This window comes from Salvelinus fontinalis, chromosome 2 (assembly GCF_029448725.1).
Source record: "Salvelinus fontinalis isolate EN_2023a chromosome 2, ASM2944872v1, whole genome shotgun sequence".
Lineage (NCBI taxonomy): Eukaryota > Metazoa > Chordata > Actinopteri > Salmoniformes > Salmonidae > Salvelinus > Salvelinus fontinalis.
Window position 1 is genome coordinate 5358214 of NC_074666.1, and position 66612 is coordinate 5424825.

Here is a 66612-nt window from a genome sequence, read left to right on the forward strand (position 1 = left end):
CTACACCTCCTGAACTGTACAGTTGAAGTCGGAAGTTTACATACACCTTAGCCAAATACATTTAAACTCAGTTTTTCACAATTCCTGACATTTAATCTGTGTAAAAATGTCCTGTCTTAGGTTAGTTAGGATCACCACTTTATTTTAAGAATGTGAAATGTCAGAATAATAGTAGAGAGAATGATTTATTTCAGCTTTTATTTCTTTCATCACATTCCCAGTCGGTCAGAAGTTCACATACACTCGATTAGTTTTTTGGTAGCATTGCCTTAAAATTGTTTAACTTAGGTCAAATGTTTTGGGTAGCCTTCCACAAGCTTCCCACAATAAGTTGGGGGAATTTTGGCCCATTCCTCCTGACAGAGCTGGTGTAACTGAGTCAGGTTTGTAGGCCTCCATGCTCGCACATGATTTTTCTGTTCTGCCCCCAACTTTTCTATCGGATTGAGGTCAGGGATTTGTGATGGCCACTCCAATACCTTGACTTTGTTGTCCTTAAGCCATTTTGCCACAACTTTGGAAGTATGCTTGGGGTCATTGTTCATTTGGAAGACCCATTTGTGAACAAGCTTTAACTTCCTGACTGGTGTCTTGAGATGTTGCTTCAATATATCCACATAATTTTCCAACCTCATGATGCTATCTATTTTGTGAAGTGCACCAGGTGTTCTTCGGTTTGCAATGCTCCCCCTTTTTCCTCCAAACATAACGATGGTTATTATGGCCAAACAGTTCTATTTTGGTTTCATCAGACCAGAGGACATTTCTCCAAAAAGTACGATATTTGTACCCATGTGCAGTTGCAAACCGTAGTCTGGCTTTTTTATGGAGGTTTTGGAGCAGTGGCTTCTTCCTTGCTGAGCGGCCTTTCAGGTTATGTCGATATAGGACTCGTTTTACTATGGATATAGATACTTTTGTACCTGTTTCCTCCAGCATCTTCACAAGGCCCTTTGCTGTTGTTCTGGGATTGATTTGCACTTTTCGCACCAAAGTACATGAATCTCTAGGAGACAGAATGCGTCTCATTCCTGAGCGGTATAACGGCTGCGTGGTCCCATGGTGTTTATACTTGCGTACTATTGTTTGTACAGATGAACATGGTAAATTCAGGCATTTAGAAATTGCTCCCAAGGATGAACCAGACTTGTGGTCTTGGCTGAGGTCTTGGCTGATTTCTTCTGATTTTCCCATGATGTCAAGCAAAGAGGTACTGAGTTTGAAGTTAGGCCTTGAAATACATGCACAGGTACAGGTACACCTCCAATTGACTCAAATTATGTCTATTAGCCTATGAGAAGCTTCTAAAGCCATGACATAATTTTCTGGAATTTTCCAAGCTGTTTAAAGGCACAGTCAACTTAGTGTATGTAAACTTCTGACCCACTGGAATTGTGATACAGTGAATTATAAGTGAAATAATCTGTCTGTAAACAATTATTGGAAAATGACTTGTGTCGTGCACAAAGTAGATGTCCTAACCGACTTGCCAAATCTATAGTTTGTTAACAAGAAATTTGTGGAGTGGTAGAAAAACGAGTTTTAATGACTACAACCAAAGTGCATGTAAACTTCTGACTTCAACTGTATGTAAATCTCCCCCTCTCTCTCTCTCTCTCTCCCTCTCTCTCTCTCTCTCTCTCTCTCTCTCTCTCTCCCTCTCTCTTTCTTTCTCTCTCTCAGCTTCACAGTACAGTCAAGTCTTTCCCTTCCTCAGGGTGATATGCCCTTCTGTCTCACGTTGCTAAGATGTGGAGTTTAGTGCAGCCTTGTGGTTCTCCTGAGAACTAGACACTAGAGACCATGTACATCAATCGGAGGGGGGAAGGAGGGAGAGAGAGAGAGAGAGAGAGAGAGAGAGAGAGAGAGAGAGAGAGAGAGAGAGAGAGAGAGAGTGCAGTAAAACTGCATTTATGCAACACTGGAAATACCTGTATCAACAGGAAAAATGTAATGCGCAAAAATGTTCCATAAGTGCCAGCTCGACATCCTGTTGTCATCACAAGTCCCATGAAATGGTGCATCCAGGTTTGTCTCCTGCTGTTTTTCCCAGTCTACAGTATTGCCCCCGGCCATTATTCCATTATGCCCCTTCAACCTGTTACCTCAGGGACCCTACACCACACCTGCTCCCTGTTCCATCTCCCTGCTCCCTGCTCGCTCTCCCTGCTCCCTGCTCCCTGCTCTTTGCTCCCTGCTCCATCTCCCTGCCTCCTGCTCCCTGCTAAATCTCCCTGCTCCCTCTCCCTTCTTTCGGCTCCCTGCTCTCTCTCAGTTCCATCTCCCTGTTCCCTCTCCCTGCTCCCTGCCCCATCTCCCTGTTCCCTCTCCCTGCTCCCTCTCCCTGCTCCCTCTCCCTGCTCTCTGCTCTCTGCTCCCTGCTCCCTCTCCCTGCTCTCTGCTCTCTGCTCCCTGCTCCATCTCCCTGCCTCCTGCTCCCTGCTAAATCTCCCTGCTCCCTCTCCCTTCTTTCGGCTCCCTGCTCTCTCTCAGTTCCATCTCCCTGTTCCCTCTCCCTACTCCCTGCCCCATCTCCCTGTTCCCTCTCCCTGCTCCACCATCTCCCTGCTCCCTCTCCCTGCTCCCTGCTCCATCTCCCTGTTCCCTGCTCCCTCTTCCTGCTCCATCTCCCTGCTCCATCTCCCTGCTCCCTCTCCCTGCTCCATCTCCCTGCTCCATCTCCCTGCTCCATCTCCCTGTTCCCTGCTCCATCTCCCTGCTCCATCTCCCTGCTCCATCTCCCTGCTCCATCTCCCTGTTCCCTGCTCCATCTCCCTGCTCCATCTCCCTGCTCCCTCTCCCTGCTCCTTGCTCCCTCTTCCTGTTTCCTGCTCCCTGCTCCCTCTTCCTGTTTCCTGTTCCCTGCTCCATCTCCCTCTTCCTGCTTCCTGTTCCCTGCTCCATCTCCCTGCTCCATCTCCCTGCTCCATCTCCCTGTTCCCTGCTCCATCTCCCTGCTCCATCTCCCTGCTCCATCTCCCTGCTCCCTGCTCCCTCTTCCTGCTTCCTGTTCCCTGCTCCATCTCCCTGCTCCCTGCTCCCTCTTCCTGCTTCCTGCTCCCTGCTCCATCTCCCTCTTCCTGCTTCCTGTTCCCTGCTCCATCTCCCTGCTCCATCTCCCTGTTCCCTGCTCCATCTCCCTGCTCCATCTCCCTGCTCCATCTCCCTGCTCCCTGCTCCCTCTTCCTGCTTCCTGTTCCCTGCTCCATCTCCCTGCTCCCTGTTCCCTCTCCCTGCTCCCTCTTCCTGCTTCCTGTTCCCTGCTCCCTCTCGCTGTTCCCTCTCCCTGCTCCATCTCCCTGTTCCCTCTCCCTGCTCCCTCTCCCTGTTCCCTGCTCCCTGCTCCCTGTTCCCTCTCCCTGCTCCCTCTCCCTGTTCCCTCTCCCTGCTCCATCTCCCTGTTCCCTCTCCCTGCTCCATCTCCCTGTTCCCTGCTCCCTGCTCCCTGCTCCCTCTCCCTGTTCCCTCTCCCTGCTCCCTCTTCCTGCTTCCTGTTCCCTGCTCCATCTCCCTGTTCCCTGCTCCCTGCTCCCTGTTCCCTCTCCCTGCGCCATCTCCCTGTTCCCTCTCCCTGCTCCATCTCCCTGTTCCCTGCTCCCTGCTCCCTGTTCCCTCTCCCTGCTCCATCTCCCTGTTCCCTGCTCCCTGCTCCCTGTTCCCTCTCCCTGCTCCCTCTCCCTGTTCCCTCTCACTGCTCCCTGATCCCTGCTCCATTTCTCTGCTCCCTGCTCCCTCTCCCTGCTCCTCGCTCCTTCTCCCCGCTCCCTCTCCCTTTCCCCACTCCCTCTCCCTGCTCCCTTTTTCTCTCCCTGTTCCCTCTCCCCACTCCCTCTCCCCGCTCCCATCTCCCTCTCCCTACCTCCCGTGCTCTCTCCCAGCTCCCTCTCCTCGCTCCTTCTCCCCTCTCCCCCTCCCTGCTCCTTCTCCCAGCTCCCCCCCTGCTCCCTCTCCCCGCTTCAGCTCCCTGCTCCCTCTCCCGCTCCCCTCTCCCGCTCCTTGCCTTCTCTCCCCGCAAATTGTAAGCCTCCTGGTTATCTTTACCTGGCAGAAAACAAAGCGCCTTGGAAACTAAACAGCACAGCCACCTCTGTGTCTTCACACATACAAATATACACACACAGAGACACACGCACACACTTTGGACAACACCCCCTAACAGCTGTGGAATGGCGAGCTGCGCTGGGCTGATGACGTTCTTGAGGGTAATTACACTGTAAATGTGAGGTCCAGGGTTGGTAAATACAGTGTTAGAGAGGAGAAAAGGAAGTTACCAGGCAACAAGTAGAGAGAGAGAGATGGGGGGGATAGAGAGAGAGAGGGGAGAGAGCTAGAGACGGGGAAAGAGAGAGAGGGGGGAGATAGAGAGAGAGAGGGGGGATAAAGAGAAAGAGAGAGATAGAGAGGGGGGGGTGAGAGAGACAGAGACGGGGGATAGAGAGAGAGAGAGAGAGAGAGAGAGAGAGGGGGGGGTGAGAGAGACAGAGACGGGGGATAGAGAGAGAGAGAGAGAGAGAGAGAGAGAGAGAGAGAGAGAGAGAGAGAGAGAGAGAGAGAGGGGTGGATCGAGAGAGAGAGGCGGAGATAGAGAGAGAGGGGGGTGAGACAGACAGAGACGGGGATAGAGAGAGAGAGGGGAGAGCGAGAGAGAGAGACGGGGGATAGAGAGAGAGGGGAGAGAGAGAGAGACGGGGGATAGAGAGAGAGAGGAGAGAGAGAGATGGTGGATAGAGAGAGAGAGGGGAGAGAGAGAGAGAGACGGGGGATAGAGAGAAAAAGGGGGAGATAGAGAGAGGGGGTGGGATAGAGAGAGAGAGAGGGGGGGGTAGAGAGAAAGAGGGGGGATAGAGAGAGAGAGAGAGAGACAGAGCACATAACACACCAACCCTGCTGTTATAGAGAGAGAGCATCACCAACCCCACATCTGGCCTATATATAGCTTGTGTTTGCTTTCAGTTTCAGTTTTAACTTTCTCTCATTTATTCTCCCTTTCTTTCTTTCTTTCTCTCTTTCTCTCCCCTCCCTCCTCTTTCTCTCTTTCTCTCCCCCTCCCTCCTCTTTCTCTCCCCCTCCCTCCCCTTCTAGTGGGGTGTTATTGTTTGACATTTAGAAATTAAGTTAGTAAAGCCCTGACCTGATTAAGTTAGTAAAGCCTTGCAGCAAAGCGTGAGGGGTATTACCATTATATCACAACTAAGGTGTCCCTTCCTGCATGTTGGAATATGTATGCAATGACTAGGGGCCTGTGTTTTGTGCTATCATGTCACATGACCTATGATTTTACCTTTATTTTAAGCCTTTTCTTCCAGAAAGGAGAATTACACTGCCACGTGTGCTACAGGCTCTCATGCCTCAACCAGATCGCCAGGCTCCCCTGCCTCAGCTGGATTGCCAGGCTCCCCTGCCTCAGCTGGATTGCCAGGCTCCCCTGCCTCAGCCGGATTGCCAGGCTCCCCTGCCTCAGCCGGATTGCCAGGCTCCCCTGCCTCAGCCGGATTGCCAGGCTCCCCTGCCTCAGCTGGATTGCCAGGCTCCCCTGCCTCAGCTGGATTGCCAGGCTCCCCTGCTTCCACCGGCTCGTCGGGTTCTCATGCCTCAGACGGATTGCCACTCTCCCCTGCCTCAACTGATCTGTCAGGTTCCCGTGCCCCAGCTGACTCGACAGGTTCCTGTGCCTCAGCTGACTCGACAGGTTCCTGTGCCTCTGCTGGCGTGTCAGGTTCTCGGACATCAGCAAGGGTGACCGGTCCGCTCCTGATCGCCAGGTTCGTCCCCCTTGACGGCGTCCTGTGGTAAGGAGCCACGCGTCGGGGAGGGGGTACTGTCACGTATACTCCCTCTCCGGCCTCTAGGTAATCAGGCTGCTGATTATACCGCACACCTGTCACCATCGTCTGGCGCACCTGCGCCTCATGACACTCACCTAGACTCCATCACCTCCTTGATTATCTCCCCTGTATCTGTCACTCCCCTTGGTTCTTTCCTCAGGTGTTATTGACTCTGTGTTCATGTTGGTGCGTTGTTTGTGTTTCGTGTTTATTGTTTATTTTATTGATTAAAACACTCCCTCCCTGAACTTGCTTCCCGACTCTCAGCGCACATCGTTACACTGACTCTCAGCGCACATCGTTACACTGACTCTCAGCGCACATCGTTACACTGACTCTCAGCGCACATCGTTACACTGACTCTCAGCGCACATCGTTCCACTGACTCTCAGCGCACATCGTTACACTGACTCTCAGCGCACATCGTTACACTGACTCTCAGCGCACATCGTTACACTGACTCTCAGCGCACATCGTTACACTGACTCTCAGCGCACATCGTTACACTGACTCTCAGCGCACATCGTTACACTGACTCTCAGCGCACATCGTTACACTGACTCTCAGCGCACATCGTTACACTGACTCTCAGCGCACATCGTTACACTGACTCTCAGCGCACATCGTTCCACTGAGGATGGTGCTGGACCATCTGACATGAAAAGATAAGAGGTCCGTTTGTTAAAGAGCTTTAAATAAAGGTTAAAACCCAGGTCATGTGACATGAAAAGAAAAGAGGTCCGTTTGTTAAAGAGCTTTAAATAAAGGTTAAAACCCAGGTCATGTGACATGAAAAGATAAGAGGTCCGTTTGTTAAAGAGCTTTAAATAAAGGTTAAAACCCAGGTCATGTGACATGAAAACATAAGAGGTCCGTTTGTTAAAGAGCTTTAAATAAAGGTTAAAACCCAGGTCGTGTGACATGAATATTGTGTGTGTACCCCTGCACATTTACTCGGCCTCCTGTATATAGCCTCGTTATTATTATGTAATTTGACTGTGTTACTTTTTCTTTTTATATTTTATTTAGTAAATATTTACTTAACTCGATTTCTTGAACTGCACTGTTGGTTAAGGGCTTGTAAGTGTGTGGCACATGTGACAAATAACATTTTATTTGAATTTCCAAAACACAGGGCCCTAGCAATGACTACGGAATAAGTCATACAGAGCACGGGGGTTCTGTAAGGTATCCCGACATTGAGGAGAAAGTGCTGAAAAAGAGAGTTCATTAATATATAGTGCTTAGAGTAAAAATATCTCTGTACACCAGTGGAAGCTGCTGAGCGGAGGACGGCTCATAATAATGGCTGGAATGGAGTGAATGGAATGGTACCTGGAATGGTACCAAACATATGAAAACCATGTTTTTCATACTATTCCATTTACTCCATTCCAGCCATTATTATGGGCCGTCCTCTCCTCAGCAGCCTCCCCTGCTGTACACATTACCGTGGTAATGTAAATCTAGTCAGAAGGGGACCGCCACACTTGGCTGCTGCGTAAAACCTGTGAATTGAGACAAATGGAAGGCGGGATGGGTCCTCACTCAAACATAACATAAACCTAGGCCTATTCCATGCAGGTTTTAGTGACTTGCGGCATCACGTTCGATCTAGTTTAAACTTAACATGGTCTTTAATGAGGTGGGTTGAGAATCTGGGAGAAAGATTCATTCAAGATCTTTGAGGTAGAGTCATAATTAGAAAACTCAGTTAGTTTGAGTGCTAGCACATTATCATGCCACTGTTATCCTGGTTCCACAGACGTTGGCTACAGCTTACTACTTACTTACAGTCATAGCTAACTATGCTTTCTAGAAACGTTGTTAGCCTATGCTAAAGGAAGAGCAACAAACTGCCACACACAATTCAGTTACTTTCTTTGGCAGTACCATAAATAATTTAGTTCCACAGTTGGTAACTAGTTGTTCTTAATGTAAATCAATTCATTACTGATACAACATAACATTTAACCAGAATATTTTCTTGCTTACAGTATATTCTAGTAAAGTTATAGAAAACACAGAACCTGACTTGTTCCATTGGGAAGCCAAAACTAAAAATATTAAAAGGCATGCTCTTAAAGGGAAAAGGACAACAACAACAACAAAGACAATCTGAACCGCTGGACTTTAATGGCTAAGGAGAGATGCAGTGGAGTAGGCATGGGGAGGCAGGGGGAAGCAGGGAGGAAGCAGAGAGAAGCAGGGGGAAGCATGGGGAGGCAGGGGAAGCAGGGAGGAAGCAGGAGAAGGCAGGGGAAAGCAGTCGGAAGCAGAGGGAAGCAGGGAGAAGCAGGGGGAGGCAGGGGGAAGCAGGGAGGAAGCAGGAGATAGCAGGGGAAAGGATAGGAAAGCAGTCAAAAACAAAGGAAAGCAGGGGGAAGCATGGGGAGGCAAGGGAAAGCAGGGGAAAGCAGTCGGAAGCAGAGGGAAGCAGGGGGAAGCATGGGGAGGCAGGGGGAAGCAGGGGGAGCAGGGGGAAGCAGGGGGAGCAGGGGGGAGCAGGGGGAGCAGGGGGAAGCAGGGGGAGCAGGGGGAAGCAGGGGGAGCAGGGGGGAGAGGCTACGTGTGTCTGACCACGCTGAAAATAGCCACTTTGACATTTGAATTAGCTTGAAACGAGACAGTTGAAGTCGAAGTTTGGTGCTGCCGATATTTTCCTCAGTGAGAAAACAGCCAGAGGACCGGGGAACTGGACTCAAGGATTTGATTTCAACAGTGGTGGAAAAAAGTACCCAATTGTCATACTTGAGTAAAAGTAAAGATACCTTAATGGAAAATTACTCAAGTAAAAGACAAAGTCAAAATATTACTTGAGAAAAGTTTTAAAGTATTGGTTTGAAATTAACTTAAGTATCACCAGTATAAGTACAAATATTTTCTAATTCCTTATATTAAGCAAACCAGACGGCACCCTTTTAGGTTTTTATTTATTTATCGATAGACGGGGACACTCCAACACTCAGACATAATTTACAAACAAAGCATTTGGGTTTAGTGAGTCTGCCAGATCAGAGGCAGTAAGATGAGTGTGTGAATTTGACCATTTTCCTGTCCTGCTAAGCATTCAAAATCCAACGAGTACTTTTGGGTTTTGAGGTAAAATGTATGGAGTAAAAAGTGAAGTAACAGTAAACATTGTCAAAAATATAAATAGTATATTAAAGTACAGTTACCACAAAAAAATACTTAAACTGTATTTTTATTGAAGTACTTTACACCACTGAATTTCAACAATGATTAACATATAGGTGGTCAATCTACCATTAAATCAACATAAAACTCTAATCCACATTTTCATATATATTTTTAAAATATCTCAATTGAAATAGCTTGCTTTGGAAAACAAGTTGGAGCTTTCTAAAGTAAAAGTGGGAGAAAGATACAACCCCATGGTCAGGACTCAGGAGTGGACCCCCTGCACCAGCATCGCAAAAACGTGTAGAAACAAACCTCAATCGACTGACACAATAAAACGCCAATTAGCATTTATGAAAACAAAAATATAGTCTAGACGGGCTATATTAAATTAAAGGGGTATTTTATGTGTGTATAATTTTCCGTGAAAGCAAAACAATGTCTGCCAGAGAGCGACGGCTTAAAGTATCTTGTTTTCTAAAAGACGTAATAACCCTCTACAGTTAATTGCTGATGCGAGGGGAAATAACGCTTCTGTTTGATGAAGTCTGGATCAAACTGCCATGTTGGAAAAAGCTCATGGGTTTCATTGTTGAGCTTACTTACATTTTTATATTGTCATTGAAGTGGCTGTTAACATAAGTGAGCCATAATGTAGCTCTACATCTATGGTGTTGAAGATCACAGCCCATTCTCTCTGAGCAATGTTGTTGGGTTTTTCAACACAGTGACTGACTGGCATCATCACTGTCTCTTACTACAAGGCATTAACCCTTGAAGTTAGAAATAGGTCAAAGGTCAGCAATTGCAGGATGTCAATGAATGTATTGCCTAAAATTCAATTGTTCATTTGTGAATAATTTACAACTCAGAGTTACTACTACTGAGGCACCACAAAGTTCTAGAAACCTGTAAGAATTATGTGTGGGAATTAAGTTATGTCTCTTTTATAGACTATAGCAGTATATTCTGTCTGTGTAAAGAAACCTTTAGATTGCTGAGTGAACAAAGTCACAAAGTAGCTCGGCTAGCCAGAGTTAATTAGTGGAAACTCCTATAAAGGAAGCAGCAGCCATTATTTCTGTGATAGCAGTGGAAAAGATGTGTACCCATAGCGTGTTCTACAACACAGCGTGTAAAATATCACACGTTTATGGGCTCATGATAAACAGAATTAGAGCAAGCAACATTCTCAGATGTGAGTGAGTGATTTATAGAGAAGTTCTTTTAAGTTTCTAACTTTACTTTACGAGCCAATAATTTGTCTGATTTAAAACATAGGCTTTAAATTTATATTTTTTGTTTATTTTTACTTTCAAATAATCTTTTGCTTATTCCTGGTACTTTTGAACCTTCATAGCATAAATACCTGCCATAGTCACGTTGATTTCTTTCTCTCCAGACCAGCTTTCTTCTAATGCGCAATGAAAGGTTTGTTTGATAGAGAGGATAGTCAATATTACAAACAGGATATAGTTCAAAAATAGGACTTATTTTTCATTTACCGGTGGGTCTTAATAACTCAGTGTCAGTGTCAAACTTACACAAGGTGATGGTAAGCATGAATCTTTAGAGAGACTGGGGTCTACTTTGATAATATGTTACATGCTTTGACACATCTTTGTACGAGTTTATCAACAAATTACATTATTTTAACATAATAATCAATTGACAACATTACTTAATGGTACTCATGACTGTTCAAAAGTATCTTTAAAGAATACCTAACAACTGTTAGGCCTATATCTGAGGTAGTGTCCTCATAGTGTCCTCACGGGGCCTAACTACACGTGGGACAGGGCAGATCTACTATAGACAACCAAGGTCCAAAATAGCTGGTTATAATTTCAACCGAACAAGCAGTTCATTATAGCACACAGAGAAGACGCTGACTGCTGATATTTCTGTTTGTTTAAACTTTTCCTCACAGTGAAATGACATTAATTATGGTTTGTGGGATGTTGGTGGTTTGGGGATTATGGAGTCCGTGTTAAAGGGCCAGTACAGTCAAAAACATGATTTCCTGGATTTAATATACACTGAGCATATTAAAAGCATGCTCTTTTCATGACATAGATTGACCAGGTGAATCCAGGGGAAAGCTTTGATCCCTTATTGATGTCCTTTGTGTTAAATCCACTTCAATCAGTGTAGATGAATGGGAGGGGACAGGTTATAGAAGGATTTTTAAGCCTTGAAACAATTGAGAAATTGAGTGTGTATGTGTGCCATTCAGAGGGTGAATGGGCAAGGCAAAAGATTTAAGTGCCTTTGAACAGGTTACGGTAGTAGGTGTTTGTGTCAAGAACTGCAACTCAGCTGGGTTTATCACGCTCAGCAGTTTCCCATGTGTATCAAGAATAGTCCACCACTCAAAGGACATCCAGACACAACTGTGGGAAGCATTGGAGTCAACATGGGCCAGCATCCATGTGGAACACTTTGACACCTTGTAGAGTCAGTCAGTATTAGAAAGGTGTACTTAATGTTTTGTACAGTCAGTGTACAATGGTTAGATGTACATATTCAGTGCGTTCATAAAGTATTCACAACCCATGACTGTTTCCACATTTTGTTACGCTACAGCCTGATTAAATTGTTTATTTATCCTCATCAATCTACACACAGTACCCCAAAATGACTAAGCAAATTCAGGTTTTCAGACATTTGAGTAAATATATAAAAAAATAAAACAACTGAAATATTACATTTACATAAGTATTCAGACCCTTTACTCAGAACTTTGTTGGAACACCTTTTGCAGTGATTACAGCCTCGAGCCTTTTTGGGTGTGATGCTACAAGCTTGGCACACCTGTATTTGGGGAGTTTCTCCCATTCTTCTCTGCAGATCCTCTCAAGCTCTGTCAGGTTGGATGGGGACCGTTGCTGCACAGCTATTTCCAGGTCTCTCCAGAGATCAGGTTTAAGTCCGGGCTCTGGCTGTTCCACTCAAGGACATTCAGAGACTTGTCCCGAAGCCACTCCTGCATTGTCTTGGCTGTGTGCTTATGGTCGTTATGGTCTCCCAGTCCTTACCGCTGAAAAACATCCCCACAGCATGATGCTACCACCACCATACTTCACCGTAGGGATGGTGCCAGATTTCCTCCAGATGTGACGCTTGGCATTCACGCCAAAGATTTCAATCTGGGTTTCATCAGACCAGAGAATCTTTTTTCTCATGGTATGAGAGTACTTTAGGTGCCTTTTGGCAAACTCCAAGCGGGCTGTCATGTGCCTTTTACTAAGTAGTGGTTTCCGCCTGCCTCTCTACCATAAAGGACTGATTGGTGGAGTGCTGCAGAGATGGTTGTCCTTCTGGAAGGTTCTCCCATCTCTACAGAGGATCTCTGGAGCTCTGTCAGAGTGACCATCGGGTTCTTGGTCTCCTCCCTGACCAAGGCCCTTCTCCCCTGATTAGTCAGTTAGGCCGGGCAGCCAGCTTTAGGAAGAGTCTTGGTGGTTCCTAACTTCTTCCATTTAAGAATGATGGAGTGTTTCTGGGGACCTTCAATGCTGCAGAAATGTTTTGGTGTCCTTCCCCAGATCTGTGCCTCGACACAATCCTGCCTCGGAGCTCTGCAAACAATTCCTTCGTCCTCATGGCGGTTTTTGCTATTGCATGCACTGTCAACTGTGGGACCTTATATAGACAGGTGTATGTCTTTCCAAGTCATGTCCAATCAATTGAATTTAGCACAGGTGGACTCCAATCAAGTTGTAGAAACATCTCAAGGATGATCAATGGAAACGGGATGCACCTGAGCTCAATTTCGAGTCTCATAGCAAAGGGTCTGAAAACTTATATAAACAAGATATTTCAGTTTTTTTTATACATTTGCATGTATTTCTAAAAACCTATTTTTTCGCTTTGTCATTATGGAGTATTGTGTGTAGATTGATGAGGTTTTATTTAATCCATTTTATCCTTTTCTAAAATGTTTTATGAGATTGGAGAACACATTGGGAGGGATCTTAGACCATTCCTCCATACAGAATCTATCCAGATCCATGATATCCTTCATCTGTGCTTATGGAGTGCCCTCTTCAATTAAAACCACAGGTTTTCGATGGAGTTCATGTCCGTAGTATCAGATATGAAGGTAAGAACCAGATGCAGACAACGTTGAATGAACAATGGTTTAATAATCCAACAGGGGCAGGCAATAGACAGGTCAAGGCAGGCAGGGGTCAGTAAACCAGAGGTGGGGCAACGGTACCGGACGGCAGGCAGGCTCAGGGTTAGGGTAGGCAGAGTGGTCAGGCAGGCGGGCTCAGAGTCAGGACAAGCAAGAGGTCAAAACCAGGAGGGCGAGAAAAAGAGAGACTGAAAAATGCAGGAGCTGAGACATAAAAATGCTAGTTCAAATCAAATCAAATGTATTTATATAGCCCTTCTTACATCAGCTGATATCTCAAAGTTCTGTACAGAAACGTAGCCTAAAACCCCAAACAGCAAGCAATGCAGGTGTAGAAGCACGGTGGCTAGGAAAAACTCCCTAGAAAGGCCAAAACATAGGAAGAAACCTAGAGAGGAACCAGGCTATGAGGGGTGTCCAGTCCTCTTCTGGCTGTGCCGGGTGGAGATTATAACAGAACATGGCCAAGATGTTCAAATGTTCATAAATGACCAGCATGGTCAAACAATAATAATCACAGTAGTTGTCGAGGGTGCAACAAGTCAGCACCTCAGGAGTAAATGTCAGTTGGCTTTTCATAGCCGATCATTAAGAGTATCTCTACCGCTCCTGCTGTCTCTAGAGAGTTGAAAACAGCAGGTCTGGGACAGGTAGCACGTCCAGTGAACAGGTCAGGGTTCCATAGCCGCAGGCAGAACAGTTGAAACTGGAGCAGCAGCACGGCCAGGTGGACTGGGGACAGCAAGGAGTCATCATGCCAGGTCGTCCTGAGGCATGGCCCTAGGGCTCAGGTCCTCCGAGAGAGAGAAAGAAAGAGAGAAAGAGAGAATTCGAGAGAGCATACTTAAATTCACACAGGACACCGGATAAAACAGGAGAAGTACTCCAGATATAACAAACTGACCCTAGCCCCTCGACACATAAACTATTGCAGCATAAATACTGGAGACTGAGACAGGATGGGTCAGGAGACACTGTGGCCCCATCCGATGATACCCCCGGACAGGGCCAAACAGGAAGGATATAACCCCACCCACTTTGCCAAAGCACAGCCCCCACACCACTAGAGGGATACCTTCAACCACCAACTTACCATCTTGATGACTCCTTGCTGTATAGCCCACAAAGATCTCCGCCATGGCACAACCCAAGGGGGGGCGCCAACCTAGTTGACTTGACAAGCAAGACGAACTGGAACCAGACCAATAGAGAACACATGTATAAATACACAGGGGATAATGGGAAGATGGGCAACACCTGGAGGGGGGTGGAGACAATCACAAAAACAGGTGAAACACATCAGGATGTGACACTGAGACTGAGACGGCCTTTGCAAAATGTTAATTTTGTGGACAATGAACCATTTCTTTGTGGATTTTCATGTGTGCTTGGGGTTATTGTCTTGCTGGAAGATCTACAAAAGCAATTGTATTAGTACAAAATAATAAAATTTAAATAAAAATGTAAAAAGTGCGTACAATATGTTTTGCATTCACTGTTACATACAGTCTTTATTGCTCATCTTCATCAAGGGTGCCAAAAATTTAGGTCGTGACGGTATATAATGGTATGTTGATTTTCAACTTTAAAATGGTAAAATTATAAATTTAGCAAGACAACACAACATCATGTTCCTCGGTAGTCCTTATAAATGGGAATCCTCAAAACATTTATACAAAAGATTCAAAGACTGTTCAGGCTCCTGGTTGAAGAATCATTGAATAGAAGAGCGAATGTGAGAGTCCCATTCTCAGCTAGTATCATGAGGTTTCGTTCCCACTAGTCCCAAAATAGTCCCTGAGGACTTTTCAATTATATGGACCATTCCGTACTATGGAAGGGGGCAATCATAAAACCAGTGTTTACTTACCCTGAATTTTATGTTCCTTTGATGGAGTCGAGGAGAAGAAGAAGAAAGCTTGGATCTGATGCGAGTAGGAAACACTGTACAATGACATCTGTAATTGTCAACCATCTTTGACATGAAGCATAAGAAACAAAGCTTTAGTGCACCACTACTTTAGTTCAAACTATAAACCAGAATTATAGAGTACTCCAAGTTCAGCCGTGATGAAACAGTAGAGATGTGGCTCAGTTGGTAAGACCATGGACCTCTCATCTCCATGGTTGTCGGTACGCTTCCCATGGGGGACCAGTATGAAACAGTAGAGATGTGGCTCAGTTGGTAAGACCATGGACCTCTCATCTCCATGGTTGGGGGACCAGTATGAAAATGTATGCATTCACTACAGTAAGTCGCTATGGATAAGAACGTCTACTAAATTACAAAAATGTCAAACGTAAACATACCGAAAAACTTAAATTAATAGCCTGGCTGTTTATTTGCTTAAATCACAACACAACAGGCGCTTATTAGAGACAGGCGTCTATTTCCTTCATGTACACAGCTTTTACTAATTTGCATAGTTAATTGCTTAATTCCAGCATTCACTCTTAGTATTTTAATCAATTTCTTCATTTCCTGCACTAATGTGTCACGTTTCTTTTCTCTTAGGATGCCTCTATAAAAAATAAAAGAATCCTTGACAGAATAAGTATTCTCCTTTTTTGACTGTGCATTTGTCAGTTCTTACTTTCGTCACTAGAAGGCGATCAGACAACTCCCGAACCTGTTGATTGTTTTTGTGCTTGCCAGTTAGCTAGCAGTTCTAAGCTGTTATTAGCCAATGGCTAGCAGTATCTTACTGCCGATAAAAACGGACGATTGCCATCATTTTTTCAAGTCATTAATGAATTGTTTAATGTAACAAATCAAACACTAAACCTCGTAAACAATTCATGGTAATTCATGGTAATTCATGGTAATTCTTGGTAACCTCGTAAGCACTTCATTTAAACCTGCCGTTTATTTGAAACAGGTGTTTCTTTGCTGAAATGTGTGCCGTTGCACGGCTATTATAAGGGATTGGCGGCTATTTGAGACTGCGTTTATCGTGAGTTTTACAGTAGATAGGTCAAACTAAAAAGAGGCCTTGCCTTAAGTCTAAAGCATTGTATCTTCAGAAATATGATTCATTTAGCATCATGCTAGCACAAAGATGGTTAAATATGATGATTCCAACATTACTTTAATGTACAACGCTGTAAAATAGTCTTTTGTGATTTGAAGACAAAGCTTCGTCTTAAAGGGTGGTGTCAGAGTATTCCCTCGCTGTCATCATGGAAAATGAAACAGGGCCGCTCTGACTGACACCCAGGTAACACCTGACTGCAAAATTATCACGCAAGGAGTTACGCCGTGTGTGTGTGTGTGTGTGTGTGTGTGTGTGTGTGTGTGTGTGTGTGTGTGTGTGTGTGTGTGTGTGTGTGTGTGTGTGTGTGTGTGTGTGTGTGTGTGTGTGTGTGTGTGTGTGTGTGTGTGTGTGTGTGTGTGTGTGTGTAATGAGTGTGTGTGTATAATGAGTGTGTGTGTGTGTGTATAATGAGTGTGTGTGTGTATAATGAGTGTGTAATTACACCTTTGACTGTAGTGTAGCGGGGTGGGGCTTTAGAGGTGGAAGGAATTTTGTATACAGTACTAATTTTCCCATGATTCATAGTCATGTTGTGCTGCTAGATACCTGTAGGACCAGATAAGTAAAAGCTCTCTCATTGTCTTAAATCAGGTGGAATCACTCCCATGAGACGCTCGTATCCGTACTAACATAATGCTCTCAACGGCCCACATGGTACAGTAATGGTGATGTGTTGTCGAACTCAGGGTTTCCCAAACTCAGTCCTGGGGCCCCCTCTGGGTGCACGTTTAGTTTTTAGCCCTACAGATCTGATTCAAATAATCAAAGCTTGATGATGAGTTGATTATCTGAGCTGTGTAGGGCAAACGTGCACCCAGCGAAGCCCCCACGACAGAGTTTGAGAAACCCTGGTTTAACTAATTGAATAGTAGTGTGAGCCTTAATATTAGAAGGCAATACCATTTACTATCCATATACTTTAACCAAGGGTACTCCAAGTTAAAGTACAACTGACTCTTACGTCCACCGATATTGACAGGTGATGCCAAACTGTAGCCAAGTAGTAAAGAATAAATTAAAATCTTCTAAAAGAAAAGGCTTTGATACGGCATAAATGATTAATGCGCTATTTTAAGGGTAACTTTGATTTGTTGATCTTTTATTCAGCAGGTCAGTGGCAGGATTAACAGCCCTGCAGGTCTATGTCTCATGGCTGAGTGCTATGAGGATTGTATACGTCCCAAATGGCACCCTATTCCCTGTGTAGTGCACAACGTTTGACCAAGGCCTATAGGGTTATAGTGTGCTATGTAGGGAATAGGGTGCCATTTGGGATGCATCCTGGGTATTTTAACGAGCTCATGGGAGTAATCAAGATAGGTGGTAAATTAATCCTAATGAATATTTTAAAGCCAGGCATATATCAACATTATCAAAGTGGACTAATTGCTGTGTATCCACAACAACAAAAAAAATCCAAACGTGCTTGAACTATGGTTCAGAACAGAGCAAATCAAAGACTTAAAGTTGATCTGATTCATAAAAAAACAAATGGTTTCCTTCAATGCATTAGGCCAGTGAACTAGAGTCATACAGTATCTTGATGCTGTATCTACATTACACTATCGGGTCATCAATGGCAGGCAGTGTTCTTTTTCTTTACTTTGTATGCCGGGGTCTTTGGTGTTGTGATTTTTGATGTGTTGCCAAATCAGGAAAACAAATCATATTTCTTTCACAACGACGAGCATCAAACACTTTTCCCATTTTCCTCAGTCGCTATTGAAACATAAACATTGCAACCAGCGCACTCTATAAAACAGAATGTGACATCAGGCTTTTGAATTCATTAGTCTGATCAAGCTGATCGTTTCTGTTTGATATTGTGCAGAAAATGCTGACGACCATGAGAAATACTTAGCCGTCAATACCGACTGTGCAGAGGTTTCTGCCGAGTTCAAAATCTAACGTCCTAGGTAAGCAGGACAGATGTCAAATAACGACTATTCATGTTGATCATGACATGACATGACGAAAGCAGCCCTTTATACTGCTGGAATAAGGTATAGGGTTTCACTGTCTTTTTACTGTTGTTTTATTTCTTTACTTACCTATTGTTCACCTAATACCCTTTTTTGCACTGTTGGTTAGAGCCTGTAAGTAGGCATTTCACTGTACAACTCACTGTTGTATTCGGTGCACGTGACAAATAAACTTTGATTTGATTTGACATGGGGTTAGTGGGAGAGCTGGGAAGCAGGTATCAAAGGAGGGAGAGGGAGAGTGAGTGTCACATCTACTCCTGCTCCCTCTGTCCGGCACTCGACGTCGCCAGTATACTAACCACCGGTCCTGGCAACCCATCTCTATGCACACCTGGCAACCCTTCATTAAGCATTATCACTTTCATGATTACTCCCCCAATATATAGCACTCAGCTGTCATTTCCCATCAGGCGTTATTGTCTCTGTTATTGTTCTCATGTCCAGACGCTTCTCTTGTTTTTGTATCATTATGTGTTCATTTATATTAAACTCTCCGACTACACCTGCTTCCTAACGCCCTGTGCCTCCATTACAGTGAGACTCAATCAAGCCGACTACTGTACCGATGCTGATAGAATAGAGTGTAACATGTGTGAGCCAAATCCCTGAGGCAGCTCGTTAAACACATTAACCTTATCAGTCCCAAGATTACAGCAAAAAAAATAGACTTTTAATAGATCTGACTTTCATTTACAGTAGCTGCATGTGCAGCCCTTACATTAAAGCCTCACAATGAAGTGTTTTACCATTTTCTTTTCAGAACAACCAGGGCGACAAAAAGAACACAAAACAATTTGCCATAAACAGTTTCATTCATGAGTTTTATTAACAAATGTCAATGAAAAATAAGGTCAGCCAAAGCAAAAACCTGATAAAAATGGATTTATATGAATGTTGTAAGTATAGAAATTGTTTACTCGCTGGAAAATTAATATACAACTAATCAGTGACAACTGTGTGGAGTTTGTAACAGCAACCGTGTGAGCTTATAACACTATTATAGACACTATGTCCTGGGATTTACTAGGATCTTCTATGTAGAAGAACCCCTTACTGCCTAACGACTCTTGTATAGCTTTTGAGTCTCAGCTTTTCATAGATAGCTTTTAATAGTTTGTAGCTCAAACTATTCGGACTCTTCAGACGTTTTTGTATAACAGACCCTTAGGTCCCTATAACATCTGTTTTATTTTTTTAGAGCATCCAACTATATTGGAAAATTGCCAACAATGCTTAAACCACATCAGGAGACCACTATTTTTTATTTTGGGGTGTAGTTACCCTAGCAAGAGGCTGTTGTTTAGCTGTGTTTTTGTAGCGCACGTGATGATACAGTTATCAAAACTAATACCCACTGGATTGATGCTAATAATCATGATATCATTATGCCAGGTAAGCATATGCTACTTTGTAGTTAAAATTTAATTGAGAAGGTGTTTGGGAAAGCCTTTCCATCTAACAGAAGATTTATTTATTTAGCATCATTGCTAACGGCTACACACGGCGATAGCTGCACGCACCACACAGACATAGACGGGGGGATTCTTGTTGCCTCTTCAGAAAGTTGCTGGAAATACGAATCACTGATGCATTCTGTTCATGTCTTATGATCAACTTGGGCAAATTGGTTACTTTTCAATACATTTAGTTTATTCCCTACAGTTGAATATTGTTGAATTCCATGATTCAACAAAATAGAATCCGTGATTCTGTCTGCGTTCTCTGTATCACAGATTTGATAGGGCCTTAGACCCTGCCCAGGGCCCCTTTGGGATCCGCCCGTCTCACAAACACCGCTCTAGCTCAGCCCCCGTTAATCACATAGATTGACACCAACAGAGACATAAGAAATACACTCTTAGAAAAAAAAGAACCTGTCTCTTTCTCGCTCATAGTAATGTCTGAGATAGTTCAGTGTTACTGCATGGATCAACTCCAGCTTTAAGGGACTGGCTAAAGCTAAGTGAAGATGAGTGATATGAAAATGACACAGGAATCACTCTCATACCAGAAACTTGCCAGCGAGAGAGAAGGAGAGAGAGGGAGAGAGAATATGAGAATGAGAAGAAGAAAGAGTGAGAAGGAGAGAGAGAGAAGGAGAGAGAATAGGATAATGAGAAGAAGAAAGAGAGAGAAGGAGAGAGAAGGAGAGAGAGCAGGAGAGAGAGAGAAGGAGAGAGAGAGGAGAGAGCAGGAGAGAGAGAAGGGGGGAGAGAGAGAGAAGGAGAGGGAGATAAGGAGAGATAGAGAAGGAGAGAGAGCAGGAGAGAGAGAGGAGAGAAAGGAGGGAGAGAGAGCAGGAGAGAGAGAAGAGAGAGAGAAGTAGAGAGAGAAGGAGAGAGAGCAGGAGAGAGAGAAGGAGAGAGAGAGAGACTCACTCATCAGAGACAGAGGACTGGCACTCAGTCAGGTATACTGTGAGACGAGCCACATTAGCAGATCCTCATGACAGATTTAACACTCCAAAACATCACAAGGGAAGACTGGAGGTGCGTACCAAATGGCAGCCTCTTGCCTACATAATGCAGTGCTTTTCACCAGAGCCATATAGGTCCTGGTCAAAAGTAGTTCACTATATTGGGAATATGGTGCCATTTGGGACACAGCCTAGTATCCAGAAGACAGCTTCATATTGCTGTAACCAAAGCAAAGAGAGAAACAATGTGTTGATGGGTGTAAAGACTATAATCTACTATGTAAAAAATCGAACTATAATTTGGCAATGACTTTGTATGGAAAGAGAAGAGCAGTAATGGTCATAAAAGAATGACATGCGAAGCCACACTGTGAACTATCCTCCAGTTGGACAGGGATATAGAATGTCACTGTAAAACCATCATAGACACAGCACGTCATGATAAAACAACAAGCTGATGATAAACATCAAACTAATCAAAAGCATCATGCTTGTTACCAGGATCAAGTAGTTTGACAAAGATCAATGTCACTGACATGGTCAGCATGTAGTCTACATAGATCACACTGTTGATTAAACGATTTCAGTGATCAGGGGCCTCCCGAGTGGCGCGCCTGCGTTACTACAGTCTGCATTACTACAGATCCTGGTTCGATCCCAGGCTGTGTCGCAGCCGGCCACAACCGGGAGACCCATGAGGCGGCCCAGCGTAGTCCGGGTTAGGGGAGGGTTTGGCCGGCTGAGTTATCCTTGTCCCATCGTGCTCTAGCGACTCCTGTGGGGGGCCGGGTGCAATGCACGCTGACACCGTCGCCAGTGTTTCCTCTGACACATTGGTGCGGCTGGCTTCTGGGTTAAGCAGTTATTGTGTCAAGAAGCAGCGCGGCTTGGCGGGGGTCGTGTTTCGGAGGACGCATGGCTCTCGACCTTCGCCTCTTCCGAGTCCGTACGGGAGTTGCAGCGATGGGACAAGACTGTGACTACCAATTGGATATCACCGAATTAGGGAGGAAAAAGGGTAATGTTTTTTTTTACAAAAATACCATTTCTCAAACTCAAATGTTTTGATAAATAATAAAAACGCAGCATCAGCGATCAACTGTTTGTAGCCCGACGGCCCGGGGCCACTTGTACATAAACCTTATTGTCATCACATACTGCCGGTTGGTCTATGATAGGTCAGTGCTATCTGAACACTAACTCTAAACTACCCTAACCTTCACCTTAACTTCAATGGGGTAGGGATGTCCCAGGGATCCCGGATAGCAAGGACCAAATTTCTTTGGACTATAACATCAAATATACTAGGCCTACTTGCCAATTTCTGATCAAAAAGTTTCCCTCATAGAGTACAGTGGTAGGCTACTACATTTTGATCTAACAGGATTGGCTGAGGATGATCAAAGAGTAGGCTGTTTTGACATGTCTTCAGACAGTGACGTGAGAGGAGCAGTTATTCACCTGGCCTCTGTAGTTCTGTCCTCTCCTCCCCTCCCACTGGGTTTGTGAAAACGTTTCTGGGAGCCAGGGAGGATTGGAGGCGGTGAGGATGGGAGGGGAGGTTGGGTGTCTTACTGGAGCTAAGCTGGCTTTGGTCTGTCTGACAGGTAGTTCTTCTGACTACCACAGGTGATGCAGTACAAACTGCTCGTCTGTCATCGTCGATGTGATTAAAACTGTAAATTCAGGCTGAAGGCTTTAGGGCCCTTTAAGCCCTTATTGTATCTGGAGCCTGGGACGATTTTACATCTGTTGCCCAAGGTACTGTCAGCTGATACAGTTGAAGTTGGAAGTTTACATACATCTTAGCCAAATACATTTAATCTCCGTTTTTTCACAATTCCTGACATTTAAAAAATGTACTGTTTAAGATCTGTTAGGATCACCACTTTATTTTAAGAATGCGAAATGTCAGAAAAATTGTGGAGAGAATGATTTATTTCAGCTTTTATTTCTTTCATCACATTTCCAGTGGGTCAACAGTTTACATACACTCAATTAGTATTGGGTAGAATTGCCTTTAAATTGTTTAACTTGGGTCAAATGTTTCGGGAAGCATTGAGTCAGGTTGGTAGGCCTCCTTGCTTGCACATGCTTTTTCTGTTCTTTCCACAACTTTTCTATCGGATTGAGGTCAAGGCTTTGTGATGGCCACTCCAATATCTTGACCGTGTCCTTAAGCAATTTTGCCACAACTTTGGAAGTATGCTTGGGGTCATTGTCCATTTGGAAGACCCATTTGCAAAAAAGCTTTAACTTCCTGACTGATGTCTTGAGATGTTGTTCAATATATCCACATAATTTTCCTGCCTCCTGCCTCTATGTTGTGAAATGCACCAATCCCTCCTGCAGCAAAGCACCCCCACAACATAATGCTGCCACCCCCGTGCTTCATGGTTGGGATGGTGTTCTTTGGTTTGCAAGCATCCCCCTTTTCCCACCAAACATAACGATGGTCATTATGGTCAAACATTTCTATTTTTGATTCATCAGTTCTGGGGACATTTCTCCAAAAGTACAATCTTTGTCCCCATGTGCAGTTGCAAACCGTAGTCTGGCTTTTTTATGGCGGTTTTGGAACAGTGGCTGTGTCGATATAGAGCTTGTTTTACAGTGAATATAGATACCTTTGTACCCGTTTCCTCCAGCATTTTCACAAGGTCCTTTGATGTTCTGGGATTGATTAGCACTTGGAAATTGCTCCCAAGGATGAACCAGACTTGGCGGATTTCTTTGGATTTTTCCATGATGTCAAGCAAACAGGCACTGAGTTTGAAGGTAGGCCTTGAAATACATCCACAGGTACACCTCCAATTGACTCAAATGATATCAATTAGCCTGTCAGAATTTTCTGGAATTTTTCAAGCTGTTTAAAGGCACAGTCAACTTAGTGTATGTAAACTTCTGACCCACTGGAGTTCTTATACATGGAATTATAAGTGAAATAATCTGTCTGTGAACAATTGTTGGGAAAATTACTTGTGTCATGCACAAAGTAGATGTCCTAACCGACATGCCAAAACTCTAGTTTGTTAACTTCTACTTGCACACAATCCCGGATCCGGGAGCACCCTCATCAGTAAAAAAGCTGACTAGCATAGCCTTACATAGCGCCACAAGTAAATACTAGCATCTAAATATCATTAAATCACAAGTCCAAGACACCAGATGAAAGATACACATCTTGTGAATCCAGCCATCATTTCTGATTTTTTAAATGTTTTACAGGGAAAACACAATATGTATTTATATTAGCTAACCACGATAGCAAAAGACACAACTTTTTTTTTCTCACCATTTTTTTACTGCATAGGTAGCTATCACAAATTCGACCAAATAAAGATATAAATAGTCACTAACCAAGAAACAACTTCATCAGATGACAGTCCTATAACAGATTTATTGTATAGCATATGTTTTGTTAGAAAAATTTGCATATTTCAGGTATAAATCATAGTTTTACATTGCAGCCACCATCACAACTCTCACCAAAGCAGCTAGAATAACTACAGAAACCAACATGAAATACCTAAATACTCATCATAAAGCATTTATGAAAAATACACGGTGTACAGCAAATTCAAGACAAACATCTTGTGAATCCAGCCAATATTTCAGATTTTTTAAGTGTTTTACAGCGAAAACACAATATAGCATTATATTAGCTTACTACAATAGCCAACCACACAACAGCATTGATTCAAGCCAACAGTAGCGATAATGAATATACCAGTAAAAGATATGAATTCTTTCACTAACCTTCTCAAACTTCTTCAGATGACAGTCCTATAACATCAAATTACACAATACATATATGGTTTGTTCGAAAATGTGCATATTTAGCGGCACAAATCGTGGTTATACAATATGAATAGTAGCCAAAATGCAAACAAAATGTCGGGAGAAATCTTGGGAGAAGCACCTAATCTAATCAATAACTAATCATAAACTTGACTAAAAAATACAGGTTGGACAGCAAATGAAAGATACATTAGTTCTTAATGCAACCGCTGTGTTAGATTTTTTTAAATGAACGTTACTACGACATACAGCGTGCGTTAAAGCGAGACCGCACCGAAATGAATGGCGGAATAATAGTTGGACATTTTTCAACAGAAATATGAATTAACATCATAAATAGTTCTTACTATTTGATGAGCTTCCATCAGAATCTTGTGCAAGTTTGTCCTTTGTCCAGAATAATCGTTGCTCGGTTGTAGATTGTCGTCTTCAACTTTGGAATTAGCAGCAAACATTAGCCATGTGGCGAAGACGTATCCAACTCACCATAACGCAGAACAAATAAAATACCGAAAATCGCAATATACTGCTATAAACTGATATAACTCGGTTTAAAATAACTACATTATGATGTTTTTAACACCTATATCGAATAAAATCAGAGCCGGATATATCTAACGCCTATAACGAGAGCTTTTCCGAATGCAATCCTGAGGTCTGTCTTGCGTCATGACGAACGTTGAAAAGACTGCACACCCGGTTCCAAGAGCTTTTATACGGCCGCAGATCTACCTAGACACCCCATTCCAATTCTCACTGCTTACTGACATCTAGGGGAAGGCGTATGCAGTGCATGTCGACCCATACATTACATGCAAATTAATAAACTGACCCTGGAACAGAGTGCCCGATTTCAGATTTCTCACTTCCTGACAGGAAGTTTGCTGCAAAATGAGTTCTGTTTTACTCACAGATATATAATTCAAACGGTTTTAGAGACTAGAGAGTGTTTTCTATCCAATAGTAATAATAATATGCATATTGTACGAGCAATAATTGAGTACGAGGCAGTTTAATTTGGGAACGTTTTTTTACAAAGTCGAAATGGCGCCCCCCTATTGAGAAATTAACAAGAAATTTGTGGAGTGGTTGAAAAATGAGTTTTAATGACTCCAACCTAAGTGTATGTAAACCTCCGACTTCAACTGTAGATACTGGGGTTTTGACGTGGAGAAAGCCAATGTGAGAGATTTGTCAAAAATGTTGCCACGTCAGGTGCAATACATATCATGGTTGCACAATCAGATGCATTTAGCATACAGTAATGCTGGTTTGTTACACCTTCAAATGGGAAAAACCTTTATCATGTAAATAGAGATAGTGTTACATGACGCATGGCTGCACACACACACACACAGAGAGAAAAGCTATCTGTGCATCCACCTTAACCAACACAAGGTGCGGCTTCCGGCTTGTTGGCAGGTTGGTTCTACCTCCATGGCCTTTGTACCGTGACAATCCAAGCGGCAGCGTCAGCAAGACACGGGTCTTCCCTCAGACGGCCTGCCGTCGCCAAGACAACCTCATTCCAGACTCTACAAACATCAGGGCAGACTGGAGCTTAGCATTCCAGAGGAACACCCGGGAGGCAGGGTTCTCTCTCTTGTTGATGTTATTGTTTGTTGTTGCTAAGGAAGTGCAAAGCTGGCAGGTCTACTACCTCTACCTACTGTACAGAGGCTAGCCCTCCTTTATTAAAGCTGGTATTGCTGCCGTTGACAGTGACGTACATGTACATGCAGAGCTAACCACTATGGGAAAGATGTGTGTTCTTTCTCAGGGTAATCCTTCAGGGAGTATTGCAGAGCGAGGCGTTGTGTGACTTAACAGTTAGTCTTAACAGTTAGTCTTAACAGTTAGCCTTAACAGTTAGTCTTAACAGTGCCATTTAATAAAAGCACAACCCAGAACTCTCTGTGGAGTTAGCTGACTTGACCCAGGGCCAGCTGGAGTAGAATAGTCTGGTGTGTGTGTGTTTCGTCATGATCACTCGGGAGGCGTGAGCATCATAGCCGTTTTGCACAAACACAAACCAGGACCATCTGCAGCTCTGGCTCTGGTCCAAGAGCAATACTAAGACCTGTATACTTTTCCTTCATCTGCTCTCAATAACACACACACACACTGCATGCCTGTGATGTCATGGTTCTGAGTGTACATGTAAATGGCTGCCTGCCTCTCTGTGTTTAAACGTCCATCTAGCTACAATGTCTAAGGTTCAGGAACCAGAACCTTGTAATTATGTAGTCATTTACACTCTGGTGTGAGTTTTATGACTATAGTGACTTATTCAGCTGGTAGAGAGGCCATTTGTAACCATTACGATTATAGTTCTGGTATAGACAAGAAACAACTTTCACACAGAGAAGTAAAGTATTAATGATACCTCTTCTCACCAGCTACAGTTGAAGCATTTACCTCCCCAATAGCTTCATTCAGCAAGTCCACCTTGTTGATTATGTAGTGTTAAGGTAATGTTGTTGAGAGGAGCAATGGGAGCATTAAGCACTATCCAGAGAGTTATACCAGTATTTAGCAGCAGCATGCCTGAGTGAAGAATACCACAGTCCCAGCCAGAGTTCCCATCCGGTTCGCATGCTGCAATGTTCTTCACAGGACATTTGAAACTCATACAAACCACAGAGCCAGGGCACAGTTTCTGTCACATACCTCTGGCACTCCACGGTCTGATCTGTACAATGTAGAGCAGGAAACTTTCTGTGTGTGTGTGCCTATCAACACACACTCAAGGGTCTCCAAAAGGGTCATTTGGTTTCAATTGTATCTGGCGTGTTGTGTCGACTTCATAGCTGTTAATGAACATAAGATAAATGACCTACACCAGGTTACCATGACACCTAATGGACTTCTGATGTTCCCACTGTGTCATGTTAAAATTTGGGAGCGGGCCTCACGGTTGGCAGTTTAACTGGTATGCTGGGATCCAGAGAGGGCTATTGGGCTCAGTTTTTAAGAAAAAATTGGCAGGGTTTTTTGTTTTTTCACAATAGAACCTACACATAAAGTCAAACGGAATTTTCATAAGCAAGCTGCTTAAGGGATTTAATAGAGTAAGAAAAATATTTCAGGGATACGTTGTATCTAGGCTGTATTCCCCGATCTCAACTAAAAACTGCCCTTCACAGTCCTTTGCGGACCATAGCCTTCCTTCAGACCGCCTCACCATCCAGCAGTAAGTCTGAGAAAGAGGGGTCCTCCCTGGCTTTGACCTTAGACAATAGAGGTCAATGGAACTCGACCAAAACAATGGAAATGCCATGGGGAAGGTGCAGTGAGATCCCTAATCTCCTCATTGTCCCCCAGCAGAATTAGCCTATATTTAGGCTATTACTTGTGTGTATTTCAATCTGTGTTGTGGTAAAAATGTGAGCATAATGCTTGTGTGGATGTCAGGCCCTATACGACTTTGAATACACCAGCGATTTCTGTATGCTAGCGATGCTAACCAGGCTATACCAACAGCAGTCACTTCTTCTAAACCTGAAAAGGAACAACTTCTAAATGTTATGCAGAGAAAACAGACAAATATATCCAAATCAGACTTCAGTAACCACATTGTGGGCCTGTTACAATACATCAATCATGACGGATCTTTACTAATATCCACGTTGTTAGATCAGACTGGTTGATTGTGCACCAATCCAGCATCCTCCTTCTATCCCCCCACGGTCTCCTTTCCATTGACCTCTTTACCACATCTCTCTCCCTCCTTCCCTCTACAGCTGCTTTGAACCCATCAACTTTATAGTCTCTCCTTGACACCAAAACGTCTTTCTGCTCAGGGATAGAGGAAGGAAAACATTTTTTATGGTAATGGTATTTTCCAGTAGTTGCATTCTCTATTCCAGACTTGGCATACTAGAGTATAACTGGCATCCAGAAGTTAAGATCTGTGGATTATTTGCTATGGTCAATGAGTCAGGCAGACAAGCAGCAGCTTCCTATGGTCAACAGGTTGTTACACTCTCTTGATCTAATGAACAGTGCACTGTTGGGAGACATTTGGACAAATGGTCTGTTGATGTGGGACCTGACGGTGTAGTACTGTATTTACATCATCATCAGGGGGTGTACTCGGTGGCCAGTTTATCAGGGACATGCATCTATTACCGGGTCAGACCCCCCCCCCTCCCCCTTTTGCCTCCAGAACAGCCAGAATTCTTCAGGGCATCACGCAGTTGCTGCAGAGTGGACGGTGGTACATGCCAACAGCATGAATGCATCTGATCCCAAAGACTCTATTGGGTTTGGTGAGCAACAATGCTCAAATACGCTGTGGCGTTCAATCGTTGCTCAAATTGGTATCAAGGGTCCTACCGTGTGCCAGGAAAACATTCCCCACACCAGTACACCACCAGCCTGTACCGTTGACACCATGCAGGATGGGGCCATGGGCTCAAGCTTCCTATGTGAAATCCTGACTCTGCCATCAGCATGACGCAACAGGAACCGGGATGCATCAGACCAGGCAATGTTTTTCCACTCCTCATTTGTCCAATGTTGGTGATCGCGTGCCCACCGGAGCCGCTTATTGTTTTTAGCTGATAGGATAGAACCCGGCGTGGTCGTCTGCTGCAATAGCCCATCTGTGACAAGGAGCACCCTGGGTATATAGGTGGGTAAACCCATAATGCAAATAAAAAAAGAATAATAACACAATTATCTTGCTGAACAGACCTAAACCTGTTTTGGGTAAAAAATAAACATACCTTTTTGTATACAGATTACCGTTGTTATTCAGAACCCACTGCCTGCAAGTCGTTAAATTTACCGTGAATGTGTCATTTAATTAGCCATTAATATTTGACCATCTATTGTTTTTTTGTAAAATAAATAAAGCCATAATTGCCCAACGAGTCTGTGACTGAAGGCTTTGGGGGAATTTTTTTTGGGGGGGGGGGGTTGCCTTTTTTTAGTTTGAGCACCTGCTACCAAAAGGTCTGCTCGCGGGCCTGTCTAAATCCATTATATTTGGACATTATCATGAATGGGAAAGATGTCATGCTTGAGCACTACAGACAGATGAGTCACCCAGGCAGGTTGATGTACCGGAAGTCGATGTTTAGGTAACAATCACACAGAAACCTGCTGTTCCCTGTGCAGAACCGAGGGTATTATTTATTGGTACTATAGAGGGCTAGACATACGCAGGGTTAGGGTGACGTTATCCTTAGACACTAATCCTGGGTCAGTTTTGCATTGCTCCGACTTACAATGCGTGGAGGGCAAGCTGATCCTAGATCTGTATAGGGGCAACTTCCGCAGAACACTTGCGTGTCATGTGCTTTTATAACTATCCTAATGCAATCTCCCTTCTCTGAGTGAAGTCATACTCTTGACTTGAATGTTTGCCATTTGACTGACTGATCTTGAAGACGAAGACTTACATTCAAATTATATTTAACCAGCAAGTCAGTTAATGGCTTAGTGCAACGTTTTCTTTTCCTATGTTAGATGATCACACGCTGTTCCGTCAAAACTGGCCTTGTATAAATCAAAATGTCTCCCCAGCTTCATATCATAGTTTGAATTAAAGTAAATCAGAGCCAGCTTGCATTAATAGTGGTGCATTTTGATGTCAGACAGTTACAACAAATGTTGACTTGAAAATAACATTTACATTCTGTTTCTGAGTGGAAACAGAGAAGGCTCATTTAAGGGTCATAAATCACAAAATATCAAACCCGTGAAACAATAAAACACTAGATATTTAATTGCCAAAGTTCGTTACAGAAATGTCAATAAGCAACACAAATGCACGATGCCGAACTTCACGTTCAAACAGAACACATCTCTAAACTTTACAATAAATGTACCAAGCGTAGTTAAGTCAGTCAACAATGTATTTCATTGAGTGTCAGTGACATATAGCATGTGGAACGCCGGTTCTCTCACACACCCACCTAGTGGTCTGGATCGAGCATTTCAATGTATGTTGGTCAATACCGCCCCCTGCTGGTCTATGTAGAACAGTCTGCTCGGGGAGGGTGGTTTGTTCACATGTGATCGAGTATGGTCGCGTCTCAAAACTCTAATGTGGCTTCCTCTCATGTAGGCATTTGCCACTTTACCGATTATCATGGGTTTTCAGATGACAGCATTCCAATTAGAGAAGGAATAATACATTTTTAAAAATCACACTTTTTGAAAGACTGTCGTGTAGAAGACTGTATGGTGGTACAGACCATGACCAAAATGCATTTTTAAATAAGAACAATATCCTATTCCTAGTCTTGAGTATTATTCATGGGGTTAACAGTTAAGTCAATAAGAGCCTTTTACCCCCACCAACACAAATTGCACATTATTCATGTTGAAAAGTTTTATTTTTATGTAAAAATTACAGTAAATCAAGTTGATATTAACTGTAAATACTAGGCTACTATAAGCAAGGGAAACCATATACATGCCTCAGATGACAAAGAACTAGGTTCAATTTCTATTTTCAAGTTGCATGAAAATACATCAGTACTTCCCATATTTGTACAGTTGCCGTGGCAACTCACTTTAGATGCTGTATTACACTGCTCTAGAAGTTCATGTCGGAAGTTTAATAAAAATTAAAAGTAAACAATGTTGCTTGTTTAAAATCCTTCACTGTCATTTCAAACTGCAATTTTTGATTATGTACTAGGAGCCCTATACTGGTAAATTGAGACACAGAAAAAGCAAGAACAACTTTGTATAGGAATGAATATACCATAAACTTCCCAATCACATACAATCTCCTCTTTTATAACAACATTGGGAAACACATTCTGCGATCAACCCTTTAAACCAGTATGAGAATCAATCATGTTGGTCTTTGGCTGAATAAAATAACGGTAGTACACCGGTGATCTGATGAACCAAGTAGCTGTTACTCAATTCAACCATTAAGGTGATTAGAAAAAGCTTTTATTTCTCACAAAAACTATGATCCACTGTTACCAAGAAGATGCATCATGTATTTGTAGGAAAATTCAGGAAACCGTGAAGACCCATGTTTTTATGCTTTTATCAGATATTGATCAATCACAAAAGTAGAAGGGGGGGGGGAATCAAAATTACTATCATGGCTCCCTTTTTAGTCGTCATCAAAGTTCTGTTGTAAAAGGAAGTTAGCGGCCAAGTTCTCGTTCTTCTCACAGGCAAAGTAGGCCTGTATAACAAGTCCTTCTGGGAATCCTAGGGCTTTTAGCTGAAGAGGAAACAGACAAAGTCAACATGGAAATTAAATTAACAAAGATTTTGAATACAGAAATGACAGGATTTGCATGACATGTTCAGATAGATATGTAATAGAGTCATTCATATTCAGTTGAAAACAACGCAGTCTGAAATCAACACTTGGCTTTTTGTTATTAGGTTTATTTGACATGGACAATGCAGATTAACTGACATTTCTGTAAATGTTCCAGATTTAGCTAACTAGCTCATTTTCAACTGTAGCCACTTATTAACAGCCATCATGACCTGTGAGATTCCTTCCTTACCCGCTCAATGGCCTCCTTCTCTTGAGGTGTGACCTGGATGTAGTTCATGCCACTTCCAGCCTCCCCACCAACCCCCACTCCACCTCCGCCTCCGCCTCCACCCTGTCCCCCCTCCTGGGCTGGCTCATTCAGCATCTGAATAAACTGCTCTTGGTGGCTGCTGATTTGCTGGGAGGGAAACAAACAAGACATGGTCGTGTTCATTAGGGCTCACTGTAGCAAAACATTTCCAACGGAAAAGAACAGTCATTTCTTACAGGGATACTTCGGGATTTTTTACAATGAGGCCCTTATGTACTTTTTTTATTTTTTAAATGTAACCTTTATTTAACTACACAAGTCAGTTAAGAACAAATTCTTATTTACAATGACCGGCCTAGTCAGATGAACTTGTGGATATCATTTTTATGCATCTGTGTCCAGATTGAAGGAAGTTAGTTTCGCAAGGTAATGCTAACTAGCGCTAGTGCAATGACTGGAAGTCTATGGGTATCTAGCATGCTAGTAGATACCCATAGACCCTGGTCAATAGCAGTGCACTGTAAAAGGGACTAGGGTGCAATTTGGGACACATTGTGTTTTAGACAGTCTCTGCTGCGATGCCTTGAGGCTCTGATCTCATCTCTTCACTATGCAGGCCTGAAGAGATGAAGGATACAGAGGGGAATTGATTTGGCAGACAAAACTATCTGGAATTCAGCCTTCAACTAGTCTAATCTACTGCTCATTTCAACCAGTTCAACTACAAGATTGTGGAATAATAGTCTGGATCATCAATTCAGGAGTATATCGTAAATAGCAGTGCTTGTAAATAGCAGTGTGTGTGTTGTGTCTTTGGTGGCGGTAAGAGTGGCGCAGCAGGCTCCCGAGTGGCGCAGCGGTCTAAGGCACAATAACTCAGTGCTAGAGACGTCACTACAGACCCTGGTTCGATCCCAGGCTGTATCACAACCAGCCGTGATTGGGAGTCACATAGGGCAGCGCACAATTGGCCCAGCGTCGTCCGGCTTAGGGGAGGGTTTGGCCGGGGGGGGGGGGGTTGGCCATCATTGTAAAATAAGATTTTTTTCTTAACCGACTTGCCTAGTTAAAGGTTAAATAAACACAAAAATAAAATAAAAAGAGTAGTGTGCGAGTCATCCATACTTGCAGAAGCTGGGGGTTCTCCCTCCCTATCTGCTGTAGTAAGGCAGGGAGCAGAGAGGGGTTCTGCTGGATGATCCGTCTCATCTGGAGAAACTGAGGCTGGTTAACCAGGAACCCCAGAGGATTGGCTGGATACACAGAGAGGGGAGACGAGGTGTTCTGTTTCCACAATTCTACATTCCTTTTCCACAGTTCAACATTCCATGTCCACACAGGACCTTGTACTATACTGAAAAATGTAAAATGCAACATGCAACAACTTCAAATATTTTACTGAGTTACAGTTCACAAGGAAATCAGTCAATTTAAAGAAATTCATTAGGTCCTAATCTATGGATTTCACATGGCTGGATCAGAAAACCATCATTTGCCTCATGCAGCGCAACACATCTCCTTTAGAGTTGATCAGGCTGTGGAACGTTGTCCCACTCCTCTTCAATGGCTGTGGAACGTTGTCCCACTCCTCTTCAATGGCTGTGGAACGTTGTCCCACTCCTCTTCAATGGCTGTGGAACGTTGTCCCACTCCTCTTCAATGGCTGTGGAACGTTGTCCCACTCCTCTTCAATGGCTGTGGAACGTTGTCCCACTCCTCTTCAATGGCTGTGGAACGTTGTCCCACTCCTCTTCAATGGCTGTGGAACGTTGTCCCACTCCTCTTCAATGGCTGTGTGAAGTTGTTGAACATTGGTGGAACTGAAACACGCTATCGAACACGTCAATCCAGAGCATCACAAACATGTCGTCTGGCGAGAATGTACACCATGGGGAACTGGGACATTTTCAGCTTCCAGGAATTGTGTATAGATCAGATCCTTGTGACATGGGGGCGTGCATATCATAACCCGACCGCCACCACGGGGCACTGTTTGCAACGTTGACATCAGCAAACCGCTCACCCACACGACGCTGTCTGCCATGTACAGTTGAAACCGAGATTAATTTGTGAAGAGCACACCTCTCCAGCATGCCAGTGGCGATCAAAGTTGAGTGTTTGCCCATTGAAGTCGCCTTACGACGCCAAACTGCAGTCAGCTCAAGACCCTGGTGTGGACGACTAGCACGCAGATGAGCTTCCCTGATACGGTTTCTGCCAGTTTGTGCAGAAATTCTTTGCTTTTGAAAACCCACAGTTTCATCAGCTGTCTGGTCTCAGATGATCCCCCAGGTGAAGAAGCCAGATGTGGAGGTCCTGGGTTGGCGTGGTCACACGTGGTCTGTGGTTGTGAGGCTGGTTGGACGTACTGCCACATTCTAACATTGGAGGTGGCTTATGGTAGAGAAATTAACATTCAATTCTCTGGCAATAGCTGTGGTGGACATACCTACAGTCAGCACGACAATTGCATGCTGCATCAACTTGAGACATCTGTTGCAATTGTGCTGTATGACAAAACATGACATTTTAGAGCAGCCTTATTGTCCCCAGTACAAGGTGCACCTGTGTAACGATCATGCTGTTTAATCAGCTTCTCGATAAGCCACACCTGTCAGGTGGATGGATTATCTTGGCAAAAGAGAAATGTTCACTAACAGGGATGTAAACAAATTTGTACACAACATTAGAGAGAAACAAACTGTGTGCATAGAATATTTATGGGATCTTTTATTTCAGCTTATTAAACCAACACCTGTTGGGTTTAACCTCCAGTATGACAAATCGCTTACGGCATGGAACAATCGATCCAGTGCAACATGGAGGTCATCTCAGAATCTAGCTGATGCTGAGAATGGTCAGTCAATATGTTACCAGTTTCTTATTATTTCAGAGAAAGGCGAATAAAATGCATCAAATGTTTTCTTAGTGTCCACGGCATCCATAAGTGTTGTTACCCAGTGTAGAGGCAGGCGCGCACACCCACACTCACCTCCTGTTGCAACGCTGGCGGGGGTGGTCATACTGCCTGTGTTGAGAGCTGGAGTTCCTCCACCCACAGAGGGCACCACTGGGTCAGCAGCCGCATGGCTCTCCTCCCCAGCTGGGATCCCCTGAAGAACACACATAGGACAACGTTCGCTATGGCATTAGCGACCCAACGTGAGAACTGTCAGACTGTGGAGGAATCTAGCTTGCTTCATTCCAGCTCTAAGTAACATGTGGATGAAAACCATCATAAAATAGAAAACCTGAAGTACTTGAAAAACAAGGGGTATTTTGTTTGTGTTACTATGGAATAACCAGTCAACATCATGTGACTCATTTCAGGAAACTCGGCGTATGGCGCATGACTTCACAGGAGAGGTATTTGAACGTAAACATACATATAAATATATATTTTTATTTTATCAAAATGCATTTTTGTTCCTCCCAGAAATGCCTACTGGAACATGTGAACTTTCATGTGCCATAATAAACTTGTATGCCATCTGTAAATACTAATAAAATTGTTAAATTACGAGCCTAGTTGATTTAGCCACGGAAAAAGCCAAGAACCTTCCCGCTAGCCATGATTGGATGGGATAATGGATAAGATAATGGATGGGCTGGACATGCCGAGAGATGAGTTCGGATTGGTCTGCCATGCTTCTGTCAATAACATGAGCTGCTCAGTATGTGTAGATCATCCTTTCCACTGCAGCTTTATTGAAAGATATCATGAATAACCACAAAAGTGTTGTTTCTGATGACAGTGATGGGGAAGAAATGGCAATCACAGAAGTTGAGAGTTTTGAAATCAGTAAAATCCCCGGTGGAGTACTCCCTGGTGGAATATGATAGCTAAGGAGATGGAGATAATTCTGGCATTTTGATTGAAAATATACAGAGGGAGTTGAAAAGAAAACACACAGAAGGCTGTTGTATAAAACACCTGTCTCCGGATTACATCTTCAAACTAAGGGCAATCACAGCATCGTGACAGAGGAAGAATCGTTCATTCATACAGGTAAGTCTAGATAGCTACATTTTCAGATATTATACACTGCTCAAAAAAATAAAGGGAACACTTAAACAACACAATGTAACTCCAAGTCAATCACACTTCTGTGAAATCAAACTGTCCACTTAGGAAGCAACACTGATTGACAATAAATTTCACATGCTGTTGTGCAAATGGAATAGACAAAAGGTGGAAATTATAGGCAATTAGCAAGACACCCCCAATAAAGGAGTGGTTCTGCAGGTGGTGGGGGGCGAATGGGAAAAATAATTTTAAACGGTCATCCTAGAGCCCAGACTTTCCAACCTGAAGATCACGGCAGTCATGGTTTGACCTTGTAATTTTCCAAGTTCCCAGTGGTCTTGAAAGCACCATTGGGTTCATTGTTTAGCTAGCTAGCTACTTGTCTAAACGAAAGACTCCCAATTCTGTAGATGATTACATGACCCATCCGGTTAGCCAGGTGTGTCTGGGGGTTATTACAGCCATCTATTCTATTTAATGAAGATGTGTATATGTCTAGACAATAGTTACCCATCCACTAAGCTAGATGTGGATGGGGGTTGGTTATATCATTTCTTTCACATGACCCATGATCATTCACACTGAATAAAAAGACATGTCAGACTAGAGAAGTGTATGGTGTGATGGGGAGATAGTTACTGTAAGCAGGTACTCCACAGCTCTGTCTGGGTTGTTAAAGCTGTGTGTGTGCTTACTGTAAGCAGGTACTCCACAGCTCTCTCTGGGTTGTTAAAGCTGTGTGTGTGTTTACTGTAAGCAGGTACTCCACAGCTCTCTCTGGGTTGTTAAAGCTGTGTGTGTGCTTACTGTAAGCAGGTACTCCACAGCTCTGTCTGGGTTGTTAAAGCTGTGTGTGTGCTTACTGTAAGCAGGTACTCCACAGCTCTCTCTGGGTTGTTAAAGCTGTGTGTGTGTTTACTGTAAGCAGGTACTCCACAGCTCTGTCTGGGTTGTTAAAGCTGTGTGTGTGTGTGTGTGTGTGTGTGTGCTTACTGTTAGCAGGTACTCCACAGCTCTGTCTGGGTTGTTGAAGCTGGCTCTGAGCGCTGCCACTACCTGCTCCCTCTCGTAGCCCATCAGCATCATCTCTGTCACCATGTTCTCATACGATTGGCCTGTCACTGAGGAGCAGGAAGAACAACCAACCAACCAGACAGCATTTAGATCAGAGAGATTCTGAAAGCTTCAGATGACATCATTCACTAGGATGAACATAGCCTAATAAAAACAGATTGCGAGGCAGAGCTATGCCTTTCACTTCTTTATCTATATTTATACAGGGAAGAATACCAAGACACATGAGAATATACCCATCTATTACAGGACGAGGTAAAGGATAATCAATCATATATACACTCAATTATGTTAACTTATATAAGGAAGACCATTTACCCAGAGCAGAAGTTGCCTCCTCGAACATGTTCACATTTGTCAATAGACCAGAGGAACTGAAAGAGAAGGAGCGTGACAGTGATGAGTACTGTTCTGTAGTATATCACATGGTCTGCCCTGTACTAAAATACAACCACAAAGAGATGCATTCATCCTTCAATAAGCTCAGACACTAGCAACATGTCAACTAGTCTACTGGCCTCGTCTTAGGAGAGAACACACCGCACATCCATCTGCCGTTCGTTCAGTGTGTTTTAGGGACCACCCACCGGCGGGCGACTGCCAACATTTTTTCACATGATTCTACACGTAGAACCGGTTTGCAGATGGCGGCTGGCACTCTGTTCAGAGGTGCTAAGTAGTCTCAGCTGGCAAACGCTACCGGTGTGTATGTGCCTTTACATGAGGCTACCGTTGAAATGGGCCGGTAAAAACAGCTTCCTATTAATGGCTGCCAGCTGGGCTGTGGTCTTCAGGCCGAGGTAACATTGACAGCATCCCAAATGGCACCTTACTCCCTATGTAGTGCACTAAATAAAAGAGTAGTGCACTATATAGGCAACAGGGCTCTGGTCAAAGGTAGTGAACAATATAGAGAATAAGATGTCATTTGTGACACAGCAGTGACTGCCAAACCATATCTACCTGGTGGGGGTTGACGCTGGGGCTGAAGTGCTGCAGGGCCTCTCCTCGGCTGGTTTGGACGCCTCTGGTGGGTTATCTGAGCCTGGCGAGGCAGCAGTGGGTACTGTGGGGGCTGTAGTGCTGGAGGACGTGGTGGCGGCAGAACCGGAAGGCTGGGCAGCTGCCGGGGCTGCTTTAGGCTACAGAGAGAAAGGGGACGCCCACAGCGCTCGGTTTTTGTTGCTTTCCACGGCATTTTTTTAAAGAACACCTATGCCTATAAGTGATACAGTAACAATGATTTAACCAATATGGATTGTGTCGTGTAAGAAGCCTGTGATCTGCTTTAGGCTACAGACATGGACACATTGGGAATTACTGTGAAGCGGTATTCATTTTAGGTCACTTTCACTTTGTGAGGTAGCAATAGTTATTTTTAGACTAAGCAAAAACACAGCAAGAAAACAGGCTTGCTAGCCTCGTAGGCTACTCATCTTGCTAAGTTAGATTTTTCCATCAATATAGAATCAGTTCCAAGACTCAAAGTAAAGCAAATAAACAGCAATCTTTACCATTCAATCTTTCAAGGACACTACCTACTGCCAATTATCAGACACTCAAACTGTGCAGAAGTGACATATTGTAGCCCAGTGTGGTAGAATATTCAATCATTGCATGAACTGTTGCTGCACCTGTATGCATGGGAAGGGGGGCTGTAACAACTGACTCCAATCGACTGCACAGTGGGATGCAATCTGCCTTGCATATTGCAGTGTGATATTGAGGTGTGTGTGTGTGTGTCACCTAATTTTGGCACTTATTTTTTTGATTTAGTCATTGACTAAAATATCATTAAGTCTTATTCAAAATGACAAAAAGAATTTAGTCTAGTGGCAAGAGAAAAAAAATATACGAACCCTTTGGAAATGCCTGGATTTTTGCATGAATTGGTCATAAGATTTCATCTGATCTTCATCTAGGTCACAAGAATAGAGAGTCTGCTTAAACTAATAAACAATTCTACGTTTCCATGTCTTTACTGAACACAGTGTGTAAACATTCACAGTGCAGGGTGGGAAAAGTATGTGAACCCTTGGATTTAATAACTGGTTGACCCTCCTTTGGCAGCAATAACCTCAACCAAACGTTTTGTAGTTGCTGATCAGACCTGCACAACGGTCAGGAGGAATTTTGGACCATTCCTCTTTACAAAACTGTTTCAGTTCAGCAATATTCTTGGGATGTCTGTTGTGAACTGCTCTCGAGATCATACAGTATCTCAAATCAGGTTGAGGTCAGGACTCTGACTGGGCCACTCCAGGTGTATTTTCTTCTGTTGAAGCCATTCTGTTGATTTACTTCTGTGTTTTGGGTCGTTGTCCTGTTGCATCACCCAACTTCTGTTCAGCTTCAATTGGTGGACAGAGTCTTACATTCTCCTGCAAAATGCCTTGATCGACAGAAAAATACATCTTTAAGTTTATGATAGCAAGCTGTCCAGGCCCTGAGGCAACCCCCAACCACGACGCTCCCTTCACCATACTTCACCACACAGTTGGGATGAGGTTTGGATGTTGTTGTGCCTTTTCTCCACACAGTGTTGTGTTCCTTCCAAACAACTCAACTGTAGTTTCATCTGTCCACAGAATATTTTGGAACTTCCAGGTGCACTTTTACAAACTTTAGATGCGCAGGAATGTTTTTCTTTCAGACAGTAGTGGCTTCTTTCGTGATGCCCTCCCATGAACACCATTCTTGTTTAGTGTTTTACGTATCGTAGACTCGTCAACAGAGATGTTAGCATGTTCCAGAGATTTCTGTAAGTCTTTAGCTGACACTCTACGATTCTAGGACTGCTCTTGCAGTCATCTTTGCAGGACGGCCACTCCTAGGGAGAGTAGCAACAGCGCTGAACTTTCTACAATTATAAACAATTTGTCTTACTGTGGACTGATGAACATCAAGGCTTTTAGAGATACTTTTGTAACCCTTTCCAGTTTTATGCAAGTCAACAATTCTTAATCTTAGGTCTTCTGAGATATTTTGTTCGAGGCATGGCTCACGTCAGGCAATGCTTCGTGTTTTTTATAGGGCAAGGCAGCTCTAACCAACATCTCCAATCTCATCTCAATGATTGTTCTCCAGGTTAGCTGACTCCAATTAGCTTTTGGAGAAGTCATTAGCCTAGGGGTTCACATACTTTTCCCAACCTACACTGTGAATGTTTAAATTGTATTTTTTTGTCTATATTGAATACAATAATTTGTGCGTTCGTTTAAGCACACCATGTTTGTCTATTGTTGTGACTTAGATGAAGTTCAGATCAAATTTGATGACCAATTTATGCAGAAATCCAGGTAATTCCAAAGGGTTCACATACTTTTTCTTGCCACTGTAGTTGTCAAAATTATTTTAATCAATTAAATGACCTTTCATTTGTATTGTATCATTAACCTATCGTAAACAAATCAGTGTTTCCCCTATACTAATCTAGTAGCGGTGGGCCACCGTTACTAAATCGTGGCTACCACTCCAAAAAAAAAAATACATTTAAAATACTTTAAGTGTAAATTTAAACTAATAATATGACAGTCGGGAGAATGTCAAATGTCATGGCATCCCCATTGATTTTGTTATGTTTGAGTCACTCTGCATAAGAACCCGACAAACCATGGCAAAGTGTAGAATTGCAGGAAATGTGCTTTATATCTAAAATTGTCTCCGCACCATGCCAAACTGTGTAGGATTGCAGGAAATGAATAAATAGCCAACAAAATGGCAACAGGGACTGAGTTGACCATTGTATTTAATATTATACTGCCTCCACAATCTTTCTTGTGCTCTTCTATTTATCATGAGTTTTAGTTCCACCTTGCTATTTTTAGTATTACATTCATAACTGCATTGTTGGGTTTAGAGGTGGCAAGAAAGGCATTTCACTGACTAAAGTCTCTCTCTCGACACGTCTTCAAAGTATTTGCAAAGTAGTATGGGTTGCACCTCAGTCACATTGTCATCGTTATCAACGGTCCAAAGTTATTTACTCAATAAATTGTTTGCTATGCATTTGTTTCTGTGCCACAAATGTTTGCATGCAGGCTACAGGGCCACGTTCAGTTGCAAAAACAGAGCTGACGTTATTCCTTATTCAACATGTCAGACAGCCAAGTTTGTTCTACATAGCTGAAAGTTACCAAAAGTTCCACCCTGCTGAACGCACCCCAGGTTGTTAGCAATAGCTAGCTAATGAGATAACATGACTGAACAAGGCGTAGCCTAAAACAAATGGCTAACAATCCGGGCCGCAAATAGCCTGGTTTTAGAACGGCCCGCAATATGCTTTATGAATGGAAAATGCGGCCTGCCAATGTAGTGGAGGTATTATGGGTCATACGTTTTGAACAGTAATGGCTAGAATCAAGCCGCTTTCTCTTTAGAAATGAGGTAGACTTAGCTAGTACATTGGCTACAGAACCTGGCTAAGAAACGAAGTGAGGAAAGTGTGAGGGATGCAGTGAGGAAAGTGTGAGGGATGAAGTGAGGGATGCAGTGAGGAAAGTGTGAGGGATGAAGTGAGGGATGCAGTGAGGAAAGTAGTGAGGGATGAAGTGAGGAAAGTGTGAGGGATGCAGTGAGGAAAGTGTGAGGGATGCAGTGAGGAAAGTGTGAGGGATGAAGTGAGGAAAGTGTGAGGGATGCAGTGAGGAAAGTGTGAGGGATGCAGTGAGGAAAGTGTGAGGTGCAGTGAGGAAAGTGTGAGGGTTGCGCGAGACTAAAAATGTAAATACTTTTCTATACTCAAGGGAGGGAAAAACAGATAGTACCTTCAGAATGAATTCACACCCCTCGACTTTCTCCACATTTTGTTGTGTTAAAGACAATTTAAAATGAGTTCAACATGGACCCCCCCCCCTCCCACTGGCCTACACACAATACCCCATAATGTCAAAGTGGAATTATGTTTAGAAATGAATTAAAAATGAAACGCTGAAATGTTGAGTCAATAAGTATTCAACCCCTTTGTTATGGCAACCCTACAGGTCAGGAGTAAAAATGTGTTTAACAAGTCACCTTATAAGTTGCATGGGCTCACTGTGTGCAATAAATGTCGACCTCATCTCTGCAGCCCACACATACAGATAATTGTAAGGTCCCTCAGCCAAGCAGTGAATTACAAACAAAGACCAAGGAGGTTTTCCAATGCCTCGCAAAGGGCACTTATTGGTAGATGGGGCAAGATTATTATTCTTTTTTTAAAAAGCAGACATCGAATATCCGCTTGAGCATGGGGAAGATACTACACTTTGGATGGTGTATCTATACACCCAGTCACTACAAAGAGACAGGTGTCCTTCCTAACTATGTTGCCGGAGAGAAAGGAAACCACTCCGGGATTTCAACATGAGGCCAATTTGACTTCAAATCGAAATGCATTTGTCACATGCGCTGAATACGACAGGTGTAGACCGTAATGGAATACTTACTTACAGCCCTTAACCAACAATGCAGTTAAAAATATGTGAAGTAAAAATAGATAAGTAAAAAATTAAATAAATAATTAAGGAGCAGCAGTAAAATAACAGTAGCGAGGCTATATACAGGGGGTACCGGTACAGAGTCAATGTGTGGGGGCACCGGTTAGTCGAGGAAATATGTACATGTAGGCAGAGTTATTAAAGTGACTATGCGTCGATGAACAAACAGAGTAGCAGCAGAGTAAAAGAGGGGGGGGGACGGGGGACAACGCAAATAGTCTGGGTAGCCATTTGATTAGCTGTTCAGGAGTCTTATGGCTTGAGGGTAGAAGCTGTTAACTTTTTATGGCTGCAGGGGCAGTATTGAGTAGCTCTGATTAAAGGTGCCCATTTCAAACGGCCTCGTACTCAATTCTTGCTCGTACAATATGCATATTATTATTACTATTGGATAGAAAACACTCTCTAGTTTCTAAAACCGTTTGAATTATATCTGTGAGTCAAACAGAACTCATTTGGCACAAACTTCCTGACCAGGAAGTGGAAAGTCTGAAATCGATGCTCTGTTCTACTCCCTGCCTATACATGGGCATGATACGTAAGAGTATACGTGCACTTCATAGACCTTCCCCTGGATGTCAAGAAGCTGTGAGAGAAGACATTTCGTGTTTATCTTGGTCTGAATTGGAATACAAGCTCTTTGTATGACGTGTCCCTCATTTCCGGTACTCTTGGGAACGCGAGGTGGGCAGTGGGATTGCCTTCTGTTTAGCTGCCGTTATGGACGACTACTATCTCCGGCTCTGATTTTATTTGATACATGTGACCATATCATCGTAAAGTATGTTTTTTCAATATAGTTTAATCAGATTATTGAAATATTTTCGGGAGTTCTGCCGTGTTCCGTTCTCTGACTTCGTTGACGATGGAGAGATCCGTGCCACTTGGCTAGTGCGCGTGCTAAATGAAGAGGGAAAGTTGCCGTTCTAAATCCAAACAACGACTGTTCTGGACAAAGGACACCGTGTCCAACATTCTGATGGAAGATCAGCAAAAGTAAGAAACATTTTATGATGCCATTTCATACATCTGTCGTAGTTGTCGGCGCCCAAGTGTTTCTGGCTATTGTGCTAAGCTAATATAACGCTACATTTTGTTTTCGCTGTAAAACACTTAATAAATCGGAAATATTGGCTGGAATCACAAGATGCCTGTCTTTCATTTGCTGTACACCATGTATTTTTCAGAAATGTTTTATGATGAGTAATTAGGTATTTGACGTTGGTGTCTAAGTTTTATGGATGCTTTCGGTGCAATTTCTGATTGTAGCTGCAATGTAAACTATGATTTATATCTGAAATATGCACATTTTTCTAACAAAACATATGCTATACAATAAATGTTATCAGACTGTCATCTGATGAAGTTGTTTCTTGGTTAGTGGCTATTTATATCTTTATTTTGTCGAATTTGTGATAGCTACTGATGGAGTAAAAAACTGGTGGAGTAAAAAAAGTGGTGTCTTTTGCTAACGTGGTTAGCTAATATATTTACATATAGTGTCTTCCCTGTAAAACATTTTTTTTTTTAAATCGGACATGTTGGCTGGATTCACAAGATGTGTACCTTTCATATGCTGTATTGGACTTGTTAATGTGTGAAAGTTAAATATTTAAAAAATATATATTTTGAATTTCGCGCCCTGCACTTGAGCTGGCTGTTGTCATAAGTGTACCGACGTCGGGCTTGCAGCCATAAGAAGTTTTAAGAAGCCTTTTGGACCTATATTGGTACTCCGGTACCGCTTGCCGTGCAGTAGCAGAGAGTACAGTCTGACTAGGGTGGCTGGAGTCTGACAATTTTTAGGGCCTTCCTCTGACACCGCCTGGTATAGAGGTCCTGGATGGCAGGAAGCTTGGCCCCAGTGATGTACTGCGCCGTACACACTACCCTCTGTAGTGCCTTGTGGTCGGAGGCAGAGCAGTTGCCATACCAGGCAGTGAAGCAACCAGTCAGGATGCTCTCAATGGTGCAGCTGTAGAACTTTGCGTATCTGAGCACCCATGCCAAATCTTTTCAGTCACATGGGAGGGAACAGGATTTGTCGTGCCCTCTCCACGGCTGTCTTGTTGTGTTTGGATCATGAGTTTGTTGGTGATGTGGACACCAAGAAACTTGAGGCTCTCAACCTGCTCCACTACAGCCCCGGCAATGAGAATGAAGGCATGCTCGGTACCCCTTTCCTGCAGTCCACAATCATCTCTTTTGCCTTCATCACTTTGAGGGAGAGGTTGTGGTCCTGGCACCACGCGGCTAGGTCTCGGACTTCGTCCCTATTGGCTTTCTCATCGTTGTCGGTGATCAGGCCTACCAGTGTTGTGTCATCGGCAAACTTAATGGTGCCTGGCCATGCAGTCAAGACTGAACAGGGAGTACAGGAGGGGACTGAGCACACACCCCTGAGGAGCCCCTGTGTTGAGGATCAGCGTGGCGGATGTGTTGTTACCTACCCTTACCACCTAGGGGCGGCACACCAGGAAGTCCTGGATCCAGTTGCAGAGGGAGGTGTTTACTCCCAGGGTCCTTAGCTTAGTGATGAGCTTCGAGGGCACTATGGTGTTGAATGCTGAGCTGTAGTCAATGAATAGCATTCTCACATAGGTCTTCCTTTTGTCCAGGTGGGAAAGGGCAGTATGGAGTGCAATAGAGATTGCGTCATCTGTGGATCTGTTTGGGCAGTATGCAAATTGGACTGGATCTAGGGTTTCTGGGATAATGGTGTTGTGAGCCATGACCAGCGTATCAAAGCTCTTCATGGCTACAGATGTGAGTGCTACGGGTCGGTAGTCATTTAGACAGGTTACCTTAGTGTTCATGGGCACAGGGATTATCAGACCTGCCAACACTGTCCAAATTTTTAGAGTACCAGATACGTGCAGCAAATTGTAGATTCAAATTCAACTCGCTCGCGTAGCACGTGCCGAATTGGGGTTCTTTCCCCCCGCATGCTCGTGCTGTTTGTGAGTCTGATAAAACATTTTAAAAAATGATCGCGTTGACGCAGACCGCAAACTAGCTAGACAAAGCTTAAGTAGGCTACCGCAAAGGGAATCTGACCGCTGTTCAGTAGGCTACCGCAAAGGGAATCTGACCGCTGTTCAGTAGGCTACCGCAAAGGGAATCTGACCGCTGTTCAGTAGGCTACCGCAAAGGGACTCTGACCGCTGTTCAGTAGGCTACCACAAAGGGAATCTGACCGCTGTTCAGTAGGCTACCGCAAAGGGAATCTGACCGCTAGAAGAATCCTGTGTTTCAGCCGGTGTAAAAGGTGCCTATAAGTATTTTCATTTCTTTGCAGCGTATAGATAACTACAGATTTTCTAAATTGATAAAACCTCAAATCTAGTGCAAAGGCCTTTTAGAAGCATTGCCTCTATAGCTAATACTGGACAATCATTCATTAACTGCTCAGTCTTCTAAACTCCCGACTCCATTTAATGCCAAGATGTTTACATTTATTTTTGATTATACTTTTGTAATGCTTTTTGTGACGTGGATCATAATTAGTTACAATATATCAGGTTGCGTGATCCTTGTAATGTTACGTGGAAAATACAACTAATGGGACGCAGTATTAAATGTATATCACACTCGCACAAATGCGACCAGTTATTTTTCGTATTTGCATTTAATTTTTCACTAGCGAGTGAACTGCTGGCACGGAGTCGAAAGGGATTTGTCCATGTGTTTACGTACAGCTGACAGTCGGCAAACTCAGCATCACAACAAACAGGAGGGGTAAACACGGGGTAGCTACGTCCAATAATGATGTACTAATCTCTATGTCCGTTGACACAAACTCTGTACATGTCGGTGTGTTGCAGCTCGAGAATCGGGATGTTAGATTTACTCTGAATATATTTTTTATTCAAATGTAAAATAAATAAAATTTCTGCGTACTATTAAAATCGGATCTCGTACCTGCGTTCATGGACAGAGAAGAGCGCAGTTGGTACGCAAAATGCGTGCATGTTGGCAGGTTTGGACTATAGTGGTCTGCTTGAAACATGTTGGTATTACAGACTCAATCAGGGGCAGGTTGAAAATGTCAATGAAGACACTTGCCAGTTGGTCAGCGCATGCTCGGTGTACACGTCCTGGTAATCCGGTCTGGCCCTGCAGCCTTGTGAATGTTTACCTGTTTAAAGGCCATACTCACATTGGCTACTGAGAGCGTGATCACAGTCGTCCAGAACAGCAGACGCTCTCATGCATGCTTCAGTGCTGCTTGCCTCGAAGCGAGCATAAAAAGCATTTAGCTCATCTGGTATGCTCGTGACACTGGACAGCTTGCGGCCGTGCTTCCCTTTGTAGTCCAATAGTTTGCTAGCCCTGCCACATCTGACGCGCGTCGGCGCCGGTGTAGTACAATTCAATCTTAGTCCTGTATTGATGCTTTGCCTGTTGGATGGTTTGTCGGAGGGCATAGTGGGATTTCTTAAGCGTCCAGATTAGAGTCCCACTCCTTGAAAGTGGCAGCGCTAACCTTTTGCTCAGTGCGGATGTTGCCCGTAATCCAAGGCTTCTGGTTGGGGTATGTACGTACAGTCACTGTGGGGACGATGTCATCGATGCATTTATTGGTGAAGCCAGTGGCTGATGTGGTTTACTCAATGCAATCGGAAGAGTCGCGAAACATATTCCAGTCTGTGCTAACAAAACCGTCCTATAGTTTAGCATCTGTGTCATCTGACGACTTCTTTACTGACCGAGTCACTGGTGCTTCCTGCTATATTTTTTGCTTTTAAGTGGGAATCTGGAGGATAGAATTATGGTCAGATTTGCCAAATGGAGGGCGAGGGAGAGCTTTGTACGTGTCTGTGGAGTAAAGGTGGAATCAAGTTTTATTTATTTTTTTCCCCCTCTGATTGAACATTTAACATGCTAGTAGAAATTAGGAAAAACAGATTTAAGTTTCCCTGCATTAAAGTCCCCGGCCAAATCACATCTTCAAATCAAATGTTATTTGTCACATGCTCCCAATACAACAGGTGTAGACCTTACAGTGAAATGCGTACTTACAAGCCCTTAACCAACAATGCAGTTCAAGAAATAGAGTTAAGAAAATATTTACTAAATAAACTAAAGTAAAAAGAATGTCAGCAAAAGTAACAAAGTAAAATAACAACGAGGCTATATACAGGGGGTACCAGTAGCGAGTCAATGTGCAGGGGTACAGGTGAGTCGAGGTAATTTGTACATGTAGGTAGGGTAAAGTGACTATGCATAGATAATAAATAGTGACTAACAGCAGTGTAAAAACAAAGGGGGGGTTGCCAATGTAAATAGTCCAGGTGGCCATTTGATTAATTGTTCAGCAATCTTATGGCTTGGGGGTAGAAGCTGTTATGGAGCCTTTTGGACCTAGACTAGGCGCTCCGGTACCACTTGCCGTGCGGTAGCAGTGAGAACAGTCTAAGACTGGAGTCTGACAATGTTTTGGGCCTTCCTCTGACACCACCTAGTATACAGGTCCTGGATGGCAGGAAGCTTGGCCCCAGTGATGTACTGGTACGTACTACCCTCTGTAACTTTAAAACATTAACAGCGTTTAATGGCAGTGATAGGCAAAAACAACATTGTAGTTACTCCACAATATTAACCCAATTGACAGAGGGAAAACGAGGGAGCATGTACCGTATAAAAAATATTCAAATGATGCATCCTGTTTGCAACAAAGCACTAAAGTAATACTGCAAAAAATGTGGCAAGGCAATTAACATTTTGACGTGAATACAAAGTTGTTTGGGGCAAATGCAATACAACATATTACAGAGGATCACTCCATATTTTTAAGCACAGTGGTTCCTGCATCATGTTATGGGTATGCTTGCAATCATTAAGGACTGGGAAGTTTTTCAATATATATATTTTTAACTTAATGGCGCTAAGGACAGGCAAAATGCTAGAGGAAAATCTGGATCAGTCTGCTTTCTACCAAACTCTAGGAGATGAATTCCCCTTTCAGCAGGACAATAACCTAAAACACAAGGCCAAATCTACACTGGAGTTGCTTACCAGGAAGAAAATAAAAGTTCCTGAGTGGCCGAGTTACAGTTTGACTTAAATCTGCTTGAAAATCTATGACAAGAACTGATGTAGGCAAGGCTGTGTGTGACGGGTGTGGCGTGTCCTTCCCAATGCTGAACAGAACTGAGCATCTGTGCTGCTAATATTAATTGTGCTCGTCACTGAAAAGCGCTCAATCTCTCCAAAAACTATTGTTCAGTCCACTTAGTGAGATTTTAGTCACAGGGATAATAGTCTCGTTTCAGTCAACTGAAATTAAAATTAATTTGTTTAGTAATTTTTTCCTGGGTCTATTTAGTCAGTTATAATCTCGTTAATTGCCACTGAAAAGAAATTGGTGTTCGATTAATACTTGTCACAATTTTTGTTGACTAAATTAACACCGGTGTGACAGGCCTACGAAATCTACATCATACACACAGACACATACATCCAATGACATGGAAAGTTAATGAAGTCCATCTGCCATTATCAGTGGGTTGCCACAGTATGTGTGTTATGGTCTGGTGTGTGTGTGTGTGAAAATTGTTTTACGATGCAAAAACAGTTCTGTGCCATCTACTCTTAAATTCTCCACCACAACACAATAAAGGCCAGATCTCAACCCCTCTAATACCTTACCTTTGCCACCATGACAACCACAAAGTTCTTCTCATCAATCTTATAGTCCTTGATAGCAGTGTCATCATTTAGGATTTTCCCTGCAAGAAACAAACATGAAGATAGTCAGTTGTCAGCCAACAATGCTTCAAGAACCCTGACATTCTATGCCAATGAAATTCACAGAAGCCTATCCCTGGGGAGAACCCTGCTATCCTGTCACCTATAAGTTAAGTCATAATGGTGAAGAAACATTAATGACACACGATGCTGAAATTGCTCCACCATTTCCTAGTTACTAAAATTCGAATAGTTCGCCTAAATTCAGTTTATTTACAAAACAAGCAACTATAGTGTAGATGATCATTACACCATCTAAACCGCTGTGAAATATTTTCCATAACCAAAAATATTGTATTTGAAGCTGGTGTAGAAAACCGAAAGTAAAATACAAAAACTAAACTTAAGACCAGGAAGCATATAAAAAGTGTACATAGAACAGCTCTACCACAGACTACTTCAATAAGAATGACAGATCTATAACTTACATCTCCATGTGAATTTGTTCAAGTCTCCCAAAAAGTCACATATTGCACCTTTAAAATGTCACATACACGGATTGAACACTATTGCTGCATTCCCATAACATAGTTATACTGATCAAAAATGCAACAATTTCAATGATTTTACTGGGATAGTTCATAAGGAAATCAGTCAATTGAAATAAATAAATTAAGCCCTAAACTATGGAATTCACATGACTGGGCAGGGGCACAGCCATGGGTGGGCCATGTAGCATATAGGCTAACCTACTGGCGATCCAGGCCTAGCCAATCAAAATTAGTTTTTCATGCACAAAGGGTTTTATTACAGAAATAAATCCTCCTCAGTTTCATCAACTGTCTGGGTGGTTGGTCTCAGGTGAAGCTGGGTGTGGAGGCCCTGGGCTGTTGTGGTTACACGTGGTCTGCAGTTGAGGCTGGTTTGACGTACTGCCTAATTCTCTAAAATGACATTGGAGGCAGCTTATGGTAGAGAAATTAACATCTCTGGCAACAGGTCTGGTGGACATTCCTGCAGTCAGCATGCCAATTGCACACTCCCTCAAAACTTGAGACATGTGTGGCATTGTGTTGTGTAACAACTGCACATTTTAGAGTGGCCTTTTATTGTCCCCGGCACAAGGTGCACCTGTATAATGATCATGCTGTTTAACCAGCTTCTTATCCACACTGTCTCGTGGATAGATTATCTTGGCAAAGTAGAAATGCTCACTAACAGGGATGTGCACAACATTTTTGATAAATAAGCTTTTTGTGCAAATGGAACATTTCTGGGATCTTTTGTTTCAGCTCATGAAACATGGGACTAACACTTTACACGTTGTGTTTATATTTTTGTTCAGTATACATGAAAACATTGAGATGATCAGCTGTGTACTGACATACTTATGCAGCTCTCTTATCAGTGCGCCACATGGCAAGCCAACAGAGACATGTAATTATATTATGACAGCACAACAATTTATTATGCATTTTTTATCCAAGTCCTTATACTGCCAGACGAAATGTAGAGTAGTGTAATAAAATACAAACTGTACCTGCATATATCAATTTCTGCCCTGCAACCGGAAAACCATCGTTTCCCTTCTCATTCTCAATTCTTTCCTTTAAAGTTTTTACCTGTAAAGAAAAAGAGAAGTAGACAAAGTATATAGGGATCGAAGTCCATTGTGAGAAATATATGTTGTCAAACCTAGAGCTGTCGTTAGATAGCTAGCTATATGGATCAATGATCTGAATCATTAATTAGCCAAATAACTAACAAACTATTCAACTGCTTCATAATTATCTAGCTACCTAACTAAGTGTGACTAACGTTAACAAATTAACGTTAGCTAGCTATAATAGATAGCTAATGTTACTTAACAGTAGTTAGCTAGCGAACGTTTGCTAGCTAACTAGCTATAACAAACCCAAAAGTTGCCATTTTGAATAAATATCTTTTGTAAACATAAATTACAACTATGCATGAAAAAAGTGATTTAATTTGACAACGTTGGCTAATGAGCTAGCTAGTTGAGATTGATAAAGTTAAGCTAATTAGATAGCTAACGATACTAGCTAAAGCTAGCATAAATCAGCCAACCTTAGTTACTATTTCCTCAAGTTTCAGATTTGTTTTGCATCATAAAATCGCAATAAGTGTATATGAAGCAACTTACTACTTTATGTTATGATTACTAATTCACTACTTGAGTGGGGACTTGAACATGTTTAAATTGCTTCGCTACCTACAGTAGTTATCTAGCTATCCATGTCAAACTAGCTAGAATGTGTGCTAGCTAACGTTAGCCAACGGTAACTTAGCCGAAGCCATCCACCCCCTTCAACAAATGCATGGTGGTTTCAACTCACCGTCTCCTCTTCGTCTATGTCGATTTTAAATGTCTGCTGCTGGAGGGTTTTCAAAGTAATCTGCATTTTCGCGATGAGCAATTTAGCTTAGGTTTCTTTACTTATTTCACCACGTACTCTTTCCGAGGGTGTAGGTAGATTCGTTACTATTCCCGCTAGCTCATCACAATCTGTCCGGCGCCATTACGCTTTTGGCTTTTCAGTGCATAAACAAACCTGACTTTGCACAAAAAGACGAGTAGGCATGTGCAACTGGTGACGCGAGTGCGACATTGCAAGAAACATGGGAAATTGAGTATTCATTTGAATTAATCCGTCCATTCATACATTGGTAGCAGCGCATCACAGATAAAAAAATAAAAAATAAACTTGTTTTGAGGGCATCATCATCAACACCAGCATCATCGGCGCATCCATGATCATTCCCGGTCGATGGAATACTTTTTTGTTTCTTCGCGACTTTGATTTTAAGCTAAATTAACGCACTCGGGTTTAATTTTCTCTCAAATGAAATAGTTACTCACTCACTAGCTTTTAGGCAGGTGTGTGTGTTTAACAACATTAGCGTCAGCAACAATAGTGGAATCGGCGGTTCGCCTTCAAAATAAGTCACCCATTGAAACATGCAAAAGGATAAACGTTGTGAAAACATGTCACAATTGGACTAGATAATGATAAAAAAGGTTGGAATGTTGTTATATAAATTCAACAAAGAACAATTATTAATGAATTTGACCCCCAAAAAGTACAAATCTGTTGAAAATGCAATGTGGATGCATTTAAATTCAGAATTGCATTGGGCGCATGCTTATACGCATTGTACAGCCTAGCCTATGGATTGAGCATCCATGAAATGGGGTATAAGCCTACACAGTGACACCAACAGAACACAGCAATACGGAATATGCATTTAGATCTTCTTGTAATTGAATGACTGTTTCATTTGCAAATTTGAGCAGATGGTGTTAACAAACTACAGTATATATCCTTCCTGTATTTCCTGCACCTTCTGTTTAGTAGCTTACATTCGAGCACTGTTGCGTTTTGGCCTCATGCGATTTTTTGTTGTTGTTGGACTATTTAGCTAACCATCCTAGAACTGTTTTTTTTTACTTAACCTTTATTTAACTAGGCAAGTCAGTTAAGAACACATTCTTATTTACAATTTACAAAAATCTCATAAGAAATTAGGTGTTGTTTTGGTGTAACAGTAACGTTATAGTATGCTATTATATACGTTTCTCTTATGCAGAATACTAATTAATCATTATGTGATCTTCCAAGACATTGATTCAATTTTGATTTTAACTTTACTAAACGAGCACCACTGTGAGAAGTGGCGAAGTGACGCTCCAGTGCGCTCTGGCAGCACTAAATTATACCCCCTGCAGTTCGCTGCACAGAACGAGCTAATTTAAGCGAACCAGCCACACCTAGTCTATTATTTTTCCTCGTGCAAACTTTGGTGATGCAAAAACGAGAGACCACAAGTGTGGCTGTTTAATGACAATCTGGGAATATGTGGCCCAGGAAACATTCTGGTTGGTCTCAGGGAATGTAAAATTAAATGGTATTGAGTGAAGTAGCGGCAAATGTGTTGAATGAGCGACTAATGAGCATTGAGACTGGAGAGCCTGACAAGTTTGATTAAATTATCTTATATCTTTCAGTCTAATTGGTCTATTTACTTACTTTTGTTGCTCTTCAGCAGAAGCACGCATTTTGTGAGTAGTGAGAACTAACTGTCCTCTCCAAGGCTAGCTGGAATGTAGCCCGAAAGGATTTCAAAAATGTGATTGGTTGACTATAGGCCTGTGACATTGGCCTACTACTCGTCTTGCGCTCCGCATAATATTTGATCTCAACAATAATTGGACATCACCAGTACCACATCCTTATGATATGCTATATATATTTTCATACACGCAACATAAATGCAAGAGACAGGTTGGAATGATTGCCTGAAATACGGGATAATTTACCTTTTTTTCTAAATTTGTGGTGGATGAATTTGTTGATAAAATGCGGAACATTATTGTTTGGTTGCGGGACGTGGAATAAAGGGCCAAAATGGTGGACTGTCTCGCACAATCCGCGTCACACTACTGTGTGTCTCAACAAGTAGGTTGATACCCCATTTAATTGGTGCACAATCTATATGTCAGTCTGTACAGTGCAAAATTAATGTTCATTACACACAATAGACTAACTGGGGAGGTGATTTTCCACAGTCAAAGTCCCGAAATAAGATATACACTGCTCAAAAAAATAAAGGGAACACTTAAACAACACAATGTAACTCCAAGTCAATCACACTTCTGTGAAATCAAACTGTCCACTTAGGAAGCAACACTGATTGACAATAAATTTCACATGCTGTTGTGCAAATGGAATAGACAAAAGGTGGAAATTATAGGCAATTAGCAAGACACCAGCAATAAAGGAGTGGTTCTGCAGGTGGTGACTACAGACCACTTCTCAGTTCCTATGCTTCCTGGCTGATGTTTTGGTCACTTTTGAATGCTGGCGGTGCTTTCACTCTAGTGGTAGCATGAGACGGAGTCTACAACCCACACAAGTGGCTAAGGTAGTGCAGCTCATCCAGGATGGCACATCAATGCGAGCTGTGTCAAGAAGGTTTGCTGTGTCTGTCAGCGTAGTGTCCAGAGCATGGAGGCGCTACCAGGAGACAGGCCAGTACACCAAGAGACGTGGAGGAGGCCGTAGGAGGGCAACAACCCAGCAGCAGGACCACTACCTCCGCCTTTGTGCAAGGAGGAGCACGGCCAGAGCCCTGCTAAATTACCTCCAGCAGGCCACACATGTGCATGTGTCAGCATATGGTCTCACAAGGGCTCTGAGGATCTCATATCGGTACCTAATGGCAGTCAGGCTACCTCTGGCGAGCACATGGAGGGCTGTGCGGCCCCCACAAAGAAATGCCACCCCACACCATGACTGACCCACCGCCAAACCGGTCATGCTGGAGGATGTTGCAGGCAGCAGAACGTTCTCCACGGCGTCTCCAGACTCTGTCACGTCTGTCACATGTGCTCATGTGCTCAGTGTGAACCTGCTTTCATCTGTGAAGAGCACAGGGCGCCAGTAGCGAATTTGCCAATCTTGGTGTTCTCTGGCAAATGCCAAATGTCCTGCACGGTGTTGGGCTGTAAGCACAATCCCCACCTGTGGACGTCGGGCCCTCATACCACCCTCATGGAGTCTGTTTCTGACCGTTTGAGCAGACACATGCACTGAAGGCCCCTCGCCAGACGCCTTGAGTCCATGATGGCTCGCACAGTATACGCCGGGGCCCCCTCGATGTCCAGAGGGGGCGGAGGAACCTCCCGCACCTCAGACTGCTGGAGTGGACCAACCACCACCGGCCTGAGGAGAGACACATGGAACGAGGGGTTAATAGGGTAATCAGGGGGAAGCTGTAACCTATAACAGACCTCGTTCAGTCTCCTCAGGACTTTAAATGGCCCCACAAACCGCGGACCCAGCTTCCAGCAGGGCAGGCGAAGGGGTAGGTTTCGGGTCGAGAGCCAGACCCGGTCCCCCGGTGCATACACCGGGGCCTCACTGCGGTGGCGGTCGGCGCTCGCCTTCTGCCGCCTGATGGCCCATTGCAGGCGCACATGGGCTGTGTCCCATGTCTCCTCCGAGCGGCAAAACCATTCATCCACCGCAGGTGCCTCGATCTGGCTCTGATGCCACGGTGCCAGGACTGGCTGATAACCTAGTACACACTGAAAAGGAGAGAGGTTAGTGGCGGAGGGAGTTTTGGGCCATCTCTACCCAGGGGATGAAAGCCGCCCACTCCCCCGGCCGGTCCTGGCAATAGGACAGCAGAAACCTACCCACAAACCTACCCACATCCTGGTTAACTCTTTCCACCTGCCCGTTACTCTCGGGGTGAAAACCTGAGGTGAGGCTGACCGAGACCCCCAGGCATTCCATAAACGCCCTACAAACGTGAACTGGGGACCCCGATCAGAAACTATATCCTCAGGCACCCCGAAGTGCCGGAAGATGTGGGTGAACAGGGCCTCCGCAGTCTGTAGAGCCCTAGGGAGACCGGGCAAAGTAAGGAGACGGCAGGACTTAGAAAACCGATCCACAACGACCAGGATCGTTGTGTTTCCTTGTGACGTCACAAAATCCATCGATAGGTGTGACCACGGCCGTTGTGGAACCGGTAGGGGTTGTAATTTCCCTCTGGGCAGGTGTCTAGGTGCCTTGCACTGGGCGCACACCGAGCAGGAGGAAACATAAACCCTCATGTCCTTAGCAAAAGTGGGCCACCAATACTTCCCACTAAGACAGCGCACTGTCCGACCGATGCCAGGATGACCAGAGGAGGGTGACGTGTGGGCCCAGCAGATCAAACGATCGCGGACATCAGACGGAACGTACAGACGCCCAACTGGACACTGGGTGGGAGTGGGCTCTGTACGTAACGCCCGCTCGATGTCCGCGTCCCCCTCCCATACCACCGGTGCCACCAGGCAAGAAGCCGGAAGTATAGTATACATCCGGGACAGTGCGTCTGCCTTAGCGTTCTGGGAACCTGGTCTGTAAGAAAGGGTGAAAACAAAACGGGTGAAAAACATGGCCCACCTTGCCTGGCGAGGGTTCAGTCTCCTCGCCGCCCAGATATACTCCAGATTGCGGTGGTCAGTCCAAATGAGGAAAGGGTGTTTAGTACCCTCAAGCCAATGCCTCCATGCCTTCAGAGCCTTGACAACAGCCAACAGTTCCCGATCACCCACATCATAGTTTCGCTCCGCCGGGCTGAGCTTCTTCGAAAAGAAAGCACAGCGGAGCTTTGGCGGCGTAGCCAAGCACTGAGACAGCACAGCTCCTATCCCAGCCTCGGACGCGTCCGCCTCTACTATAAATGCCATGGAGGGATCAGGATGAGCTAGCACAGGAGGTAAACAGAGCCTTCAGGTGACCAAAAGACCTGTCCGCCTTAGCTGACCACTGCAGTCGCACCGGTCCCCCCTTCAGCAAGGAGGTAATGGGAACCGCTACCTGACCAAAGCCCCGGACTACCTTCGGTAGTTGTTGGCAAACCCTAAGAACCGCTGCACCTCCTTTACCGTGGTTGGAGTCGGCCAATTACGCACGGCTGAAATGCGGTCATTTTCCATCTCCACCCCTGACGCTGACAGGCGGTACCCTAGGAAGGAGACAGACTGTTGGAAGAACAAACATTTATTTTTTTATTTTTTTTATCCCATTTTCTCCCCAATTTTCGTGGTATCCAATCGCTAGTAATTACTATCTTGTCTCATCGCTACAACTCCCGTACGGGCTCGGGAGAGACGAAGGTCGAAAGCCATGCGTCCTCCGAAGCACAACCCAACCAAGCCGCACTGCTTCTTAACACAGCGCGCCTCCAACCCGGAAGCCAGCCGCACCAATGTGTCGGAGGAAACACCGTGTACCTGGCCCCCTTGGTTAGCGCGCACTGCGCCCAGCCCGCCACAGGAGTCGCTGGAGCGCGATGAGACAAGGATATCCCTACCGGCCAAACCCTCCCTAACCCGGACGACGCTATGCCAATTGTGCGTCGCCCCACGGACCTCCCGGTCGCGGCCGGCTGCGACAGAGCCTGGGCGCGAACCCAGAGATTCTGGTGGCGCAGTTAGCACTGCGATGCAGTGCCCTAGACCACTGCGCCACCCGGGAGGCCCAGAACAAACATTTCTCAGCCTTGACGTACAGGTCATGCTCCAACGACCAAGCACCTTGAGCACCAGGGACACATGCTCGGCGCGTGTAGCGGAGTATATTAGAATGTCATCTATATACACCACTACACCCTGCCCGTGCAGGTCCCTGAAAATCTAGTCTACAAAGGATTGGAAGACTGATGGAGCATTCATCAACCCGTACGGCATGACGAGGCACTCATAGTGCCCAGAGGTGGTACTAAATGCCGTCTTCCACTCATCCCCCTACCGGATACGCACCAGGTTGTAAGCGCTCCTGAGATCCAATTTTGTGAAGAAGCGCGCCCGTGTAATGACTGTCACACTGGCTATGAGAGGCAGCGGATAACTGTACTTAATTATACCTCGATAGTCAATACACGGGCGTACACCTCCATCCTTCTTCACAAAAAAGAAACTCGAGGAGGCAGGTGAAGTGGAAGGCCGAATGTATCCCTGTCCCAGAGATTCGGAGACATACGTTTCCATACCTGGCGTCTCCTCCTGTGACAGAGGATACACGTGAGTCCTGGGAAGTGCTGCGTCTACCAGGATATTTATCGCACAATCCCCCTGTCGATGGGGTGGTAGTTGAGTCTCAAATCGGCATATTCAGGGGGAATGTGCATGGTGGAGACCTGGTTTGGACTTTCCACCGTAGTCGCACCTATGGAAACACCTACACACCTCCCTGAGCACTGACGTGACCATCCCTTAAGAGCCCTCTGTTGCCACGAAATAGTGGGGTCATGATGGGCCAACCAGGAAAGCCCCAACACCACATGAAACGCAGGAGAATCGATCAGAAAGATACTAATTCTCTCTTCATGACCCTCCTGCGTTATCATACATAATGGAGCTGTGACCTCCCTAATCAGCCCCGACCCTAAAGGACGACTATCCAAGGCATGTACAGGGAAGGGCACATCAACAGGAACAATAGAGATCACTAATCTAAGTGCAAATGACCGGTCAATAAAGTTCACAGCTGCGCCTGAATCTACTAGCGCCTTATTACATTTACATTTAAGTCATTTAGCAGACGCTCTTATCCAGAGCGACTTACAAATTGGTGCATTCACCTTATGATATCCAGTGGAACAACCACTTTACAATAGTGCATCTAACTCTTTTAAGGGGGGGGGGGGGGGTTAGAAGGATTACTTTATCCTATCCTAGGTATTCCTTAAAGAGGTGGGGTTTCAGGTGTCTCCGGAAGGTGGTGATTGACTCCGCTGACCTGGCGTCGTGAGGGAGTTTGTTCCACCATTGGGGTGCCAGAGCAGCGAACAGTTTTGACTGGGCTGAGCGGGAACTGTACTTCCTCAGAGGTAGGGAGGCGAGCAGGCCAGAGGTGGATGAACGCAGTGCCCTTGTTTGGGTGTAGGGCCTGATCAGAGCCTGAAGGTACGGAGGTGCCGTTCCCCTCACAGCTCCGTAGGCAAGCACCATGGTCTTGTAGCGGATGCGAGCTTCAACTGGAAGCCAGTGGAGAGAGCGGAGGAGCGGGGTGACGTGAGAGAACTTGGGAAAGTTGAACACCAGACGGGCTGCGGCGTTCTGGATGAGTTGTAGGGGTTTAATGGCACAGGCAGGGGGCCCAGCCAACAGCGAGTTGCAGTAATCCAGACGGGAGATGACAAGTGCCTGGATTAGGACCTGCGCCGCTTCCTGCGTGAGGCAGGGTCGTACTCTGCGAATGTTGTAGAGCATGAACCTACAGGAACGGGTCACCGCCTTGATGTTAGTTGAGAACGACAGGGTGTTGTCCAGGATCACGCCAAGGTTCTTAGCACTCTAGGAGGAGGACACAATGGAGTTGTCAACCGTGATGGCGAGATCATGGAACGGGCAGTCCTTCCCCGGGAGGAAGAGCAGCTCCGTCTTGCCGAGGTTCAGCTTGAGGTGGTGATCCGTCATCCACACTGATATGTCTGCCAGACATGCAGAGATGCGATTCACCACCTGGTTATCAGAGGGGGGAAAGGAGAAGATTAATTGTGTGTCGTCTGCATAGCAATGATAGGAGAGACCATGTGAGGATATGACAGAGCCAAGTGACTTGGTGTATAGCGAGAATAGGAGAGGGCCTAGAACAGAGCCCTGGGGGACACCAGTGGTGAGAGCACGTGGTGCGGAGACAGATTCTCGCCACGCCACCTGGTAGGAGCGACCTGTCAGGTAGGACGCAATCCAAGCGTGGGCCGCGCCGGAGATGCCCAGCTCGGAGAGGGTGGAGAGGAGGATCTGATGGTTCACAGTATCAAAGGCAGCCGATAGGTCTAGAAGGATGAGAGCAGAGGAGAGAGAGTTAGCTTTAGCAGTGCGGAGCGCCTCCGTGACACAGAGAAGAGCAGTCTCAGTTGAATGACTAGTCTTGAAACCTGACTGATTTGGATCAAGAATGTCATTCTGAGAGAGATAGCAGGAGAGCTGGCCAAGGACGGCAAGTTCAAGAGTTTTGGAGAGAAAAGAAAGAAGGGATACTGGTCTGTAGTTGTTGACATCGGAGGGATCGAGTGTAGGTTTTTTCAGAAGGGGTGCAACTCTCGCTCTCTTGAAGACGGAAGGGACGTAGCCAGCGGTACTAAATGCCGTCAAGGATGAGTTGATGAGCGGGGTGAGGTAAGGGAGAAGGTCTCCGGAAATGGTCTACAACAGCCTTATGCTGGGAATGCGGGGAAAACTCTATACATACACTCATGTGCGCAATAGGATACTCTGGGTGAGTCGGGTGCCTACTCACCTGGGATGATCCACCAGTGCCCTGCCTGCTGCCTCGACTCCCTGGGGAACCTCCCCAGCACCGACCAGCAGTATGCCCTCTGCTGCCACATGTGGTGCAGGAAACGGCCCCTCCTCCAGTCACCCTCAGAGCAGCACCTCCGAGCTCCATAGGTGTAGGGTCGGAGGTGCTGGGGGATGGAATGGACGGGCCCCGATCCGGACGTCCGCGGGTGGCCAACAGGTTATCCAGCCGGATGAATAAATCCACCAGTTGGTCGAGGGTAAGGGTGGTGTCCCTGCAGGCCAGCTCCCGACGAACGTCCTCACGTAGAATGCACCGGTAATGGTTGATCAGGGGCCTTTCATTCCATCCCGCGCTGGCTGCCAGGGTCCTGAAGTCCAGTGCAAAGTCCTGTGCGCTCCTCATCCCCTGTCGAATATGGAACAACCATTCCCCCGCCGCTCTCCCCTCCGGTAGATGATCAAATACCGCCTGGAAACGGCGGGTGAAATCCTCATAGTGGACCAACGCTGCCCCTTCTCTCCCCCATACGGCGTTGGCCCACTCAAGTGCTCTCCCGACAAACAGGAGATGAGGGCGGACACGCTCTCGTATCCCGAGGGAGCCGGGTGGACGGTCGCCAGGTAGAGCTCCAACTGGAGCAGAAACCCCTGGCACCCGGCAACCGTCCCATCACATGCCCTCGGGAGCGAGAGCCAAATCCCACTGGGTTCAGGTGACGGAAGAGTGGACAGCGATGTGGGTTGGGGTGAAGTGGACGGGGGTATGGGAAAACCCCCTCTCTCCCATCGCTCCATGGTGTGCAGCTGGACGCGCTCCTCCACTGGTAACTGAGGACCGGTGTACCTGCTGACTCCATATTGAGGTACGTGTTTCTGTCAAGAGTCCGTGTGCAGCAGGTAGGACGGAGTCAGGCGCAGGACACAAACCCGTGTAACAATGTACTTTACTCAGAGTTCACAAACAAATTCCATACAGGGAACAATTTTCCAGCTCGACACAACAGAGCGACTACTTAACAAAGAACAAACATGCACAAAACCATGTGGGAACCAGAGGGTTAAATAGGGAATCAATTATAACGTAATGGAAACCAGGTGTGTACAATCAAGACAGAACAAATGGAAAAAGATACATAGATCGGTGGCGGCTAGAAAGCTGGTGACGTCGACCGAATAAGGAGAGGCACCAACTTCGGTGGAAGTCGTGACACATACATACACTTATAATTACAACAGCTTTTTTGTTAGTAGTGTTTAATTGTCTTAAAATACAGTTATTTTTCTTTTTGTAAGGTAAGAAAATTTGTTTTTTTGTTTGTAAATGTACATTTGTGAATATGAAATGTGGCCAAAAGAATAATGAAATTAATTACATAAAAATGTTTCATCTTATTTCTATCATAGGTAAAGAATCCAAGTAGTACATCTCTCCACAATAGTGTAAGATCTTCATAAATGTGTTCAATTATAAATCTACAGTTTTCTTACACTGTTTCTGGGTGGTCATTACAAAAGGAGCAATTTGAGTTGATGTTTTCCTTAAACTTCTTCATATTGTAGCAGCTAAAACTGTTCACTTCTTTGTCAGTTACAAGTTACATGACCAGATGGACCAATACGGTTCAATTTCACGCATCGCGCCAAAACGGCCCAATCACAGTTGTGTATGCAAACCAAATGATGATCGGTAGCAGGATTTTGTAACAGTAAAAAAAACGTAGCTACATGCCATGAAAAAAGAAGGTTGCCTAATCAACTTGAAAAATAAATTGAGCAGGTTCAGGAGACAATACTGACACACTCAGAGACAGTGACCGGGTCTTCTGAAGACCACGAGGAAGGAAATCCCTGGCCGCATCTCAAAGAACACAAGCAGAGAAGAAGGAGACCGTGTAACTATGGGGAATGTAAGCTCTGCTTACCAAATATGGTGGAGGTGGCTGCCTACATTTACTCTGCGTCAAACTTGAGGAAACATGTAAGTTAATGGTACGTAAAGTTATACATATATTTTATCGCCACGAATGGCGTTTGTTGTGTAGGCTATGTAATGTAGCAAACAAAGTGTTGCTATTAGCCAGTTGCATTCAATCTGTAGCATAATGCTAACGGTAGCTAGCTCATCCTGTTGTTAACTAGTTAGAAGCTAACACAGACCAACGTCTTTACACAGTTGAAGGAACTATAAGCTGTAGTGCGGCTACTACCGCATTGACATTATGGTGGCCAGTCGCTAGCCATCCCCATAATGTAAGTTGTTGGTGATAGCTAAACGTGAAATTAATGGACTTGTGAAGATAAAATAAATAATTTTGAGACCTGGGATTTTTAGGTGTGTTGCATTCATTTTTTTTGTTTGCTTATTAATATACCTGGTTGGATCACTGAGTTTCAAATAATAGTCAAATCATGTTTGGTAAAACTATAATTCTTATAACTGGGGAAAGAACAATATTCCCCAACATCCATATGTGTTTGGACAGTGACATTATTTAAAACACCTTCTTATAGCAGACAGTCGGCACTTTAACCCCATTGTCATTGTATATTTTAAAATCCAATGTGCTGGACTAGAGAGCCAAAACAAAAATGTTGTCATTGCCCAAATACTTACAGATTGCACTTTGTGCTAGTTTAAGTTAATTTGTATAAAACCAAACTCGTCGGGCTATATACATTTTGCCCAGACTGATGCAGTCATTTTGTCCACAGAGGAAACATCCATTAAAGATGACAAACTACAATATGCTCACCTCTGTAACCACAAACAAACAAATCAAGGAACTATCAAACACCTCTTCAACTTGCAAGCAAGCAAAGATGTCTGACATGATGGTAGTGGGAGGAGCCAGGTGCGTCTCACAGGCAACCGTTGACAAGCTTGTCATTAATTTGATCTGTGAGGGCCAACAGCCATTCTCTGTGGTCATACAACCAGCTTTTAAAGAGTTGGTAACCACCCTGCATCCTCAATGCAAAGTAATCTCCAGAGTATGCCATAAGAAATGTGTGTGAAGAATTAAAAGTTAAAATGTGAGTAGTAATTCTTTGAATCAATGTACAGTTTTCCTATTACAGTAATATGTATTGTCCATGAAATGTTAGAATTCTAAGAGGTATTACATTTACCTTATCTTTCAGGCTGAGCCCGGCAGAAATGTCCTTCTTGAATGTGTACTGCAAAGTGATGAAGCCTTTGGTCTCAGCTTTGAACATTCTACAGTCTGAGACCAACACAGAGTGTGGTGTAAGGAAAATAACCTCACACTCAACGTCAACAAAACAAAGGAGATGATCGTGGACTTCAGGAAACAGCAGAGGGAGCACCCCCCTATCCACATCGACGGGACAGTAGTGGAGAAGGTGGAAAGTTTTAAGTTCCTCAGCGTACACATCACGGACAAACTGAAATGGTCCACCCACACAGAAAGCAACAGCGCCTCTTCAACCTCAGGAGGCTGAAGAAATTTGGCTTGTCACCAAAAACACTCACAAACTTTTACAAATGCACAATCGAGAGCATCCTGTCGGGCTGTATCGCTGCCTGGTACGGCAACTGCTCCGCCCACAACCGTAAGGCTCTCCAGAGGGTAGTGCGGTCTGCACAATGCATCCCCGGGAACAAACTACCTGCCCTCCAGGACACCTACACCACCCGATGTCACAGAAAGGCCAAAAAGACCATCAAGGACAACAACCACCTGAGCCACTGCCTGTTCACCCCGCTATCATCCAGAAGGCGAGGTCAGTATGGGTGCATCAAAGCGGGTACCGAGAGACTGAAAAACAGCTTCTATCTCAAGGCCATCAGACTGTTAAACAGCCATCACTAACATTGAGTGGCTGCTGTCAACATACAGCCTCATCTTTAGCCACTTTAATAATTAATAATTGGATGTAATAAATGTATCACTAGTCACTTAAACAATGCCACTTTATATAATGTTTACACTACACATCTCATGTATATACTGTACTCTATACAATCTACTGCATCTTGCCTATGCTGTTCAGCAATCGCTCATCCATATATTTATATGTACATATTCTTATTAATTCCTTTACACTTGTGTGTGTATAAGCTAGTTGTTGTGAAATTGTTAGATTACTTGTTAGATATTACTGCACGGTCGGAACTAGAAGCACAAGCATTTCGCTACACTCGCATTAACATCTGCTAACCATGTGTATGTGACCAATAAGATTTGATTTGATTTGACACGCATATGCGTTGGCTGCTGCCAGTGATCTTCTTACTAAAAACAAAACTTCAAAGGCTGGAAGCATCTTGCCAAATGTGCCTACCACTTATCAGATCCATTCAGAACGGTCTCCAAAAGCGCTTTGTTGGAAATGATGCACAGCTTATTGCTGCTGCAATCCTTCTGCCAAATTTCAAGACGTCTTGTACTGACAAAGCTGATCTCATCACAGCTGGTATGATTTCTTTACTCCAAAAGGTTTTAACCTCATTGTCCATATGATGATATATTTTGGTCTTTGAGTCTTTTCTTTAATAGTTTTTTGTTATGTTTTTCTTTTTTTCATTATTTAAGTTGCTTTACAGATGCTGGGCAATAACCTTTGCATATACAGTAACTAAACTCAGCAAAAAAAGAAATGTCCTCTCACTGAAAATAACTGCGCTTATTTTCAGCAAACTTAACATGTGTAAATATTTGTATGAACATAACAAGATTCAACAACTGAGACATAAACTGAACAAGTTCCACAGACATGTGACTAACAGAAATGGAATAATGTGTCCCTGAACAAAGGGGGGGTCAAAATCAAATATAAGTCGGTATCTGGTGTGGCCACCAGCTGCATTAAGTACTGCAGTGCATCTCCTCCTCATGGACTGCACCAGATTTGCCAGTTCTTGCTGTGAGATGTTACCCCACTCTTCCACCAAGGCACTTTTTATTTTTTTATTTCACCTTTATTTAACCAGGTAGGCTAGTTGAGAACAAGTTCTCATTTGCAACTGTGACCTGGCCAAGATAAAGCCTGTTCAGTGTGAACAGACAACAACACAGAGTTAGTTACACATGGAGTAAACAATAAACACGTCAGTAACATGGTAGAAAAAAAGAGAATCTATATACAATGTGTGCGAAAGGCATGAGGAGGTAGGCAATAAATCGAATAATTACAATTTAGCAGATTAACACTGGAGTGATAAATCATCAGATGATCGTGTGCAAGTAGAGATACTGGTGTGCAAAAGAGCAGAAAAGTAAATAAATAAAAGCAGTATGGGGGGTGAGGTAGGTAAATTGGGTGGGCTATATACCGATGGACTATGTACAGCTGCAGCGATCGGTTAGCTGCTCGGATAGCAGATGTTTAAAGTTGTTGAGGGAGATAAAAGTCTCCAACTTCAGAGATTTTTGCAATTCGTTCCAGTCGCAGGCAGCAGAGAACTGGAAGGAAAGGCGTCCAAATGAGGTTTTGGCTTTAGGGATGATCAGTGAGATACACCTGCTGGAGCGCGTGCTACGGGTGGGTGTAGCCATCGTGACCAGTGAACTGAGATAAGGCGGCACTTTACCTAGCATAGCCTTGTAGATGACCTGGAGCCAGTGGGTCTGACGACGAACATGTAGCGAGGGCCAGCCGACTAGGGCATACAGGTCGCAGTGGTGGGTCGTATAAGGTGCTTTAGTAACAAAACGGATGGCACTGTGATAAACTGCATCCAGTTTGCTGAGTAGAGTATTGGAAGCTATTTTGTAGATGATATCGCCGAAGTCGAGGATCGGTAGGATAGTCAGTTTTACTAGGGTAAGTTTGGCGGCGTGAGTGAAGGAGGCTTTGTTGCGAAATAGAAAGCCGACTCTAGATTTGATTTTGGATTGGAGATGTTTGATATGAGTCTGGAAGGAGAGTTTACAGTCTAGCCAGACACCTAGGTACTTATAGATGTCCACACATTTGTAGTTATCCACATATTCTAGGTCGGAACCGTCCAGGGTGGTGATGCTAGTCGGGCGTGCGGGTGCAGGCAGCGAACGGTTGAAAGCATGCAATTGGTTTTTACTAGCGTTTAAGAGCAGTTGGATGCCACGGAAGGAGTGTTGTATGGCATTGAAGCTCATTTGGAGGTTAGGTAGCACAGTGTCCAAGGAAGGGCCAGAAGTATACAGAATGGTGTCGTCTGCGTAGAGGTGGATCAGGGAATGGCCCGCAGCAAGAGCAACATCATTGATATTATACAGAGAAAACTTGCACCTGCAAGTTCCTGGACATTTCTGGGGGGAATGGCCCTAGCCCTCACCCTCCGATCCAACAGGTCCCAGACGTGCTCAATGGGATTGAGATCCGGGCTCTTCGCTGGCCATGGCAGAACACTGACATTCTTGTCAGAACGAGCAGTAAGGCTGGTGGCATTGTCATGCTTGATGGTCATGTCAGGATGAGCCTGCAGGAAGGGTACCACATGAGGGAGGAGGATGTCTTCCCTGTAACGCAGAGTGTTGAGATTGCCTGCAATGACAACAAGCTCAGTCTGATGATGCTGTTACACACCACCCCAGTCCATGACGGAACATCCACCTCCAAATCGATTCCGCTCCAGAGTACAGGCCTCAGTGTAACGCTCATTCCTTCGACGATAAACACAATTCCGACCATCACCCCTGGTGAGACA

General features: G+C 44.1%; 2 protein-coding genes across 2 annotated transcripts; one reads left to right on the forward strand and one right to left on the reverse strand.

The window, feature by feature from the left end:
• The first annotated feature begins 7975 nt into the window (after positions 1-7975).
• Positions 7976-8404, forward strand: LOC129833535 (ribosome-binding protein 1-like). Its single transcript, XM_055898204.1, has one exon. It carries the CDS (start codon positions 7976-7978, stop codon positions 8402-8404), a length of 429 nt encoding a protein of 142 aa, XP_055754179.1.
• A 22265-nt stretch (positions 8405-30669) lies between these two features.
• On the reverse strand, positions 30670-51730 carry LOC129810736 (UV excision repair protein RAD23 homolog B-like). Its single transcript, XM_055861545.1, has 10 exons — positions 51487-51730; positions 50670-50751; positions 49091-49170; positions 37926-38104; positions 37281-37336; positions 36882-37009; positions 34854-34974; positions 32987-33114; positions 31841-32008; positions 30670-31545 (listed from the first exon to the last, which is right to left on the reverse strand). Exons 1-10 carry the CDS (start codon positions 51550-51552, stop codon positions 31432-31434), a joined length of 1122 nt encoding a protein of 373 aa, XP_055717520.1. The 5' UTR covers positions 51553-51730; the 3' UTR covers positions 30670-31431.
• Between the last annotated feature and the right edge of the window lie 14882 nt (positions 51731-66612).

Coding starts and splice junctions, on each gene's coding strand:
- LOC129810736 (XM_055861545.1), bottom strand. CDS start 51,552: ATGCAGATTACTTTGAAAACCCTCCAGCAGCAGACATTTAAAATCGAC. Junction 38,105..49,090: donor TGGTTGTCATGGTGGCAAAG/GTAAGGTATTAG, acceptor TTCTCTCTGTAG/CCTAAAGCAGCCCCGGCAGC. Junction 31,546..31,840: donor AGAAGGAGGCCATTGAGCGG/GTAAGGAAGGAA, acceptor TTTCCTCTTCAG/CTAAAAGCCCTAGGATTCCC.
- LOC129833535 (XM_055898204.1), top strand. CDS start 7,976: ATGCAGTGGAGTAGGCATGGGGAGGCAGGGGGAAGCAGGGAGGAAGCA.